The sequence below is a fragment of the Trachypithecus francoisi genome, unplaced genomic scaffold, assembly GCF_009764315.1.
Source record: "Trachypithecus francoisi isolate TF-2019V2 unplaced genomic scaffold, Tfra_2.0 Contig01585, whole genome shotgun sequence".
NCBI lineage: Eukaryota > Metazoa > Chordata > Mammalia > Primates > Cercopithecidae > Trachypithecus > Trachypithecus francoisi.
The window spans coordinates 1,468,939-1,539,246 of NW_022681444.1; the positions used below are offsets into that span (position 1 = coordinate 1,468,939).

The 70,308-nt window shown below is 51.0% G+C and overlaps 1 protein-coding gene and 1 long non-coding RNA gene across 3 annotated transcripts; one reads left to right on the plus strand and one right to left on the minus strand.

Moving 5' to 3' along the window:
- Positions 1–24,554: 24,554 nt before the first annotated feature.
- LOC117070952 lies at positions 24,555–35,963 on the minus strand. The gene is made up of 2 exons (XR_004432112.1): positions 35,931–35,963; positions 24,555–24,971 (listed from the first exon to the last, which is right to left on the minus strand). It is a non-coding gene; the product is annotated as an uncharacterized LOC117070952 (long non-coding RNA).
- Positions 28,470–50,569, plus strand: LHX2 (LIM homeobox 2). Of its 2 annotated transcripts, XM_033190715.1 has the most exons (7): positions 28,470–29,325; positions 30,823–31,025; positions 31,963–32,366; positions 37,936–38,141; positions 38,503–38,548; positions 38,648–38,696; positions 49,689–50,569. In XM_033190715.1, the coding sequence occupies exons 1-7, from the start codon at positions 29,206–29,208 to the stop codon at positions 49,855–49,857; spliced, it is 1,197 nt and encodes a 398-aa protein (XP_033046606.1). In that variant the 5' UTR covers positions 28,470–29,205; the 3' UTR covers positions 49,858–50,569. The 2 variants fall into 2 exon arrangements, with proteins under 2 accessions (XP_033046606.1, XP_033046598.1); XM_033190707.1 differs by lacking the exons at positions 38,503–38,548; positions 38,648–38,696.
- The last annotated feature ends 19,739 nt before the right edge of the window (positions 50,570–70,308 follow it).

Sequence of the window (70,308 nt, forward strand, 5' to 3'; positions counted from 1 at the left end):
AGAAGGAAAGATGGGAATTTGCCAAGTGCTGAAGAGTTTTGGTGACGTGAAACAGTGTGGAGAAGGAGTAACTGATCCTATCCGGAGTCACAGGAGGCTTCTCCGAGGTGTCATGTGAGCAGAACACAACCCACCTCCTGCTCTGGAACTCCTACTGTGCGAGGCACATAGTAGCTGCACAGTAAATATCAACAGGTGTGGTGGTATTTAATGCTATTTGCTCAACGTTTTCATCTCTCTGCTTTCCAGGCACTTGCTAGGATTGCACTTCTCTGCCACTTGTAAAGTTAGGTGTAGTCACATGACTTGCCTTGGCCAGTGACATACAAGCAAAAGTGACATGGGTCACCTCTGAACATGTTTTGAGAGCTAGTGAGTAATTTATCATGTCCCCTTTGGAGGCCAGTATAGAGAAGACGTCCCCTGCCAGTCTTTGATGGGCATAGAGTAGGAGCTATTGACATTCTGGGGTGGTTGTTACTGCAGCAGAATCTGTCCTATCCTGACTTATGGAACGAGTGAGTCAGTGGAGCCCAGGGAGGATTTTTGAGTTAAGGTAGGGGCATGAGGGCCCTTTGGAAGTCACAGGTGTGGTGAGGCTGCCACGGAATGAATCATCCTGAAGCCTATTAAAAATATTTCTTGAGAAAAGAATCTTGGGGCCCTAGTCTTTGTTCAGCCAAAGGGAGCTGGAGTGTGCCTCCGGCATGCTGACCTTTCCCACAGGCCCTCACCCTCTTCTTTTCCAGTGGCAGCATTTTGAGCCTCCTGTTATCACGTCTGTAGCTCTTGCTCATTCCACTGGGTCATTCATTCATTCCCAAACATTTCTCATAACCTGCTCTGTGCTGGACCTTGTGCTTGGGGCTGGGGAGACCAAGGTGGATGAAACTGGGTACTAGGTGTCAGGAAGCTCAGAACCTAGAGAACAACACAGACATAGAAACAAATGCACTGCAATACAAATGGGTGGGCGCATGCACACACACACACGTGCACACACACACACACACACACACACACAGAGGTGCCCCAAGTAGGAGAGATTGCGTTGGCTTGTCTGATACTTGAGCTAGCTGCTGAAGAATGGCTGGAGTTCATCAACTGGGAAAGGCAGGAAGGATGTTCCAGGCAGCTGTGTAGGGTTATGAAAGAGAAATGGGGCCGGGTGCAGTGGCTCAGGCCTGTAATCCCAGCACTTTGGGAGGCTGAGGTGGGTGGATCACTTGAGGTCACAAGTTTGAGACCAGCCTGGGCAACAAGGTGAAACCCCATCTCTACCAAAAAATACAAAAATTAGCCAGGCGTGGTGGCATGCACCTGTAATTCCAGCTACTTGGAAGGCAGAGATTTCAGTGAGCTGAGATTGTACCGCTGCACTCTAACCTGGGTGACAGAGTGAGACCTAGTCTCAAAAAAAAAGGGAGAAGTGATTCTCTCAGGTGGACTGAGTGGCAAGGGTAGAGCTAGGGGATTAGGCGTGGAGATCTCATGAAGGACCTAGGATGCCAGGCTGAGGGATCTGGACTTTGTCCTAATGTCAGCAGGGAGCCAGCAAATGTCTTTGGGTAGAGGAGGACCTGGGTGAGAGCTGAGTTTTGGCCGTGGGAAATACCAGGTCGCCAGTCTCCAGCTGGATGACTTGGCAAGTGATGTAACTTCCGTGTGCCTCAGTTTCTTCATCTGTAAAATGGGACTGACAATTGTATATATCTCACAATGTAGGAAAGGGGAATATTTCAAGGAAAGCATTTGGCAAGGTGCCTAGCACAGCGTAAGGGTCGGCAAATGGTAGCTGTGATTATTATTAGCAAAACGTAACATCATGGGGAACAAGAGTGGTGTTGAAGGGCACTGGGAAGGAGGGGATGTCACATTTATCCAGACACCTTGCAAACTCTTTGGGCCCTTCAGTTTGCATCCTATATGCCTCGCATCTTTGCAAAAGTCAGCATCTCTCTGTGTCCTGAAAGGTAGACTAGCCAGGCGGGTGGAAGGCTTGCAGCAGGCACATCTTCATGAGCACAAGGTCATGGGTCTGTGTCAGTGCGGTGATAAACCCTGGGACCAGGGATGGGCAGCTTTGATGTGCAGCTACAAAGGCCCAGCTGCCCCTGCAGAGATGCCAGGTCATCACAGGTGATGACACCCCACCCATTTTGAAGGATGTGTTTAATAAGGGCTGTTGGAGAGGCCAGGCTGTACTCTGGAAAGTCCCGAAGGCCGCTTCTGGAGTAGGTCTGGTTAATACGGGCACGGAATAGACAGAGCACTACTCACACCCAAATCCTTCAGATAATTGGGATACATTTTCCTTAGGCCCAAAGAGGAAGGATGTTAGCTTTGGTTGTGTGCCTACTATGTGCTGGGACTTGCACCTCTAGAATCTCACCAAATCCTCCCAGCACCCTTGCAGGTTGGTCTTACTGTCCCTGACCTGCAGGTGAGCACTGGAGGCTCTGAAGGGCCAGCCACTTGTCACATGGTCTAAGGAGAGGCCCCAGGTGGCAAGCAAGTTCTACCTGACCCTGAAATCCAATGACTTTTGTTTCTATGGACTTAGGGGCAAAATGTGTTGTTGTTGTTGTTGTTGTTTTTCTTTATGTTTTTATTAAGAAGCAGCATCTCACTCTGTCCTGCAGGATTCTCCCCTGTACCCAAATCTCTGCCTGGGAAATGCTTACTTTTCCTGCTTGGCAAACCTCAAGCATCACCTGTCTGAGAAGCCACCCTCAGGTCTCCCCACCTGGCCACTGTCTGCTGTGGCCCATTTGGTGCCTTTCTCTCCCATTGGACTGTAAAGTCCTTGAAGACAAAAGTGCTGCTGCGCCTCAAACTTCTACTTCAGGAGGCTCACAGATTTCCTAAGCAGATACTAATCTCTGCACATGGTATTTTCCTCAGTAGGAGGGGCTTGAGGGGTAAGGTCAGGGCACAGGCTTCCAGGCAGTAATAGGACCTGACTAAGGCCCACTAAAGCCCCCATCATGACCCAGGTGCAGTGCCAAGCACGTGACATAGACTCTCTCATGCACTCCAAACACCTTGTGAGGAAGGTTCTTTTTTGATATCCACTTTGCCCAGGAGAAATCTGAGTCCTGGGGAGCCCAAGGCCTTTCCAGCTGCTTAATGGCAAATCCCTGATTGCTAACTGAATCTGAATGTATTTTTACAGATGTATTCAATCAGTCAATATGTCCTTAGGGTCTGCCCTGTGCCAGGTTCTGTTTTAGGCACTGGAAACACAGCCATGAATAGTAGGTGAGTCCTGTGTGAGCGTGTGGGTGTGAGTTTGAGTGTGCGTGAGTGTGAGTGTGTGTGTGTGAGTGTGGTAGAGGGGGCCGGAGGTGAACAGACTGAGGATCAGGAAAGGCTTCCAGGAGAAAGTTAAGCTGAGACCCAAGAAAAGAGTGGGGGTTAGGTCAGCAAAGTTGGGCGGGGTTAGAAAGGCCAGAGGAGGGGAGCAGCAGAGACCAAGGCCTGAGTGGGAGTGAGCACAGGGGCTGGGAAGAGTTGGAGGGGATTGGGCAGAGGATGGCGAGAGACAGGGCTGGAGGCATGCTCAGATCAGATCCCAAGGCCCTTCCTGAGAAGAGTCACCTACACAGATTGTTAATGACCCAGCAATCCAGGACAGGAAAAAAAGGTTTTCTGCATATTTGATATCATGGAGATTTCCTGTGCCCACAGCCCTGCCAAGTATATCTCCACGAGAAGACAGAGCAGGGGTCCCCCAAGGCAGGGAGGGAGGCAATCTTGGCTCTCAGAGAGCTCTGCAGTGGAGTATCTGCTGGGTTCTCAGCCAGAAGTCACACACCCTGGGTTCTTTTAGACCTTGGGTGCCAACCTGCAGTGTGGGCCTGGGCAAGTTGCTTTGCCTCTCTGAGCCAAAGATTATTCTGTGTGAAATGAAGAGACAAATCCCTATGTAAGTGTCCTAGAAAAACCTGCCCCTTCATTTCCTCCTGGAAAAAGGAGCTTATTTTGCCCAAGAGGGCCAACTCAGGGTAGAATAAAACATTTATTGGATATGCTTGGATTCCTTGCAACTCCCAGCAGGCAGTTAAATGCAGGGCGGAGAAGCTGTCCCAGGAACTTTCTAAGATGAAAGGGTGTCCTCTGTAAGGACGGCTCCCCACTGGCTCTCTTTGCCAGCCTCCAGCCTGCCTATCCACTCTGCATAGAGGTCAAGCATGCCAAGGGCTTCGGTTTTTTCCCACTTCTTCACTCTGCCTCTGTGCCAAGGAGAGTCTAACAAGCCCGGTGCTGCCTGCGCATCTCTAGATGTATGTTTCTGAGCCAGTCTGACCCCTGGCTGAGCACAGCGGTTAAGGGCGTGGATTCGAGCTACTTCCTAGCTGTAAGGCTTGTGGGGAGTATCTGTGAGACTCAGTTTCCTCATCTGGAAAAGGGTGAAATAATGACCACTGTGACTGTTGCAAAAGACTAAACAGATGACAAATGGAACGTGTTCAGTAAGTTGCCTGACACATGGGGAGCACACAAATAAAGATTAAAAAATGTAGCATGGTTTTTTGTTTTTGTTTTTTTAGTCTAGGAAGAATTTTTATTAGAAGTAGGAAAAAACATCAGGTTCTTTTATTGTGGGAAAAACACACATAACATGGAACTAACCAGCTTAACCATTTTTAAACGTACATTTCAGCAACGTTAAGTACATTCACATGTGCAACCATCACCACCGTCCATCTCTAAAACTTTTTCATCTTCCCAACTGAACCTCTAAACCCAATAAACAATAACTTCTTGCCCCTCCCTTCCCTCCAGTCTATGTCAACCACCATTCTTTTTTTTTTTTTTTGAGACGGAGTCTTGCTCTGTCTCCCAGGCTGGAGTGCAGTGGCACAATCTTGGCTCACTGCAAGCTCTGCCTCCCGGGTTCACGCCATTCTCCTGCCTCAGCCTCCCCAGTAGCTGGAACTACAGGCACTCGCCACCACGCCCGGCTAATTTTTTGTATTTTTGGTAGAGACAGGGTTTCACCATGTTAGCCAGAATGGTTTCGATCTCCTGACCTCGTTATCCGCCTGCCTCGGCCTCCCAAAGTGCTGGGATTACAGGCGTGAGCCACTGCGCCTGGCCTTCAACCACCATTCTTTCTTCTGTTTCTATGAATTTGGCTATTTTAGATATCTCACATAAGTGAAATCATACAGTATTTGCCTTCTTGTGACTAGCTTATTTTACTTAGCGTGATGTCCTCAGGGTTCACCCATGATGTAGCATCTGTCAGAATTTCCTTCCTTTGTAAGGCCAAATAATATTCCCTTGTATGTACAGACCACATCATGTTTCTCCATTCATCCATCAATGGATACTTGCATTGCTTCCAGTTTTGGGCTACTGTGAATAATGCTGCTATGAACATAAGTATGCAAATATCTGTTTGAGCCTCTGCTTTCTGTCCTTTTGGATAAATGTCTAAGAGTGAAATTGCTGGTTCATATGGTGAATCTGGGTTTAATTTTTATATTACTCATATAGTAAGTTTTAAAGCCTCCATTTCTTCAGCTTAAACAGGGGCCCATGGCAAATGGGGACTTCTCCTCCATCCCTCCTCCCTTGTCCAGCACGGAGTCAATACAGGCTCTGCCCACCTCTAGACTCTGGTGCCTAACCCAAGGCTCCTCTGAGCTTTGCTGGCCTCCATGGCGGTGGGTGTAGTTGGTGTGTTCCTGGACCAGTGCAGACACACAGCATCCAGCCATCCCTAGTGGGGCAGCTCCTGCCTCTGGTTCCCCTTCGAAAAAGAATCCAGGTACCACCTCCTGTTTCATGGAGCTGTCTGGATGAAGCACCACTTCCAGGGAGCACTACTACCTTGAAGTAGCACCACATGGAATAATTACCTCTGCCTGCTGCCAGCCCGGGGACCCCAGCCCTAGGGCACCATTGTCTTCACAGCCTCACTGGTCCTTCACAGTCTGCACCCAGGCAGGTTGGTGTCCTGGTTACAACATCTTTGGGATCAGATAGATCTGGACTTGAGACCAGGCTCTGGCAGTTGCCAGCTGTGTGAGTTTGAGAAAGCCACATCTCTCCTCTATGCCTGCTTCCTAATCTACAGAAGGGGATAATAGCTGACTCTGTTAATAGGAAAATTAAGCGAATACGTGGAAATCCCTGAGCCCTCTGTCTGGCACAGAGCAGACAGTCAGTAATTAGAGTTTTCAAGACCATGTCATTACCTGGTTAGGCACAAGAGTGAAGGAGGCAGAGCTTCCAGGACTGAGGATGGAAAGGAGTTGAGATGGTGAGGTACTTCTAAGCAGGGTTTTCAGGGTCCTAGATGAGGACACTTGAGAGAGGATTCTGGGTCAGCCAAGCCAAACCCTTCCCCTCCCCATGGCTCTATCTTCATTGACATTTCCTTTCCTTACTATGAGTTGAAGGTAGGGAAGGAAGCATACATTTGTGAAATATCACTGTGTGCCTTATGGTGTCTTACGGAAAAAAATGTCAGCCATTACAGCTTAGTTAATCCTTTCATAATCGAATAGAAGAGTGTTTATGAGAAAATTGTTTTCTCATAATGTTTTTAGCCACTAAACTATTACTAAAGGGCACTTCCAGGAAGCAGTAATATGGAGCTTGCTTCTTATATCTTCCTTTAAATCCTTGTATTTGAACAGGGTTTTAATGCTCACACAATTTTTTCACATGGTGCATTGATCATCTCGACCCACTTTACAGATGGGTAAACAGAGGCTCTGAGAAGTGAGAAGGGTGCCACAGAGAACTGGAGTTGGAAATAGCTCTTTCTCTTTTAGGCAGTCCTCACTGAGCACCGGTCATGTGCCAGGCACTGAGCTAGGGACAGGGTCTGGGAGATGGTGATGATGTGGGCTCACAGTCCTCCTCCTTCTTATATGATATGGTTTGGCTGTGTGTCCCCACCCAAATCTCACCTGGAATTGTAGTAATACCCACGTGTCAAGGGCAGGACCAGGTGGAGATACGTGAATCACGGGGGCAGTTTCCCCCATGTTGTTCTCGTGATAGTGACTGAGTTCTCACGAGATCTGCTGGTTTTATAAGGGGCTTTCCCCTTTTGCTCGGCACTTCTCCTTCCTGCCACCATGTAAAGAAAGACATGTTTGCTTCCCCTTCTGCCACGATTGTAAGTTTCCTGAGGCCTCCCCAGCCATGAGGAACTGTGAGTCAATTAAAACTCTTTCCTTTATAAATTACCCAGTCTCGGGCAGTTCTTTGTAGCAGCATGAGAATTGACTAAGACACTACACTTGTAGGATTTCTTCTGTCCTTGGCCTAGGAGTAGATAAATTTCCCAGCAAGGTCAGATGCACTGCATCCCATACACTCTCTACCCCACATGCTGCTCTAGAGTGATTCCTAGGGCTCCTAAGTCACAGTCAGCTGCAGCTTGGCCTGGGGCGAGGCTGGTGGGTACTTTACTGCCTCCCTCAGAGACATCCCCACTGCAACCCTTGGCTTTCTGGTTGTCACCTTGTAAAACAAGACGATTCCAAAACTCTCTATTTCTGCCTCTAATTGTCCTTAGCATTGTCATCACCTGCTACCCTACTATCGAATCCCCCCCTTTGCTGCTCTGTATGGCTGAAAGGCTACATGTGAAATTCAAGTGTAGATCAGCCCTCCAAACTTGGCAGGGCACATGTCCCCTCACACATCGCTGCCCTCTCCACTTCATTCCAACCATTACTGACCCAGGTCTCCTTTCTCCTGAGGTGACACTGTTGGTTTTTTAGAACCAGGGAGAGGTGTTTCTATTTTTCCATGTCTCCTCTCATCTTGGAAACCCATCCTGCCACAGTCATTTGGGATACTTATTACACTAAATGTGCTTGTCTGATTCCCCTACAGAACAGTAAGTTCCATGAGAGTAGCTATACCTCTCTCCCTCTCTCTCTGTCTTATTCACCATCATTCTGCCTGAGCCAAACTCAGTGCCTGGCAAAGTAGGCGCTCAAAGAAAAAGGAGCTGTATTTGCCAACATAATGTGTGGTTCTTCCTCCCTCAAACCATCTGCCAATTGGACAGGTGGGCCTTCCACTGTTTACCATTGTCTCATGTAACTTGGATAGGCAGAACAGGACCTAACAGAGGACCTCAGGCACCACACTACAGGAGACAGAGACCTATCAGTTAATTCCCTTCCCTTATGGACCCTCAATTTCCTAATCATTTTTGAATCCATCACACATTTTCTCTGTCCTGTTTACAAGAAGACCATCACAAGCTGGCCTCATTCTGATCACTCATCATGCCATTCTTAAGTCTACCCATCCAGTGACGCTAACAAAGAAAGAAATGAGGCTAATCTGGCATGATTTGTTCTTAAGGAATCAGTGTAGGCTACCGGGAATTACTTTCCTTCCTAGGTGCTCTGCAAGCCCCGAGTTTGCTGGAACCTTGCCCGGAGTGATGTTAAGCTCACCACCCCATGTATTTGCAGAATCTCTTGGCTTCCAGATTTTGAAAATGCAAAGCACCCTTGTCCATTCCTCAAGCTCTTGGCTCTCTCTGGTTCGCCTAGATTCCCTAGGGAATCCTGTGCACGAGTTCTCTTGATGCCCTAAAATGGACTCTTCCCAGCCCAGAGGTTTCCATTTCTGTGCCTCCCAGTGCCCTCTCAGAATTGCCTCACCTTCCCTGGCTTCCTGTTCCCTTTCATAATGTTCACTCTAGTCTTGTGGTCTGGTGGTCATTTTCCTTGCTAGTTGTGGTGTGTTGAATGGTGACCCCCAAAAAGATAAGTCCGTGTCCTGGAATCTGTGAATGTAACTTCATTTAGAAAAAAAGAGTCTTTGCTGAAGCAATTAAGGATCTTGAAATGAGATCCTCCTAGATTACACAGGCAGGCCCAAAATCAAATAACAAGTGGTCTTATAAGAGACAGACAAGGAGAAAACACAGATACAGAGGAGAAGAAAGCCACATGAAGATGGAAGCAGAAATTAGAGGGCTGCAGCTACAAGTCAGTGAACACGTGGAGCCACCAGAAGCTGGAGGAGGAATTCTTTGTTGAGAATTCTCTCTTACAAGGCCAGGTGTGGTGGCTCATGCCTGTAATCCCAGCACTTTGGGAGGCCAAGGCAGGAGGATCACTTGAGCTCAGGAGTTCGAGACCAGCCTTGGCAACATGGTAAAACTCTCTCTCTACTCAAAGTACAAAAATAAAAATTAGGTAGATGTGGTGATGAGTGCCTGTAATCCCAGCTACTCAGGAGGCTGAGGCAGGAGAATCACGTGAACTGGGGAGGTGGAGGTTGCAGCGAGCTGAGATCACACCACTGCACTTCAACCCGGGCAATAAGAGTAAGGCTGTGTCTCAGAAAGAAAGAAAAAAAAAAAGAATTCTCCTTCACAGCCTTCAGAAGGAAGGCTCTACTGACACCGTGATTTTGGACTCCTGGCCTCCAGAACCATGAGAAAATAAATTTCTCTTGATTCCAACCACCCAATTTATGGCGATTTGTTATGGCATCCTATGGAAGTGAATCCAGCGGCGGAGAGGGGAGCTCCTAGCTCTACCTCCTCTTGGTCACGAGCCTTCTTTGGGATGACCATGTTGGCCTCCCCACTGGCTTGGCTGCCTCCAACCTCACTCCCTCCAGTCCCTCTGCTGCACCACGGCTGCCAGAGTGACACTGCTAAAACACATGACGGCATTGCATTCCTGTTTGAAACCTGTATCAGCTAGAATGCTTTCTGTTCCAAGTGACAGAAAACCCAACCTAAACTGGCTTAAATAAAAAGGAATTTATTGGATCATAAATCCAAAAAGGCCAGAGACTAGGGCTGGCTTCATCTCGGTTGGATTTGGGGCTCAAAAGATGTCAATGGAACTCATTTCGCTCCACCGTGCTGCCTTCTGCTGTGTTGGCTTCGGTCTCAGAAGCCCCATGGTTGTGAGATGGTGACAGCGGCCCCAGCCCCTACATCCTGTCAGATTAGAGACCAGCAGAATGGATCAAAGACCTCTCCCAGGTCCTCAAGCCAAAGCCCGGATGGGCTCCCATTGGGCCGGATTTCCAGTCCCTCAGCCAATCAGTGTGGCCACAGCAGTGGAAAGCATGGATTGGCTTAGGTTTGGGTCACATGTCACTTCTCCTGGAGTCTTAGGGGAACTGCCTCTACCAGAACCGCTGGACTGGGAGGAAAGAAGAGGAGGAAAGGAGTAGGACACAATCCCCAAAGTCCCATCCGAAATATAGTAAACGCATGCAGAGCAGCCAGGAACAAAATCCAGCATGTCCCTCAAATGCTCTTCCATTGTTCCTGCCAAGGTTCATCAAGATCTAAGTCCCTGGTCTTCAGCCTCACCTCCAACTTGCTTGACAGCCCCAGGCATATCCTGTCTTTTCCTGCCTATGTGTCTTTGCATGGTCACCTTTGCCTGGACCACTCTTTTCCCCTCCCTGATCCCTGATCTGACTAGTTTCTACTCCTCCTGCTTCATTGGACGCTTTCACTCCACTTTGGGCCCAGAGCATCCTTCACTCCTTCGGCAGAACTTGACTGCTAATGAGTCTGGCTCCTTGACTGAACTCTGCATTTCATAAGGGCAGAGACTTACTTTATTTTTATTTTTAACAAACACATAAAGCCCTTTCCAAGGGTCAACCACCATTTAAGCTCTTTACAAGCATTAACTCATCTAATCCTCATCATAAATATATGAAGTAGGTTCTATTATTAACCCTACTTGTAAAGATGGGGAAACTGAGGTACAGAAAGGTCATATCTGATTTATCTGTATATTTCTTTTTTATTTTATTTTTTGACAGAGTCTCTTGCTCTGTCACCCAGGCTCGAGTGGAGTGTAGTAGTGTGATCACAGCTCACTGTAACCTCAAACTCCTGGGCTCGAGTGATCCTCTCGCCTCAGCCTCCCCAGTAGCTGGGACTACAGGGTCATCTTTGTATTTCCCAGGCCCAGCCCAGGGCTAAGCACCTGGTAGGTACTCAAAAAATACTTATCTTTCAGATTGTCTCTCCTGGTCTCTGCCCCTAGTCCTACCAGGATGGCTGTATCTTCCAATCTCCCCATTTCCCAAAGTTGCCCAGATTCTGGATCTTCCCAGACTGGAAAGGGGGTGTTGCTAAGTCCACCTCAACCGGAGCAACTCTGGCACAGCATCTGGTGTCCAGGCCAGCAACCCAAAGGCTGGCACAGAGGCCTGTGACGTGAGGAAGGAGCCCCATCTGGACCCTTTAGGCCTATGAAAGCCCTGTTGTGGGAGGATGAGCCAAGGAGCCCTCCAGGTGGCCCTCTGCCTCAGTACTCATGATCACTCCCCCTGTGTTCCTGAGCCCAGTCCAGGGATCCCATTCCGACAGTCAATTACCTGCAGACTGCTGAGGACCGCTGTGTCCTCAGAATCCTAACCTGAAAGCTCCCAAGCTTTAACTGGTTCCAGATGCAAATGTGCATGTATAGTCCTCACAGGAGCGATGACTGAATGACGAGTACCCACAGCCTCCACTTCTGCAGATTGGCCTGACTCTCTCTTCTGCCTCCCTCTCCTCACTCAGCGGGTTTCCTGTCCCTCCTCCATCACTGTCAGAGCTGCCTCACTTTCCCCCCCTCAGCAACTCCTTTCTCTGTCTGTCCCTGTCTGACTGTCCATCTCTGGCCTTAGCCAGATTCCTCTCCCTCACTTCTCTTCTGCCTGTCTCTTTTCTCTTCTCTTCTCTTCTCTTCTCTTCTCTTCTCTTCTCTTCTCTTCTCTTCTCTTCTCTTCCCTTCCCTTCCCTTCCCTTCTCTTCTCTTCCCTTCCCTTCCCTTCTCTCTCTTTTCTTTTCTTTCTTTCTTTCTTTTTTCCTTCTTTTTCTTTCTTTCCTTTCTTCTTTCTTTCTTTCTTTCTTTCTTTCTCTCTCTCTCTTTCCTTTTCTTTCTTTCCTTTCTTCCTTTCTCTCTTTCTATTTTGAGATAGAGTCTTGTTCTGTTGCCCAGGCTGGGGTACAATGGTGCGATCTTGGCTCACTGCAACCTCTGCCTCCTGGGTTCAAGCAATTCTCCTGCCTCAGCCTCCCGAGTAGCTGAGATTATAGGCGTGCGCTATCACACCCAGCTAATTTTTGTATTTTTAGTAGACACGGGGTTTCACCATGTTGGCCAGGCTGTTCTCGAACTCCTAACCTCAAGTGTTTCACCTGCCTTGGCCTCCCAAAGTGCTAGGATTATAGGTGTGAGCCACTGCGCCCAACTGTCCTTCTCTCTCTCCTTTTTTTTTTTTTTTTTGAGATGGAGTCTCACTTTGTTGCACAGGCAGTGCAGTGGTACCAATCTTGGCTCACTGCAACCTCTGCCTCCTAGGTTCAAGCGATTCTCCTGCCTCAGCCTCTTGAGTAGCTGGTACTACAGGCATGCGCCACCATGCCCGGCTAATTCTTTTGTATTTTTAATAGAGACAGCGTTTCACCATGTTAGCCAGGCTGATCTCGAACTCCTGACCTCAGGTTATCCACCCTCCTCAGCCTCCCTAAGTGCTGGGATTACAGGCGTGAGCCACTATACCCAGCTCTCCTTGTCTCTTAATGCTTGACTCTTCTCTACTTTGCCCCCTGCAGTGCGTCTGCCTCTTTATGTTCCCTGGATATCGGGCTGTCTGTCTGTCTTCCAGCTGCCTTCACCCCATCCTTGGTTACCTGGGCTGTCCAGTAACGAGCCTGGGACCTCTTTCCCATCAGAGTGACAGGACCCCTCTGTAGCAGGGCAGCCTCAGAGACCCCCATCCATGACTCTCTTCCGTTCTCTGAGCCTCCTCCTGGATCCCTTTACTCCTTGGGGTCCCTCTACCCAGCCCAGGAGGCAAGAACCCTCAGAGCCACATGGGCAGGGTGGCTGTTTGCTGCCCCGAGGACCAGGTCTCGGCAGCCTCCCTTAATGAGCGTGCTTTTGGTGACACATTCATTATTCCTGTTCGGTCGCTTCGAGTCAAAACTGATTAGTTACACTTACCGCCGCAAAGATGTAATGATTTTATTGTTTATCTTCAATTTATTTTGATTAACATCTCCGTTCTTTTCATTGCAAGTGCAATTAGGTGCAATCTAACAGCGACTACTTTAATTTTGTTGAAATTAAGATGAATAAGTGACGGCTTATGGTGCTTTGTTTAACAAATAAATCATAGTTAAGAGGAGTGTATTAGTAATAAATGAAAAAAGACAGCTTAATTAAAATGCATGGAGCCAGCCTCTTGATGTACATCCAAAATCCAAATCTGAATTCCAAAAATCAGAGGGAGCTGAGGGTTAGGAAGACCCTTGCTGCCTCTCGAAACGGTGATCAGAGGAGACAGACAGTGTGGCTTAGTTTTGAGACTGCTGTGCAGAGAAGAGCAAGGAGTACATCATGATCCTCATGAGGTGGTCGCGTCTTATCCACAAAAGCCACCCGGAACCCAGGTAGAAGCAGACTTGGGAGGATACAGGAAGAGAGGCCTTATCCCCCCTGGGGCCGGGGGGGCGGGGGGACTGGCTGCCAAGCCCACACCCTGAATTCTTCCTGGGAACCCGTTTCGGGCAGGGGACAGCATCCCCCACCCCTACATCGGGGGATCAGCCCATTTGCCCTATTGAGGAGCTCAGTGCCAAGCCCAAAACCCTAGGGCAAGTCTCGCAGTGCGATCTCCTCCCCGCTGGGCTGAGAGGGACTTCCCCATCTCTTGATTTGGAAACAAAGTGCAAAAAGTCAGCCCTGGAAAGTTTCCCGTGTGAAGTTTAAAAGCGCCTGTGCTGAAGAGGCCGACTTTGAAGCAGCTTGCCGGGGCCCCTCGGCAGGCTCCTGCGAGTCAGAGGGCCGGCCTCGCCTCAGATCCGTTGCGCCTGCCTCTGCAGGGCTGGGAAATGGGAATTGTTTTTAAGTTGAAAAATTACTCGTGGAGCTCACTCCTTTGCCACTGCTCTTCTTTTGTTCTCAGTCATCGCCTTCCTCTGCCTTCTCCTCCTCTTTTGCTCCCTCCTTTTAGCAAAGAGGAACAGGCAGACCGGGGTTCAAATCCAAGCACAGGCTTTTACTGGCTGTGTGACCTAAAGCCAGTGACGCAACCCCTCTGGACCCTAGCGCTTTAACAGAAAAGCGGGGTCAATGGTGCCCTCGAGGCGGAGCGCTGTGGAGGCTGACCCAGGGAACTGCACAAAAGTGCCCAGCACCCGCCTGGCCCCAGGAGGAGGAGCCCCAGAAGCATCAGCTCCCTCCCACTACAGAGCCCTTTGCCTCCTCCTCACAGAGCTTCAGAGGCAGGTCTCCTCCCCCTTTCCTGTGGCTCTCTGAGCTCCTACTGAGTCTTCATCCTTCTGTGTTTAAACTCCGCTTTTCTTTTTTATCCTCCAAATACATGTTTCCGAGTGTCCACCTTGGTGCCACACACAGTGCCACACCCTAATGACGGTGCCAGGTAGGAAAACACATGACGCACCTGCCCTCAAAGAGCTTCCAGACTCATGCCTTAGGTCCCCCATGGGACTCCTTCATCATGGTCATTGCAGCCCTGTGTGCTCAAAAGTGTCTTCCCAGAAAAAGGAGTGCTTTGCGAGGACGGGGCCATGCCCAGCACAGGGCCTGGCACACAGCAGGGGCTCAGTGGCCAAGGATGATGCCTCCTGTGGGCCTGATTTAAGGACACAGAGAGAAACCAAGCCTGAGCATGTGCTGCCAGGGAGGCCACCCTCGGGTGGGGGCATGGATGCCATAGTAGACAATGACACCTTTGGGTGCACAGTGCTGGGACATAGCAGAGGAGGGAAGAAGAGATGGCAGCTCCCAGGAATAACCAAAAGCAAAGAATGAGTCTGCATGTTGGCCTGGCTTCTTCCTTCCAGCTCAGAAATCGGGACTCATGTGACTGAGGGTTCACTAGAGCAGTTTCTATGCGCTGAGGCAGGGACTTCCCAGCACAGCCTACAAGACACTGCCTGCCCACGCCTGGCCCCGCCCACCTATGCAGGCTCATCCCGCTCCCCACCCCACACCGGCCACTCAGGCTTTCCCACTGGCCTTGCTCCCTCACGCCAGGAACGCTCTCCCTCCACCAGCTCTTGTAGCATCCCCTGCCCACTTCCTACCAACCGTGATCCTGGTGCCCCAACTGACTTCAGGTCTCAGTTTCAATGTCATCACACTTTGGGAAAGGCCTTCCTGAGCCCCAGACCAGGACAGTTTCCCTGGATAACTGGTCTCATCCTACTCTCTATATTCCACGGCACTTGTATAACTGTCATGAAATTGTGTAATTGCTGTCCACAGTCTGTCTGCCACCTAGAATGCAAGTTGCATGAAGGCAGAGACCATGCCTGCCTCGTGAATTGCTGTCTCCTCAGTGCCAAGCAAAAAGCTTGAATAAAAGCTGGATAGAATAACTTACGGACTGGGCACTTTATGGATTCCACAAATGACCCCAATGGCAATCCTGAAAAGGAGGTAGTTATTGCTCCCATTTCACAGATGAAGAAGCTGAAACTTGGAGCAGTGTGACTTACCCAAGCAAGTGGTCTTGAACTCACATCTTTCTGACTCTGAAGCCACACTCGTCCAGGAAAACATCCTTGAAGCTTAAAAGTCAATCATGGTGTGATGGGGAATGGGGAGGGAAGGAGGGAGGATAGATTTTACTCCTGCCTGCGTCTAAAGACAGGGAGAGAGCATTGCCCCTCTGCTTGGTGTCAACCAGGGAGGAACCAGCAAGTGACAGGGCCTATCAGATCCAACTCAGGTTGTGCCCAGTCAAAACCTGAGGACAGGGGGAGAGGAACCACAGTCACTTTTCAGGAGGGGCTTTAGGGACACTGGAGGAAACCACCACTGACTTTTCCCGCGGAACTGGCCTCTGCTACTGGCTTCTGATACTTGTCCTCGAGGCTGAGGAGAGGTGTTTTGTGGGGCATATATGGCACCCAGCGAGCCCTGGGTGGCCGCTGCATTTGAGGAGGCGTGAACTTCATCAGGGGACCAGAGGCATGGGCCACCCCACCTGGAGCTGCTCAGCAACTCCTTTTAGAGATAGGAAACTGCAGCCCCGGCGGGGAGTGACTTGAAGCCGGGAAATGGCTTCAGTTGCATTCTGGGGGACGCTGTTCCAAGGAGAGACAGAGAAAGAGATAGCAAGTCCCCCAGAGCAAGGCGAGAAAGGGGGGAGAGTGAGGGGAGGTAGAAGGAAGCCGGAGAGGGAGGGAGGAAGTGGTGAGCAGCCGAGGAGAGAGGGGTAAGAGAAAAAGAGAGAGTCAGTGAGGAAGAGAGCCAGGGACAGCCAGAGAGGCCGGGAAAGGCGGGGAAGGAGGCAGAGAAACGCCGCGGAGACCGGGAGATGGAGAGAGACAGGGGGAGGCGGGCGGGGACGGCCGGGGGTACCGGCCGCCGGAGCTGGTGACAGCCACGGAGCAGGGGGCGGGGGACGCCGAGCGCTAGCGGGCGCGGGACGGCCGCGGGAGGGGCGGGGGGGGCCGGGGACGCGGGGGACGCCGCGCCGCCCCCTCCTGGCGCTCACCGCCTCCCCCGCCCCCGCCCCCGGCCGCACGCGCCCGCAGCCTAATGACCGCAGCCAGCCCGCGCCGCGGCCCGCGCCCACTGCAGGCGGCCGGCAGCTGGCAGCGCTGGGCAAGCGGGGAGCCGCGCGCCGCAGCCCGGGTGGCAGCTCCCGGCTCCCGGCCGGCCCTGATTGATTTGTCAGCCGAGGCGAGAAAACCGCCCCTCTGATCCGCGCGCCCGGTCCTCGGCTCCCCGGGCGCCGGGCCTCCCCCCTGCGCGCCTCGCCCGGCTCCGGGCCGGCCCCCCAGGCTGGAGCACCCCGCCGGCCCCAGGAGGGAGCCCTCCACCCCCCAGCCCGGGCCCCGGCGCCCCTCCCCGGCCCGGCCCGCCGCGCACCGCCTCAGGCTCGGCCCGGCCCGCCCGAGGGCCCTGGGGCTGCCGACGGCCCTCTCACCCCCACTGGGCACCGTGCCCGCGCCCCCAGCCCTCACCCTGCCGCTCCCCCCCAGCCCGGCACCCCCGCCCCCCGCCCCCCGGCCCTGGCCCGGGGCCGCCCGCAGAGCCGGCCACACCCGCTGCGGAGGACTCGCCAAGGTAAGTAAGGAAGCGCTTCGGCGCGCCCCGGGGGCCTGGAGGGCTGCGCGGGTTGCCGGCAGGGCCACGGCAGGCACCCGCGGACCCGGACCGGGAACCACCGCTGACACCGAGCCGGGAGCACGCGAGGGCCCCGTCGGGGCCGGGAGGGCTTTGGGCGAGTTGGGCTTGTCAAAGGGAGGACCCGGTGGGAAGTGGCTGGCAGTTGCCGCTGTGTCTGGAGCGTGGGGGAATGTCACTCTCAGGTACAGAGATCTTCTGTCCGGGTCTTTTTCTCTTTTAAGGAATTCTCTTCCTCTGTCACTATCCTCTCGGAATCCCTAACATTTTATAGACATTATTTTCCTGTGTCTCTTTTGAGGAATCACCTCTTTGCCTCCCTTCTTTTCGAGCAGGAGTCTTTTTCCCGTTCCTCTTTCCCAGTTAAGCACATCCTCTCCCTCCCCCAATTTAGAAGGATTTTCTTCCTCTTTCTCACTCCCCAGTTTCAAAGGAAATTCTCTGTTCCCACAATTTGCAAGCACCTTCTGTGGCTCACTTCCCCATTTCCAAGGCTAGACCCATTCCTGTGCTGCCCTTCACCCCCCTAATCCTGGCTGTGCAGATCAATTTGTCTTCAGCTGGAGGGATCTACCTTGTATTTTTCTAGTGTACGGGCCAGCTATGGGGACTCCTCACCCAAAGCAAGGCACCAGCAATCCCTGGCAGCCCGCAGGAAAGGGGCAGCTGCCCAGTCGAAGCCCAGGTGCATGGGGCATTTGTTTCCACGGGGCAAGGAAGGAAGACTTTACCCTGAAACAAAGAATTGAGACCAACCGAGACTGTCCCAGCCTCTTCATTGGCAGAGGAATCTCAGCTTCTGGACTGAGGGGCTACATCTATCCCCCTCCCCCACATCTTTAACTTTAAAATAGTTTAATGAACACAGAGAGAGAAATCATTTTTTTTTTCTGCGTGGTGAGCAGTCTACAAAGAGAAATGGGAAAGGAGTGAGAGAGCTTTAACTCTGATCCCCGCAATTAGTTCCCTGGGATTGTTGAGGGGGGGGCAACCCGGGAGCCTCAGTTCTTCAGATACAAAAGCATTTAGATCGCTTTAGACCGGTTAATCCTGAGTCTGGCTCGGGTCTCTTTTGTTTCCCAACTCCATTGTGGGTTTTGTGCAGTTTCTCTCTGTTCGCGTGATTGACTAGCCAATAGATGGTAATTATCCAAATGTCCCCTCTGTCCTTTGACTGACTTCTCTGTATTATGGGCAACTGTCATGCATTCTGTCATTCCATATCATATTACACATATTATCATATGAAGCCTCCCCCCACCCTTTAAAGGAGGGAGCCTCAGCCCAGATGCTGCTGCTTTTAAAAGGAAGGGCCCCGAATAATTTGTGCGGGGAACGGTCGGGAATACAGAGCAGGGGACTCCCGAGATGGGAGGTTCTGCAGGTAATTTGTTTGGTTGGGGGGTAGGGGTGGCTTCTGAGGTTGGGGTTATAAGAACTGTACTGGGGGCTTGGAGCAGGCTTATACCAGCTTGTATTCCTCTGGCCAGGATCTTGGAGTAGTTTGGATGGATCTGGGATACCTTCTGGAGAAACTTGGAATCCATTTTTTGACCCCAGAATATCAGAAAAATCTGCAGGATCGGGTCCTTTGGGAGTAATTAGTTCTTAGTGACACATGCTCAAGACAACAACCCTTGGGAATCCCAAAATATATCTCTTCTACCTGTGGCCCTTCACAGGATAAGTCCTTTGGACTCTTGCCCCGGTTTGCTGCCAAGCAGGCTGGGGATGGAGGAGCCAGCTGTGTCTGTTTCAAACCCCCACAAGCTGATGGTGAAGCTCTGAGAAGGGACAAGCTTTTCCAGTGATGCTTTTGCACATATCAACTTAGTGCCCCTTGGTGCAATTGTGCTTGCCATCACTTAAGAGGGAGGCAGGATTTATAACAAGGAGACTTTGCAGAGAGAGACTCTGGGGTCCTCTGAATCTGTGGGCAGGACTAGCCTTTCTTTTGCTAAAATGTGAAAAAAGTGTTTTATTATTGCAATGGATATGAAGTGCCGCCCAGATGTACAGCCTCACAGGCAGTTAATTACCTTGTTCTTCATCAAATATATGAGCAATAAATTCTCTAGGAAGGGAAGTGTGTGTGTGTGTGTGTGTGTGTGTAGATAAATAGGTGGATAGATAGGTAAATGCAGGAGAGAGAAAAACACACTCTTTTAAGACCACGGAAAGAGACAGACTATTTTATGGGAAGCTTGATACACTTCTGCAAGATGCTTTGAATTTTTCAATGATCAAATATACATGATCAAGCTGTGCATGTTAGGGTGCGAGGTGCACCAACGGTCAATGGCTATTGATCAGGCTGTTAAGCATTTCTGTTCAGTTTTATAAATATAGATGGATCCCAGATGATTTAAACAATTGGATAGTTAAGAAACTAGCCTTCTACATTTCTTTGGAGAAGGGGAAATGGCTGGTCAGTTACATAAACCCAAACCGTTGTTCACCCCCATACTTCCTCCCTACCCCCAAAATACCTTGGAAAGGTATTTTACAAATGTGAGACTCATTTGCAAGAGTGTTCAAAAATAGAGTAAAAATATTCCAAATGTTTTGTTTGGGGTCTGCCAATAATAGTCACCTTACCTGAGCCTAGCCTTATTTACAGGCTGGGAGTTTACTTTCTCTCTCTCTCTCTCTCTCTCTCTCTCTCACACACACACACACACACACACACACACACACACACACACAATTTTGCAACCACAATTTTGACCCAGACTGCCAGAGAGAGGGGAAGGGTGTCATTTCTAGGAGTGGGATCTAAGGTCCCTAAAACCCTTCTGGTTAGGAACATGGTAAACCAACCACATGACCCTTCCCAATGAACTAATTTCTCACCAGTCTAAAGATCTATTAAGAAAGGTGTGGAGTGGGTGAAGGATGGAGATTTAAAGGTAAACTCTAATTGGTCTGGAAAAATTCGGCTGATGACACTTTGAAAACGTCTCTGTTTCTTTTTCATTCTTTCTCTCTCCACCGCCCCCCAATCCCCTTTCTATTTTTCTCTGATATTACCTTCTAGAAATTAAAATGGACTTGAAAGAAAGGAGCAATGAAAAACAGTGAGTGGGAGGAGAGAAAGCGAACTTTTTATTTTTATTTTTTTGTGGTGCATGGCAATCTTAATTACAACCACCCAGTTAGCTATTTTGTATTTTGTAAAAGGATTCAAGAAATCAGCCTTCTCCCAGATCGGTAAAACTTAACCATACGGACAATTAATAGTTATGTTTTGTTTCCACATCTTAAAAAAACAAAGTGTAGATTTTTTATTTTTCTATCTGCAGACCAGTCTTTACCAGCTAAGTGCCCCTCACTGGAGGAGCTGAGGCATCCCTATTGATAAAACCCCGTGGAAATTGAACCAAAATTGGCATCCCTCAAAAAAGTTGATCCACCTAGAAACGGATGAATCAGTCCTGATTGGGTGGACATGCCCTTTCACCTCATTGTGTCTGACCTATCACTTAATTAATCTCTCCCAGAGCAGAGCTGTTGACAATACCAAAGATAAGCAGTATTTTGAACAAAGCAGGAAGCTTTTAAAAGAACAAGCCACAGTGAGGTTTGAGCCTCTTAAAGATGTGTAAATCATCAGCATTAGGATGTAGAGTTCCTTTAAAACGTAGCTGAAGCTCAGAGATGATCCCATCTTAGCTAGAAACTTTCTGTGCCTTTCTTTAGCCATGGATGTCTTTAGACATTGATATTCTGCCTCTCCCCTCTGCTGCTGGTTCCCTTTCTCCTGTCTCTCCCTTTCTCTGGATTCATACTCTCCATGGCTCCTTTCCTGAAAATTGTCCTCTGCTTTCCAGCCTTGCCTTTGGCTCTTCAGATCCTTTCTATAGTGTTAGGGCTATCGAGGTGGTCAGTTTCTAAGGCTTTGGGGGACAAACTATTGACTGCATCTGCTGGTACCTATGAAGGAGGACATTTGTGCTGCAGGCACCTTGGTGACACCCAGGGAATAGTTCATTAATTAAAAGACTTGCTAATTGCTGCTTGAATTACTGTACAGAAAGAATGAAATGAGTTTGTAAAAGATGACAATTTGAGGAATGCATTTTTTTTGTTTAAAATATTTTTATAAACAGGTCTTAGAAAATGTGTTGCTTTTACTGTTAACTCGATCGTCAACAATTCAACTGAGCTTCAATTAATGATAATATATGGTCTGGGATCCTTCGCTGGGCCTGATTGATGGAAGAGCTTTGTTGAATTTGGTGCAGGTGGCACTGTTTAATAAGCACAGGAAAGAGTGAATAATGTAGTGCTCACAAAGAGAAGTAAATGCAAAATAGATCGCTCTAATTATGGCAGTCCCCAGAAATGGAGACGCAAGCTGAAATGGCCAAGTAGCTGGGAAATTCCAAATAGTGTCGATTGTCCCCTGCCTTTTCACTTTCGAGGGCTGACACGGTAACTTAAAAGTAAATTTGGGTGAGCTCATCTGACTCAACACAAGCACAAATTCAAAACCTGAGTCTGATGACCTATCAATGTTTGCCTTCACTGTCTAGAATCCATTACCAGATAGTAAAATTCAGCACTGAAACAGGGCCATCTGAGCGTTTCTTCCTGCAAGAGATCGGCACAAGCTCATTACAACTAGCATTCATATTTTATTGCAAAGTGTCAGAAGATTTTGTTTTTGTTTTTGTTTTGTTTTGTTTGAATTTCTTTATGCTTGAGAAAATTAGCCTATAGGAAATCAAAGTGTGAATACTTAAGCAAACAGAATTTCTCATATACCTGCAAGGGCTTGTAATGATTTTCATTCATGCAAAGATAATCAATGGGACATTAGTTGTTTTAATTAATGGAAGAATAAAAATGTTGGGGAGGGGTGCCAAGGGACTGAGCTTCAGCTGAAGCATATGTGGGAAATGACTCATTCCTCACCTAAAGAGACAATGCCAACTTCCCAAAAGCAGTAGAGATTTGCTAATCAAACCAGTGGAAAGTTGGACTCGGGCATGGGAGGGGTCCTGTTGAAAGTGCAGGGTGGGAGATGGTGGCCACACTGGGCATTTTTCCTCCCCTGCAATCTCACTGTTCCCCTCAGAAAACTACCACGTCCTACATCATCTTCTAGGAGAGGAATTGTCTTACTTCCTAGGAAGTTACACTTTGTGCTGGGAGCCTAGTATGCTTTGTGATGATAAAATAGTGCCAGTGGCTGGGAAGCTCAAATCAACATTCTTTAGCCTGGACTAAGGAGAGGCTGGGGCTGAATGGGTGTGCTAGACATGGGGTGATCTGTAAAGCAGTGGCTCCAGCAAGTGGGTAGAGACCCTCGTCCTCTGATTGAGGACCCAAGGTGGAGCCAAGTCCAGCATCTTTAGCTAAAAACTCCTTTTTGTTATGTAGAAATGTTTACCAAACCCACCTCCTGTCTAGTCAGTGCTGGCTGGGCAATCCAGTCGATTGGTGTTAGTGTACGGGAAGCTCATAAAAGGTTTATGGGGAAACCTGTGCTTAGAAATGGAGTTTAGAAGTGTCCTGCTGTCAGAAAAGGATGGCAGAGATGCCTCTGAATGAACAAGGGCTGTGATAGGAAAAACGTTTGGTCTCAAGTGCTTGGAAATATGAGTTGTCAGCCAGTCAAGAGTTCATCTGCTTCCTCTTCTACCCCCGTCCCCACTTTTTCCATACAAAATCTTTCGGATTCTCCTTTAAGCAAAATGTGGTTTCCTATATGAGAAAATTTGTTGCGGGGTTTTTTTGTTTGTTTGTTTGTTTGTTTTTGTTTGTTTGTTTTGTTTTTTGTTCTTTTGGGTTTTTTTGTGCTTCAACCTGAAAGGCTTGCAGAGCAACCAGGTTAGCAAAATAGCCCTTCCAGGACTGGATATTACTCTGGGCTAGATTAAAAAGAAATGATTGTCAATAAATGACTGTAGTTATACCAGTTGGGGAAAAAATGGCATCTTTTGCAACATTTACTTTTTTTTTTTTTGGTTGTGCTTCCAGGGAAATTTACATCCTTGCGTGGAAATTAGCCATGAGGGGATGCAATTAGCTATAGTGTATTTTGTTACAATTGTTCTTTAAGAAAAATCTGATCTGACAGATTTATACTGTTGACAATGTGATTTAAGCAGGGCCTAGATACAAACTTTCCCCACCCTAATCAATAATGGTAAATCCTTTTGCTGAGGTGAACAATCTCTGACCTAGTATTCATATTTCTTTTACCAATTCCCTGTAATAAAATTGAACATTTTGTCACCACTTTGAGAAACACTGCCAAACACCTTAAAACACATGTCACATGCCAGCAGCCCCTCATTTCCCTCCTCCGGGAGCTTCTACATCTGGAATCATAATCACAGATAAAAACCTTGACAAAATTGCATCTGAGCACATTCCTCTCCACAGCCTTTACTTTCTCATAACATTTAATACAATATTAATACCTGCTACCGAAAAGCAGGAGGGAGGAAAAGGGCTGCCAACCTCCATGTTTCCTGATGCATCATGTTCAAACCTGAAATTCACACTTCGTGTTTCATTTTAAGTTCAGTGCATTTAACAGGGCCCTAGAGAGAGAGCCCTGGTTAGTTCCCCAACCTGCTCAGCTGATGCCCAGGGAGGCGGTTTCAGAATTGTTCAGATTGCTGCAGGGAGAAGAGGAGGAGGAATTGGGCTCCTCTCTGCCTGCAACAGGCCAAGCTACTTATCTATTCTAGTGTCACAGACACGGGGTTCCTCTTCGGAAACAACTAAGGCTCCACTAATTTTTATTGTCGATAGCGGTGATACGCAGATTTTCTGTACAGTGTGACCAAGGCAATGAGCTGATTTCATAAAGAAGGAGATAGCTATGCCTGAACTGATTTGCTGCTGACTGACAGCCTCTCACATCAATATAAAACACTCCCTGCTTTGCTGAATGAGGCCCACAAGCCTGGGAAAGGTGTGTGGGGGGGTCCTCATTGAAGATACAGGGCTTTTCTGCTCTCCCTGTGACTCAGCCTCACCCCACCCTTTCTTGGAGATAACCGTAACCCTGCATTCCTGTGCAGTGGCAAGGAATCACCCTTCCTCTGCCTTACAAACAGGAGACAGAGGTTAGAGAGAAGGGGAACGTGCAGGAAGCATACCCCACTGGGGGTTTCCTGGGGGCATGTATGATACTCTGGAGATGGATTTTTGCATGTTGGTAGCTTTGTTCAGTCCCTGCCACTCTAACCAGAATTGGGGTTGAGACAGACCAGGATTGTCCCCTCCCTTTACAAACTGTAAACCTCCAGGTTTCTGGAAGGTTTAAATCGGTAACATCTCTAACAGCAGCCTCAGTGTAGAGAGAACACACACACACACACACACACACACACACACCCCTGAGCATTTCCACTTTGGTGAGGAAGGAGTATAATTTGCTGAATGGTGCAAGCAAGCCAGGAGGACAGAAGATGCTACACTTTACTCTGGGAATAGAGGCGGGCAACTGGCCCTGTGACTGCAGCCGACAGCTTTAAGAACACAGTCCTTTCTGCTTCAAGGTTAGGGGAACATTCTTGCCTCTTTCTTCTTTGCAGTTATTATTCAAGAGGCTTCCCCCGACCCCAGTCCCTAGCACCATCCTCAGAGCTTCAGACCATACATTGGCAGTGAGCAAAGGGGGCCCCAGGCAGGCGGGTCTGGGGCCAAGGAGGGCGGCTCCCCTGCGCGGATCCTTCCCTGGTGGCTCCCAAATCCGGCGTTTTCTCTGCCGCCTTTCCCTCGGGGGAGACTCGGAAAGGCTGCAAAAATCTGGGCGCCCGCTCGCTCGCTTGTCAAGAAGCAAACTGTCTTCACATTCTCCAAGAGCAACATCCCTGCCTAGGAAGAGGAAGGAAGAGGCAAAATAAATAAAACCAGTTAATGTTGTAGTTAACTTGCAAATCAAGTAAATCTGTTGGTGCCGTATTTGAGAAATAAACCATCACAGCGTCACAGCAAACACACACTTCTGAACGTCTTCATTTTGATTTAATGGTATATCAGCGTCAACTATCGCTTCCTCTGCTGGTACACACGGCCTGATGCCGCGGGAGGAGGGTGCCCATGTTTATCACCGAGTGAGATGACTAATTACACCTTGTCAATCACCGGCTATGAAGACATAAAACCAGCGCGCACAATGAAGTAGTTGCCTGCAGCGTCAATTAGTTGGCGATTCTGAGGTTATTGCGTGGCCCTGCTTTGGCCGCCTCTAATAACGGGACAGAGCGCCGGGAACCGCGCACTGATCAATCACCCTCCTTCCGCGGCCGCCCGGCTCCCTCCCTTCTCCCCCGCCCGGTCTGGCCTCACTTTCTCCGCGCGGCTTGCGCTTCCTCCCTTCGCGGCCCCGGCTCCGTGGCGCCAGCAGCCCCGGGAACCCCGGGAAGTTTGCGCGCGGCAGCTCCGCAGCCGGCAGCCGGGAGCCCCGCAGCCTTCGGGGAGCGCCGGGGCTGGTGGCCCCTTTGTTGGAGGAGGCGTGGAGGGAGCGCTTTTGTTCTGAGTTAGTCACGGTGGCCGGCTGGAGGCTGCTACCTCATTATGCGCCGGGTCTGCTTGTCTGCGAGGAAGCAGATGGTGGGGAGGTAGGCAGCGGCGAGAGTGGCCAGACCTGAATTCCGTTCACCTGTCACCTCCCACAAAAGGCAGGTTCGGGGGACTTAGGGATTCGTTGCCACTTTCGGGGGCAGGGGGAGGTCGAGGGGCTGCCGTTTCAGGCGCCTGAGAAGGTTCCTTACCTGTCGGTGCCCGCTCCCCCCACCCCCTGCCTATCCCTTGGCTGCAGCTTCTCGCACCGCGTAAATGTCACTCACGTGTCAGGATGTGTGTTTACAGCCTGTTCCTCTCCTTGTTTAGTCTCCGCGGACAGGGCTCAGCGGTTGCGTGACGTTCCCCGCCACTGGGGGAGATTAGCAAAGTTACCGGCCTCTGGACCCCGGGGCCCAGGCGCCCAGATCCCGCCCCGCGGCAGGAGATGCGTTTGAGCCTCTTAAAGACGGAGCGCGTCCCAGCCTGATGCAGAGGGATGAATAGACGAGCTCACCGGGCGGGAATACGGACTGCCTGAGTATCTGGGGTCGGCCCAGCGTTGGACGTGGGCTGCCGGTCCGAGAGGTGGCGACGGAATCGCGTGTACGGGGGAGTGGAAAGTCGCACAGTGTGTTTCCACGTTTCTTGAGCAGCCCGCGACAAGAGTTGCTGAGTACCCCACCCCCCGCCCCCAGATCCTAAGGCAGCCCCTCGAGCTTTCAAAACGTATTGTATCCAGCCCTCCCGGGAGCGGAGTTGCACCAAGGACAAACACTCTAGCGTCGTTACAAATTTTTTCTACCCCTTGGGCGACCTCCAGATGAACCCTGGTGACTCTTAGATTGGATTTTCATTCCTTACTTTCTTTGAAAGAAAGTGCCCCAGATGCGTCAATAAAACATGCCTATGCATCCGTGTAGGCGTCCGCGTGCCTGCGCGCCGGCCATGTGCAGGCGCCGAAGCACACGTCTGTGTGAACACACGGGCACGCGCGTCTTTGGGTTTAGTGGTCCTTCCCTCGCGTTGGGGCATCTGTACACATGAAGCACATACACATATAATTGTAACTTTAACTTTTTTCAAATATGCAAAACGACCTCGTAGGAACACTTGCAGTGATTTAAGTAGAATCGCCTGAGCACGCAAGTGCAGGTATAACGTGCAATTTACCATTTTGCAGTTGCATCCTTCTTCCCAGCTCTGGACACTTACACCTGATGCGCATGTGTAAGACCTTAGCTCTATAGTGGTGCTGGCTGTGATTTTGCCAACAGAGATAAAATTCGTGCTGGCTGTGTTGTTGCCAACAGAGATGAACATGTGTATTTGCACACATGAACACAAGTTCATGTGCTTGGGCATTACACGCATACATATATTTGTGCACACATATATTTGTATGTGAACGTTACGCACGTGAAAAACATGATTTCATCCTCAACTCTGTACCCTGTGAGGTAAACCGCAGGTCCTGACTATCCCCTTACCTGTCCTGGCAACAAGTCATTTCAGACTGACACCCGCCTTGTCCCTATTAGACAGAGCCAAACCTGCCTCCGAAGCAGACCCAGATGGGACTCTGTAACTGACGTGTTTATTCAGTTTTTGTCTACAGTCATTTTATTTCCTAAATCCCTCCCCACCAGACAGCTGGGCATTTCCCTCCGGTCCCCAGGAGGCTCTAGGGTGAGCATGAAGCCTGGAGGCTGGGGGTGGCAGTTGGGATTTACCCAGCACGCTAGGTTGTTGGCCCCTGGTGAGGTGGTGCAGCCAGGCAGATAAGGAGGACTCGCGCCATCAGCGGGGTCTGAGACAAGGTGTGCCCAGTGGGCAGAGAATGGGCCTGTGGTTTTTAAGAACCTCACTGATATTGAATGTATCTTGGAGTGAGAAAGTTTTTAATGGAAAAGGAGAGGGAGTGATGAAATAATTTGCTAAGTGCCTACTATGTTCCAGGCATTTTACAACTACAGTCTCTTTCATTCAACACATCCATGCGGAGGAGAGCTTCTTGTCTCCCATTATAAAGGTCAGAAACAGGCTAAGGGAGGATAAGTCACTGTTTAAGTTTACAGTGCATGTAAATGGCAGAGCTAGGACTCGAACCCTGGCCTTTTTGAGTTCCTAAAGCCATGCTCGCCCCCACTCTTCCAGGCTGGGGAGAGAACGGGAAGAGCCGAGAAACTACACGCTGGGCTGCAGATTGGGCCCTAGCGGGCTTGGAGCGTGGATATGCTGGCTGGCCCCCCTCCCCTGGAGTCACAGCTCTCGCCGGTCTCGCCTCTCAGGCTCAGCCGGGTACCCAGGAGGCTTGCCCGGCCGCCTGCAGCCCGCTGTGCAGAGGCCGGGCCGAAGGCGGAGCTCGATGGGAAACGGCCGAAGGCTCTTGCAACTCTGCCCCAGGCCTGCCTTCCCGGGCCTCCCAGGCGGGTGCCGGAGGCCGCGGCTCCAGGCCGAGGGGAGACTGCAGTGAGACGAGCATCCCCTTGCTGCGCCTTCTTAGGATAGAGGGTTTAATTTTCCTTTTTGAAGATATCGCAGGAAGCTGTTCGTATTTTAAAAACTCCAAACCCCGCGCTCTCCCTCCTCCCTGCCTTCCCCCCACTCCGCCCTCCAGCCTCGCCCACCAGCTCCCACCATCTCGACTCTCCTCTGCTCCTCTTGCCTCTCCCCTCCCTCTGGGGTCTCCCGCCTTCCCGGAGCACGCGCTGCCAGGGCCTGGGGCGCCGAGCGGCCAATGGCACGGCGGCAGGACGTGATGTCAGGCGCGGCTGTAGAAAAGGCGCGGAGGCTTGCGCTGGCGCGGACTGCTGAGCCGGGGCTGGGCTAGGCGCGCGCTTGGAGAGCATTGCGCGCGGCTGGGCCCGCGGCCGGCGGCTCCTCCTCCCACTCTGCTCCTCCTCTTTTTTCTCCTCCTCCACCTCCTCCTCCGCCGCCTCCTCCTCCTCTTCCTCCTCCTCTTCAATTCTCCCGGTGGCTCGGCTCGGCTCGCAGGCTTCAGAGAAACCCCTATTCCAGTCGCCGACTCAGCGCCCAAGAGGGTCGCCTTCGGCTGGGGTCGCACCCCAGGGAGGGGAGGGGTCCAGGCAGCTGGGCCGCCGCGGGCACCTAGCAGCTTCTGGGTGAACCCCGACCCCAGCCGTCGCCGCCTCGGGCAGAGTTTGCGCCCCTGCTTTGCGCCCCAGGCGCCTAAGCCGGGCGGGCGATGCCCGCGGCGTGAAAGCGCCCGCGGCGGGCGCCGACCTCTGCCCTAGTCTCCTGCTCCCCCCGCCCCGCTTGCCCCGTGCCCTTGTGACCCTGGCTTTGGCGCCGTCGCCCAGGCGCCCCGCAATGTAGCTGCCCCCGCGCCTCGGCTGGAGGCGTCCTGCCCCGCGGGCGCCCGGGGCCCGGAGCCCGGCCTGGGGGCGCAGCCGAGCTCGGGCGGGGCCGGGGCCGCGGTGGCGATGCACCGGGCCCGTTAGCGCCAGGAGCGCCAGGCAGCTGAGGCGGGGGGCAAGCCCTCCCTCGGAGGAGCCGCGCCCCCGGCCCCGCCGGTCCCGCCGCGATGCTGTTCCACAGTCTGTCGGGCCCCGAGGTGCACGGGGTCATCGACGAGATGGACCGCAGGGCCAAGAACGAGGCTCCCGCCATCAGCTCCGCCATCGACCGCGGCGACACCGAGACGGTAGGCGCGCGGTTGTGGGGTCGGGGCTGAGAGCTGGGATGGGGCCAGGCCAGTCAGCCCCTCTGCTCCCCGAAGTTTGGGGAGCGTCCTTCGTGCGGCACGGGACTGGGTGCTGGGGATCCTCGGTCAGAATGCACGGCCGGTGGCTCCCGGTTCAGGGGAAACCCGGCTGCTGGGACGGAGAAGGGAAACGAGATTGAAACCGAAATCTCCGCCCTGGCGGGTAGAGGAGAGCGTTTCTTCGGAAGTGGAAGCGAAGTCCCATCCGCGGCCCGGGGCAGCTTCCTTCTCACCTTGCCGGGCGCCGGGGTCGACAGCCCCGCGCTCTCCTCCACCTCTCGGCTCTGGTTGCTGACGGCGCCGCGGGCGGCGCCAGGGAAAGGCGAACCAGCCGGGAGCGTTGGGGCTCCAGCCGGCTTGGGCCGCTCTCAGCTTTCCGGCAATCGGGGATCTCCCTCAACCCCCTGCGCGGTTTCGGAGGCCGAAGGCTTCGGGGCCAACATTTGTCGTTGTTCACGTCCCCAGACCTTTGACTGGTCAGACTTAGCCAGGTCAGGGCTGGGAGTTCAGGCTCTGGCCTGGCCCTCGCCGAAGGAGACTCCATTCGGATCTCTACACCTGGCTCCGCGGGCCCAGCCCCAAATAGCCAGTTCCTCGCCTCAGACCTCCCTGGGGGCCAGAGGAGCAGACACTGCCCAAGTAGCGGGCCCAGAAGTGACCTTTAGGAGGCCGCAGAGGTGGGGAGCACCAGAGAAGCTTCTCTGATCCGGGAGCAGGACCAGCGGCCCCAGTGGCCTCCCAGCCTCCGAGCCCTTCTTCTGTTAGACCTTCTCTGCTGGTCAGTTTGGATAGGGGAGGATTTGGGTTGAACCTGTCCTTCACCCAGGGACTTTGAGGGTGTCCCTGCACTCCACTCACCTCATCCCTGGACCCAAGAGGGCCCCAGCCCGTGTGGCAGAGGAGCCAGAAGTTGGCTGACTTGTCCTGGCCTTAACCTCTGGCCTAAGGATCCAGGGATCACTGGAGCTGGGGCCCAGGAACTCTGCTGTCTCTCCAAAGAGGAGTCTGTGTGGAGGGTAACTTAATGGTCACCTTACCCCCTGCCCCCCCCCCCCGGCTCATTTAAGAAGCAGTTTAGGGAAAGCTCTTGGAGGGCTTGACTGGAGTAGCTGTCCTGGTCCCTAAACACAGCCAGAGCATTTTGGGGGAAAGGACAGGGAGGACTGGAAGGGAGAGAGGTAAGCAGGAGAGCCATTTAGGCCAGGATCCCGGCCTGGGCCGGTGGCAGGCTGGGGCTGCGCTGGCGGGCCTGGGTTCTGAACTGCCCAGAAATGAAAATGGGCCTTTTGGGGTGGGGGGAAGTACGCCGCATGCCCTGGCAGCCCCCTCCGCGTTCAGGGCTAGCCGAGGCCACAGAGGGAGCTGTGGGTGCCAGTTTCGCTGAGGGGCCGCTGGCTGACGCAGGCGCTGCCGTCTTCCGCCTCCCTCCCTTCGCAGACCATGCCGTCCATCAGCAGTGACCGCGCAGCGCTGTGCGCTGGCTGCGGGGGCAAGATCTCGGACCGCTACTACCTGCTGGCGGTGGACAAGCAGTGGCACATGCGCTGCCTCAAGTGCTGCGAGTGCAAGCTCAACCTGGAGTCGGAGCTCACCTGTTTCAGCAAAGACGGTAGCATCTACTGCAAGGAAGACTACTACAGGTAGCCCCCCACCCAACTGCCCCTCAGGACCCCTCCCCCCAGTCTCAGGCACAATCTTACAGTTTGGCCCTCTCCTTTCCCTTTAGTCCCAGGAGAGGGTTCACTACTCAGGACTCCCCCCTGCCCCGCCCCAACTTCTCCAAGCCAGCACAAATTGGGTGATAACCTTTTAAAGCAGCAATTTGGGGAGCTCTTGGAAAGGTCTACAAAGTAAGAGAACCTGAAAAAAAAGCAGAAGCTGCCCGCCGGCTCGGAGCTTAGACCACAAAAAAGCTTGAGTTGGGATCCTTGCTCCCCTCTCTCTTTGAAGTTTCTTGAGTTAATCTGAGGTTATAGAAACAGGCACCCCTAAACCTAGGCAGCCCAAGCTGGACAGAAACACAGTTGGAAGGAGAGCTGTGGGAGTGGGTGCATTTCCAGGCCTTTTGAGAAAATGGGAGTGAAAGCTGGCCAAGATCAAAGAACCAGAATCACTAGCAGACTCCAGCTTCCCTGTTTCTCCTTCTCCCGGGTTTTAGGGTTAGGGTCTGTGTAAATTCTCTCGGTTGTCTCTCCCTGCCTCTGAGTTTCTTCCAAATTACAAGAGTCAGTAGGATTCCCAGGCGCTGCTTTGGAGGGAGGAGTAAAGGTTGAGAAAGGGGTAAGTGGTAAGTGTCTCCCTCCACTCCCAGGTAAAAGCTTTCCTAGGGCTTGCGGAAACTCTGGGTGAAGTAGAAGTCTTTGTAGGCATGAGTGTGTCAAGGGAAACTATTTTAGGACAGGACCAGGCCTGGGTCAAAATCTAGTACTCTCTCCCCCGCCCCATCCTCCAAATAAAGGCCGGGTTGTCCATCTTGAGGAGGGGATTGCCCCCCGCAGTAGCAGCGGCACCTGGAGGAGGAAAAGGGGGGTACCCAACCGTGTGTTCCCACAGCCCCTCCCTCCATGGTCCCTACAGGCGGTTCTCCGTGCAGCGCTGCGCCCGCTGCCACCTGGGCATCTCGGCCTCGGAGATGGTGATGCGCGCTCGGGACTTGGTTTATCACCTCAACTGCTTCACGTGCACCACGTGTAACAAGATGCTGACCACGGGCGATCACTTCGGCATGAAGGACAGCCTGGTCTACTGCCGCTTGCACTTCGAGGCGCTGCTGCAGGGCGAGTACCCCGCACACTTCAACCACGCTGACGTGGCAGCGGCGGCCGCTGCAGCCGCGGCAGCCAAGAGCGCGGGGCTAGGCGCAGCAGGGGCCAACCCTCTGGGTCTTCCCTACTACAATGGTGTGGGCACTGTGCAGAAGGGGCGGCCGAGGAAGCGCAAGAGCCCGGGCCCTGGTGCGGATCTGGCGGCCTACAACGCTGGTGAGTGCGTGGCGCGCGGAGCGCCCCCGTAGGGTTGGGGGAAAGTGCGCGTCCTCGACAGCCGGGAGCTGGAGTGAATCTCTGTATGCTGGACAAATAGCGAGCCTTAAGCACCGGAAGGCCTTGCAGAAGGGACGTTAGCCCCCTGGGCTTCCAGTCTGTGCGTCCTCCGCTGGAGCGGGAGGAGAGGGTGCAGTGGTCCCTTGCTGCCCCGGGTGCAGGGCCTTGTCTCTGATACACTGTTTTTTTGGAGATGGCTTTTTGGTTTGGGCCTTTGCCCCACTTTGCTGGGCAGAAAGTGTAGGGATGGAGAAAGCAAGGCGGCGCTGACACCAAACAGGCTTTGGGTTGGCGCGGCTGAGGGCGGGGAGCTGCGGCGGCGGAGGAACAAGGCAGGGCGGCGAGGGTCCCAAGAGAGAGGGCTGGCTGTGGCCAGGGGCGCCGAGCTCGTCCTGGTGTGCCGCCTGACGGCGTGAAATGTCCAATGGGCGGCAGGCTTGGGGATCTTGGGCTTGGGGAATTCAGGAAAGCAAAGGCTGCGGGTCCTTTTGCTCGGCCCAATCCTCCTTTAAAGCCAGGTCTCAGTTTTCCCGGGCTCCTTCCTCCGAGTTTCCTGGCGCCTGCTGGGGTGAGGGCCGCGACCCTCGGAAGCGGGCACCCGGGCGGGACGAGACCCGAGCAGGCCTGGCCTCGCGCCGGGGTGGAGTGGGGTGGGGTGAGGTGGGGGGCTCGGTTCGGATTTCCGGCATCTTTGAACCTCAGGCCATTCCCGGAGAAGCTCTGCCCCCTCCCGCGGCCCTCCCTGCTCAGGACAGCTGCAGAGGTTCTGAGTCCCGGCAAATGAGCCGTCAACATCTGCCCGAAGTCTGCAAGGCCCGGAAAGGTTTATGACTCTCCGGGCTTCCGAACTAGAGTTTATTTGCACTTATTTTCTTTCTTTCGTTTGCAACAGAATTAGATTTGGAGATTTTGTGTCCTTCTTCCTTTTCCCTTTAGTTAATGCACAAGTGGAAAAAACCAAAACAAAAACAAACCCAAGACTGTCCAGAGGGGGCTACGGCAGGAAGAAGTCAGTTATTTTCATCTTAAAGAATCTGAGTTGAATATGGAGGGAAATGAGGGGCGGGTGGGGGTGTCCCTGTTCGCTCCAACGAAATCGCTTGTTGGAGGATCATGGGGCGTGTGTCTGCGTGCGGAACTGGGAGGAAAACGCAGCCCCCAGTTTAGTAAATGGTGAAGCAGCAGTAGGCCGGTCAGTGGCGCGGATCTAAGATTTGCTGACGGCACTACCACAGATGTGGTTCTCTGGAACTTCCATCCCTAATCTCCTACCACCCCGAAAAAAAAGACAAAACCGAGTTCAGACCGGCTCCCCCCAAACCAAGCCGCTTCTATTTATCAAGTGGGGTCAACTTCCACTCGGAAGCACCTCGCGGGGCTCGGCTCCAGGGCACCTGGTGGCTGGGGAGCTATATTGTTTTCCTGGGCACGCAGGTTCGGCGCCAGGTTTAGGATTGTGCAAAAAGAGAGTAGAAGGTACAGAGAGTTATTTCTGCTTTTTGCTGTTCAGCCGCCGTTTCCCCCAGCGAGATGGGCTGGAGGCTGAATTTCAAGCCTTGTTTAACCTCTAGAAGAGACCCTCCATTCAGCCCATCTCACTTTCTCTCTGGCCTCCCTCTCTCTTTTTTTCCTTTTCGCTCCCTCCGTCCTTTCTCTCTATCTCTGTCTCTGTGTGTGTCCCTGTTTATTTCCGTGCCCTCCTCTCCGACCTTGGCCAGGGCTCCTAGCCCTGGGAGAAACGGCGTTCGGTGCGCCAGCGGTGGCTATGCGGCTTACCCTTTCCGGGCTCCCGGGACTAGGTTGGGGAAAGAGGGGATCTCCCCGGCCTCTCGGGGCCCAGCCCACCCTCCCTAGGTTTGGCGTCCGCCCTTCTCTCCCCTATCGCACTGGCAGGAGAGAAATAGCCGCAGTGTGGGCCGCGGGGCAGTTAGGACTGGAAAGCGGGGACCCTGGAGGGTGCGATCGTGGACAGGGTGTGCGGGCATGGGTCGTGTGCGTGTGCGTGCAGGGTTCCGACCGCGGGGACACGAGCTTGTTTGTGGCAGTGTCCCACATCCAGTGGCCCAGTCACGCGGACCCCTTGCAAAGCCTCTTGCTCTGGGAACAGTCCCTCTGAGGCGCGGCGTCACCTTACTGAAGGGCGGCAAGCTGGGGGCCTAGTGGGGAGGGGGCGCCGTCGGGGCGGCCGGCGCTGGGCTTACAGCGGAGCCGCGGGCAGCGGGGTCGGAAAGTCCTTCCGGGGCGGGGCCGCGGCGGCCTCTTCCCGCAGCCCCTCGGGCCCGGCCCGGGTGGAACGGAAACCTCCCCCCACCCCGGGCGGCGCTGCCAGCGGGCTGGGGGCGCGGGAACGGCGGCAGGAGCGGACGAGGGGCCTGGGCCGCGCACTTTGCGCCTGGGTTTGCGCGCCGCGGCCGCAGGAGTCCCGCGCGGACCGGCCGGACGCCCGGCCTCCCCCAGCCCCAGCTTTTTGTGTGTGTGTGCCTGGCGGCGTAATTACTGATTTGATTCCAATCCATTATTTAGACAATTGAACCTACAATCTCGTCTTTAGTAAAATGAGGCGAAGTCAGATTTGATTACAGGTTCAGTCCCAGCGACAAGAGCTCGAAACCCGATGGGTTAATAACAGATCACGAGTAAATTATTCATGATTTTACGAGCTCTTTAGCTCCATTGAATCGGCCTAATTGAGAGGAAAAAAAAAAAAAGGAGAGAGAAAGCCCGGGTCCTCCCCCTCCCCTCGGCCCCTCGCTCCTCCCCGGATCCGATCCTGGGGAATCTCGACCCGCCCCCGGGCACTGGAGGCGGGAGTGAGGGGGTTCGGGGCGCCGGCCAAACCTGGGCCCCACGGCTGCCTCCCCCGCCGCCGCCCCCTGCCCTCGCCTCTGGCCGGCCTCGGCCTCGCTACTTAGGACCGGCTCCTTTCCTTTTTTCTCCAGTCCCCTTCTTTCCCCTTTTCACCACTCCCCCGCCAGTAACGGCGGCTTCGGAAAAGGCCTCCCCCGCAGGGACCAGGTCTCCTGGAGCCTCGGGATTCAGCTCTGCCACCGGACCCTCGCCACAAGCTGCGCCTGTTTCCGGGACTCGCTTTCCCCTCCGCTCTCACTGTCTATTTCTTGCTGTCTTTGTAGCTGTCGCTCTCCGGTTCTCCCGGCTCCTTCGCTTTCTTTTCCTCTGTCTCTCCTCTCTTTTTCCTGGCTCTGTCCATCTACCGTCCCTACCCCCTCTCTCTTTCTCTTCCTCCATTCTCCCTTTCTGTGTTTGTCTTTTCTCTCCTTTCTCTGCCCTTTCTGTCCCCCTCCCCCACACCACTACCCCACCTAGGCGGCACTCAGGGCAGGTCCCTTGGGCCCATGGGGGCGCCGGGGTCCCCACGGAGCTCATTAACAGCAGCCAGGCCCAGGCGGGGGCTCGGTGGAGGGATGGGCCCAAAGATACCCCGTAGGGAGGCCTGCCCCACCCCCAGTGGAGCTGGGGACTGGGGGAAAGAAAAGGGTTGCTCACCTCAGCGGGTTCCAAGCAGTTCTGGTGGATCAGGTTCAGAGGCATCCTCTGATCCCCTTTAAATTGCCGGACCCCCCGCTCTTCACTCTGGGCGTGCTCTCTGTGGGAATGCAGCTCCGGGGGTGAGGGTTCCTGAGTGCGAGTGGAAAGAGGCCCCTAGGAGGTGTAGCCCCTAGCTAAGCTCCAAAGGCAGGGGCAAGACCTGTATCTTACAAATTCTCTCTGCAAGGGACTATTCCCTACCTGGGCAGGGGAAGGGGGAGGTCACCCGCAGAGTAAAAGTTCTTTGGAGGTAGTGTGGCCAGACAAAATGCAGGATCCCCAGTTAAATTTGAATTTTGGGTAAATAACAAATACATTTTTAGTGTAAGTGTTCCTGGCAATATTTGCATTTTGGAAAAGTAACGAATAAATTTGAAATGTGTAGTATAAGTGTCCCGTGTAATATTTGAATTTTAGATAAATGACCATTTTTTAGCATAGCTGTGTCACCTGTAGTATTTGAATGTTAGGTAAACAACAAATACATTTTTAGTATAGGTATGTCCCTTGCAATATTTAGGACATGCTTACACTAAAACATTATTTATTATTTTTCTGAAATTTATATTTAACTGGGCAATCTGTATTTTCATTTACTAAATCTAGAGCTCTGTTATGGGTATGTAATAAGGACACAAGATACCTTCTCAGTTCCTCACTTTAGGCGGACTGAATGTACACCCCTTTTGAGGCTTACCCCAAGGCAAGACCTTAACTGTGGCATGGCTCCGGAGGTGAGGAGGGGACCTTGGGAGGGGTCCTGCAGGTCTCCATCAGCTGCCAAGTGGCTGAGCAATTTTCTGAGACCCAGGGTTTTACCCATATTCCCCACCCCCAATGCCAGCCAGGCATTGGCAGCCTGGCCCCCATGAGGCCCCTTGTGGATAGGGACAGGCTCCCTCCTCCCTTCGTGGTGTAGAGGAAGAAAACAAGCAGGACTCCAGTGCTCAATCTAGGCTCAACACATCAAGGTCAATCTAGCCTGTTACCGGTGGTGTGGTTGTGTGCAAGTTGCTTCATTTCCCTTAGCTTTAGTGTCCACATCTCTAAAATGGGAATAGCCACCTCTCTGAGCGGTAATGATGTACAGTGACATTTGTAAAGCCAAACACACACCACAGGTGTCTACTACATGTTTATTTCTGCCTCGGACTTCCTTCGCCTTCCACTCTGGCACTCTCTCTGGACTGCGCAGATCTCTGAACTTCCCCCAGCCTAACTTGATCCATTTGTTCAACGGGGAAACAACCATCTTACAGGGTAGTGATGAGGATTAAACTGCAAAATGCAGTTTCCAACCCTTGGCCCAGTGCCCGAGGCCCGGGGTCTTTCAGTACTTTTGGATGTGGCAAAATGAGCGTGAGTCTCTGTCTCAGCAATTTCTAGGTGCCAGTCCCAGGCACGGTAGGGGGAGATGGCGGAAAGCACTCATCCTTAGAGTGCCTTGGGAAACAGGAGGAGTGCAGGCCCAGTGACGTTGTCCTCCTGTGTCCGAAGTCAAGTGACTTCCCTTGCTGAGCCTCAGTTTCAACATCTGTAAAAACGGGAAAAATACTACCTGGTGCTCCTAGGATTGTTTTAAGTACCTAAAGAAAATGTGCCTGGAAAGCCCTTTAACACATCACCTGGAGTTCATTCAGCCATCAACAAGTCATAGCAGTTGTTGCTGCTGCTGCTACTTTTGTTTTCATTGTCATAACATAATGGCTCAGAATGATTTTTGGATTCTCCCAGAGCCGGGATTCAGTGCTGCAGTTCCTAGCAGAGTGATCCTGGGTGGATCACTCTCTCTGAGCCTCAGTGTCTCCATCTATAAAATGGGGGTAATGTCCCCAGTTCACTGTGCCGCAGACATGCAGCAGGGTTAAGGATAGAAATGTTTGGCAGCGGGTGGGACGAGGGTGGATTTGGCATGGGGGGTGGGTCAGGAAGTTCACCCACCAGCTCTGTGTCTGCTCGCTAGCGCTAAGCTGCAACGAAAACGACGCAGAGCACCTGGACCGTGACCAGCCATACCCGAGCAGCCAGAAGACCAAGCGCATGCGCACGTCCTTCAAACACCACCAGCTTCGGACCATGAAGTCTTACTTTGCCATTAACCACAACCCCGACGCCAAGGACTTGAAGCAGCTCGCGCAAAAGACGGGCCTCACCAAGCGGGTCCTCCAGGTCAGCCAGGGCCAGGGGTGGGGGCATCTGTGACCACCGGGGATCTGGGTGGAACCCTGCACCCCTCGCCGTGGGCCTTGGAAGGACCTTCCACCATGTGTCTGCTTCTCTGTGTGTTTATCTTTCTCATTCTCTTTCTTCACCTCTCCAGCCTCTTTCTGTCTGAATTTCAGTCTTTCTTCCTTACTTTGTCTTTTTTCAGTTTTTGCCTCTCTGTTTTTCTGTTTGTGTATCGCTCCATCCTCTTTGTCTCCATACTCGGTCTCTTTTCTTTCTTGTAGACAATTCTTAGTTTCTGTTTGTTATTCAAGTGACACTCATTTTACACATGTTCATGTCATAAAAGATTCAAACATTTCAGATAAATCTAGAGGCCGCCCCACCCCATCCCAGGACGTCCACCCAAGGTGACTATCGTTAGCTCCTGCTTCTTGCTTCTCACCCACTCGAGTTTCTCTTCTCTTGCTGTCTGCCTCTGTCTCACTCCCCCCTCTCTCTTCCTTCAGGCATCTCTCTAGATATATCTTCTGCCTCCCAGACTCTCCTGGAAGCAAGGTTTGGTGGTGGGGATGTGTGTGGGCAGATTTCGCGGGTGGGCAGTTGGGGGTGGGGCTGCCCAGAGGACATGGTGGGGTGGGGAGTGGCTGGGTGCCTGTGAAACTGAGCAGAACTGCACTTACATGTGTGAGTAACTTCTTAATAGAGAAGATCCAGAACTTTCACCAGATTTCCACACCCTCAGAGATGTTAAGAACCCTAGTCTGGAGGCACAGGAGGAGGTCTCAGGCTTCTGCATGACCCAAAGTTGTGGCAGAGTCGTGGGCCACACCTCAAACCGTCAGCTCCTCCTTTTACTCATTTTAGGGTCTTAGGCAAGTCACTTGACTTTTTGTAGCCTGTTTCCTCATACATGAAATGGATACAAAAAATTATGCGGTGGAGTTGTCCAAGGAGCCACTGAAATGACGTGCCTGTGGTGCGACCTGACGCTTGCTCAGTGGATGGTAGCCAATAATAGTATTAACTAGATTCATTAGCTGGCATGAATTCACTAGTATGGGCAATTATTCTGGTAGCTGGACCTCAGTTTCCCCATTCGTACAAAGAGAAGGCAAGACAATGCCTCCTCCCTTTATAGCAAGTTTAACCAATTGATTCTTCAGAACGTGTGGTTATAGTGCCAGCGACACCCATTTTGAGGGTAGAAAACCGAGGGGGGAAGTAATCGGACAGTCTCACAACAGGAGGGAAGGTGGTGGGATTCGAGTCCAGGCCAGTCTGACCCACCCTCCAGCCCCAGGTCTCCGGGATTGAGGGCTGGGAGGTGACAGAGGGGGGATGACGGAGACGGAGGGCTGCGCAGCCTTCCTAAGAAAGTTCTTGTGAGTTTGTCAGAAACTTTAAAAAATTAAAAAAAAAAAAAAAAAAAAGGCCTTTTATGGGGCGGGTTGAGGCTGTGACGCGGCGCAACCGCAGCTGCAGCTCCGGGGCGAGCCAGGAGTTGGGACCCCTAGGCTGCCGAGGCGCCCCCTTGCGCAGCGCTGCCCATGGGGAGCGGGCGATGGGCTTCCGGCGAGGGAGGATTGGGTGACGTAGCAGAGGGAGGGAGCGCCGGCCAATGGGACGCCGATGCGCCTCTCTGGGCCCGCCCCTCCCTCAGAGTCCGTTTTGCTTTCGAGTCCCACTGGCCTGGGCTCCTGGTGGAATGGAGGACGTGGTTACACTCGCTGGGATAGCAGGTCTGTCTCGTCTGTTTCCTTCGTTCTTTGCCTTCTTGGGGTTAGGGTCAAGGACCCTCTTTGGCGCCCCCTCCTTTCAGCCGTGGGTGAGTTCGGACTGAGGACTTGGGGTTGCGCTGCCTTTTCTCTGGTTAGTAGGACCCTGCGTCCTTCCCCAATCCAGTTGCTCTGTGGCAGGGGTGTCCAATCTTTTGGCTTCCCTGGGCCACATTGGAAGAAAAAGAATTGTTCAGGGCCACACATAAAATACACTAACATGAACGATAGTTGTTGAGCTAAAATAGTAATAATAATAATATTTTAAGAAAGTTTACGAATTTGTGTTGGGCCACATTCAAAGCCCTCCTGGGCATAGACAAGCTTGCTCTATGGAGTGGGGCCAGGGGAGGGAGGGCAGTTACGAATTAATGCTTGAGCTGGGGATGGAACCGGGTTCAGGAAGACCTGGGCTGGGTTCTCTGGCTGTGTGTCTTAGACAAATTAGTTACCCTCTCTGAGCCATAGATTTCTTATCTGTAGAAAGGGCACCATTAGGGCACACACCTCTCTCGGTTACTCAGATTAAATGAAATGAAGAGTAAGTACCCATAGTTGAATCAGAATCTCCAGTGATAGCCAGTCTTTGTTGGCCTTGGGGAGGCAGGAGGCTTGGTCACCTGACTTAGGAACAAATCAGATTTCCAGGAGAGGTACCTCTTATTCTTTCATCTGATGAAATATGTATTGGCACCAGGCCCTGGAAACACAGAGATGAATAAACCATGGTCCTGGCCCTGAGGAAATTCACCTGTTAGGTATAGAGACAGACCCATGTACAGTTTCCTCATGGTGTGATCCGTTGGGGCACCTACTGAGGGAGCCCAGAGGAAGGACCAACTATGCTATGTGCCAGGCATCATGATCCCTCTTCCCCCACCATCCAGATGAGAAGGTGGAGGTCCAAATGATCTCCACTTGCCCCAAATCACACTTTGCTAGTTACCTGCAGATCTGGATCAAAATCCAGGCCTGCCTGATCAATGGACATAGTTCTTTCTTCTTTGAGCCAATCTGGCAATGACTGTCTGAGTGTGAGTTTCATTTAGGGTCTGTATATTGGGGGTGGGGCATGCATGTAGCACTGTTCTCCCTTTTTCCCAGACCACATTTGCACAAATCCCGAATATTCCTTATTGCACATGGTGATGCAACAGTTTACAAAGCATTATCTTTCCAGTCACGTGTCTACCTTACCTTAAGATTTTTCTGCCCATTTTACAGATGAGAAGCTTAAGACCTAGTAAGATGAGGTGATTTGCTGCTGATTACAGGAGCCAGGCATTGGCAGGGTAGGGCTTGCCCCCAGGTGCCCTGACTGCTGATGGGGAATCTGGGGGACATGGGATGGGAGCAGTTTTAGGTGAGGCAGTTGGTAGTATGGCTTTGAAAGGTAACAGACTGGTTTTAATCCTCTCTGACTTACCAGCAGTGAGATTTGGATGCTTTAATTTCTCCTCTCTGAACCTGATTCCTTATCTGTGAAATGGGAATGAGAAGGATACCTTACTGGTGGTTGAACAGAGTAAATAAGATGATATACTGTGTAATTTACAGAGTATAGAGTCAGGACCCAGGCATGCTGATCTCATTCACTCATTACACAGTACAGTTCAGTCTCATGTGCCCATTTACATGGTACAGTTCAGTCTGCAACCCTCTTTGCACACATTTTTAAAATGTGATTATCTTCATTTTGGAGATGATGAAACTGAGGTTCTGAGAGTCTAGAACCCTGGCCCTGAGTCTCACAGCTAGTAAATCATGAAGCCAGGGGTCAAGTTCAGATTGGTCTGTTTCCTAAGCTCTTTCCAATATTGCACATGGAGGGATTGTGACTTTTCTCCTATTGGATCTGGCTGCAGAGTGCAGCAGTACAGTGGGAGAGGAGGGAAGGCGTAGGTCACAGATGCCATGTCTTGGTAGGGAAGCAGAAACCTCTAGTAAAGTGCTCATCACATAAAAGGTGCTCACATTTGCCATCAGCAGCAGCATGGCAGCCACAATACTCACTATCAGTGGGCGAGGTGACTAGGAGACAGAATGTTCACTTAGACGGAGGTCCTATAAGACTTTAAGCCTAACAAATGCATGGAGATCATTTCTCACCACATAGAAGTCGCTCTGAGTTGCTTTTCTTCCTTCCTGTGGAAGGGCCAGGGAGGCAGAATATTAAGATGCCCTAAGCTTGGGGAAGCGAGTGATGAGCTGATTGATTTGGGTGGGTGGAGGTCTCCCTAGGGGTTCCCTGGTGTGCCTTTGGAAGAAAATACATTTTAACCACCAACAGTTTAAAAACCATCTTTCATGCTGGGTGTGGTGGCTCACGCCTGTAATCCCAGTACTTTGGGAGGCTGAAGTTGGCGTATCACTTGAGGTCAGGCGTTCGAGACCAGCCTGGCCAACATGGTGAAACCCCGTTCCCTACTAAAAACACAAAAATTGGCCAGGCGTGGTGGCACACACCTGTAGTCCTAGCTACTCAGGAGGCTGAGGCAGGAGAATCACTTGAACAACTCGGGAGGTGGAGGTTGCAGTAAGCTGAGATTGTGCCACTGCACTCCAGCCTGAGCAACAGAGCAAGACTCTGTCTCTAAGATAAATAAGTAAATAGCATTTTTCAGGTAACTAGTTAGTTATAATTAACCTGTGTGAGAATTTAAAAGTTGAGAACTCTAGCTTTCCTCTGGCCACTCACCTGTTTGACAGATATATTGACTGCCATGTGCCAGGCGGGCTGGAGGCACTGAGGATTCAGCGGGGAACAAGACAATGAACAAGATTGGCCGGGCATGGTGGCTCACGCCTGTCATCCCATCACTTTGGGAGGCCGAGGCGAGTGGATCACCTGAGGTCGGGAGTTCAAGACCAGCCTGGCCAACATGGTGAAACCCGTCTCTACTAAAAATACAAGAATTATCTGGGCACGGTGGCACATGCCTGTAATCCCAGCTACTTGGGAGGCTGAGGCAGCAGGATCGCTTGAGCCCAGGAGGTGGAGGTTGCAGTGAGCCGAGATTGCACCATTGCACTCCAACCGAGGTGACAGAGCAAGACTCTGTCAAAAAAAAAAACAAGACGGTGAACAAGACCCCATTGGAACATCCACCCGGAGGGCATTGTGGAGCAAGGTGTGGGATAAACAATTGACAAGGTACTAAGATTAATTTCTGTGTTTTTCTTTTAGATGATTCTAAGATCATATAGGTTTGGGAAAGGCTCAAGGTTGACTATGTCTTTCTCTTGGAGATCAGAGCATGTTAGCATTAATACAGGCATTGAGAAATCTGGAACAGACTCAACTTTGTCTAATCTAACATTTCCCAAATTTTATTTGGCCATAGAATTCTTATTTAACTCTTGAAAAGAAATAAAATGGTGGACGTGCTAGGTAGGAAAAATGCAAGGGTACAACGAGAGTGTATAACACAGAGACCTGACCTGCTGAAGGAGGTAGTCAGGGAAAGCTTCCCTGAGGAGGAGGTGTGGTTTATATCAGGGCAAGTCACTTCATTACTTTGAACCTCCGTTTCCCCACCTGTAAAGTGGTCTTTTTCTTGCCTGTCCGTCACCCAGGTCAGTGATGAGTGTCCAATCTAGTCCTGGATGGCCTAAGCTGTATGGAGTTTCACAGACGATTTGGCCTGAACCTCTCATTTCAAAGGAGAGGAAATCAAGAATCAGAAAGGTGGAGTGACTCTCCCAAGAACCACAGCAAAGTGGTTATAGGCCTGGGACTGGAACCAAGTGTTTCTGATTTCCAGTTCAGTGGCTATTACTTTTGGTTCTTTAAAGAAAACTTTAAAAGTTTACAAAATGCTAGAACTGCCATACCAACAGTTTAGAAAACTAGGAAAAACAGAAAAAAAAAAAAAAAAAGAAAGCCTTACCCTTCTAAGAGCACGGGAATCCAATAATTAAAGTGTGTAATTTAGAGGTTAAGTAGTGGCTAAGGGCATAGAACCAGTCTGTTGGAATTCACATCTCGATTCTGGCTATGCAGTAAGAGGCACACAGTCTCTACTCCTACAAATTGGCAATAATATTCACATCTACCTCATAGGGTCATTATAAGGACCAAATGAGTTAATGTGTAAAATGCTTAGGACTTTGCTTATAAAATGCCTGGTGCTGGCTGGGTGTGGTGTCTCCTGCCTGTAATCCCAGCACTTTGGGAGACAGAGGTGGGCAGATTGCTTGAGCCCAGGAGTTTGAGACCAGCATGGGCAACATAGTGATATTCCATCTCTACCAAAAAATATAAGAATTAGCCAGGAGTGATAGCATGTTCCCATAGTCCCAGCTACTCAGGAGGCTGAGGCAGGAGGTGGAGACTGCAGTGAGCCTTAATCACACCACACTGTACTCCAGCCTGGGCAACAGACTGAGACCCTGTGTCAAAAAAAGAAAAGAAAAGAGGCCAGGCGCGGTGGCTCACGCCTGTAATCCCAGCACTTTGGGAGGCTAAGGCAGGTGGATCACTTGAGGTCAGGAGTTCGAGACCAGCCTGGCCAACATGGAGAAACCCCATCTCTGCTAAAAATACAAAAATTATCCGAGTGTGGTGGCACATGCCTGTAATCCCAGCTACTCAGGAGGCTGAGGCAGGAGAATCACTTGAGCTCGGGAGGCAGAGGTTGCAGTGAGGCAGATCGTGCCATCGAACTCTGGCCTGGGCAACAGAGCTAGACTATGTCTGGGGAAAAAAAAGAAAAAAGGCCGGGTGCGATGGCTCATACCTGTAATCCCAGCACTTTGGGAGGCCAAGGTGGGCGGATCACAAGGTCAGGAGATGGAGACCATCCTGGCTAATACGGTGAAACCTGTCTCTGCTAAAAAATGTAAAAAATTAGCCGAGCATGGTGGCTCATGCCTGTATTCCCACCTACTTGGGAGGCTGAGGCAGGAGAATAGCTTGAACCTGGGAGGCAAAGGTTGCAGTGAGCTGAGATCGTACCACTGTACTCCAGCCTGGGTGACAGAGCGAGACTTCATCTCAAAAAAAAAAAAAAAAAAAAAAAAAAAAGGATGTCTGGTACTTCATGGAGAATAGTATTCATCATTATTATTTTCTTTATGAAGGGACAATACCAGAGGACATAATTTTTTTATCCTTTTTTTTCACCTAACAGCCATCACAAGACATTTCCCCTGTGGCATCGTGGAGTGGCTGTGTCATGACTCCCACTTGCCGCATCTGAGTGGACACTTTGGATGCAGCCATTAGTTTGATGTTATTAAAAATGCCATGATGGGCATGAAGCTTTCATCTTTTGGCTGATTTCCTTAGCATCCCAGGTGGGGATTTGCTGGGGGCAAAATGGGTTTCCCACTGGCCCTCCTGGCTTTCTTGATGAAAGAGTTCTGGGGAAGGAGGTTTGTGAGGCAAAACACAGCTTGCATGGCCAGGTAGTGCCTGGGAAGGGGGCAAGAAGCAACATGTGCTTCTTCATCTACCCAGGACTTATTGGAGGTCTACTGTGCACCAGGCTGGGGCACCCCGGCCTTGTTAGTTGTGTCCTGATGATTCTCTGTGTGAACTTGGCCTTGTTGTCCCAGACACACAGTCCAGAGAACTTGAGGCATGTGAAAAGAGAGGCCTGTCAGTTTCAGAAGATGGGTGGGTGGGGCAGATCGCACCTTGTTGCTTGTGGCTGCCTAAGAATCCCAGCTGGTCAGAACCCTGAGAGCCATATGATATGGTCTAACCCTCTTGTTGTACAAGTGAGGAAACTGAGGCAGGTCCAGAGGTGAGGGACAAACCCAAGGTCACGTGGCAGTCCCAGGACTGGAAGCTGCTCTTTCCACTGCACCATAGTTGCTTCTCTGTTTATTCATTCATTTATTCACTCATTCACGGGCTTGCTACCTCCGTCAGGACCATGTGGCAGGGAGAGCATGGACTCTTTTAGGGCAAATGGTCCTAAGTCTCAGGTTGCCCTTTGTGTGACCTTTGGCAAGTGACTTCACCACTCTGACCCTCTCGGGTTTTTAAATCTATACAGTGAGGGCAGGCGCAGTGGCTCACGCCTATAATCCCAGAACTTTGGGAGGCCGAGGTGGGCAGATCACCTGAGGTCAGGAGTTTCAGACCAGCCTGGCTAACATGGTGAAACTCCGTCTCTACTTAAAATACAAAAAGTTAGCCAGGCATGGTGGCAGGTGCCTGTAATCCCAGCTACTTGGGAGGCTGAGGCAGGAGAATCGCTTGAACTCAGGAAGTGGAGATTGCAGTGAGCTGAGATCACACCACTGCACTCCAGCTTGGGGGCGACAGAGCAAGACTCCATCTCAAAAAAAAAAAAAAAAAAAAAGAAAAAACAAAATTAGTCAGGTGTGGTGGTGTGCACCTGTAATCCCAGCCACTCGGGAGACTGAGGCGGGAAAGAATCACTTGAACCTGGGAGGCAGAGGTTGAAATGAGCCGAGATGGCGCCACTGCACTCCAGCCTGGGTGACAGAGCAAGACTCTGTCTCAAACAATAATAATAATAATAATCATAGTAAATAAATAAATCTATAAAATGGGAATAATAATAATCGAACCCACCTACTTAGCTTTTCATGAGAATAACCTGTGATAGTGCATGCTGGAGGGTGGCATGGGGCCTGGCACATAGTAAAAGGTATATACATGTCAGCCATTCCTATGACTACATATTACTGATTCTTAATCTCTGCCAGTGTCTGCCATGTGCTGGGGGATATGAAGATAGCATAGACAGGGTCCCTGCCCCCATCAACCTCTCAGGAGTGGGCTTTTTGAAATACCTGGGAGAGAATTCTAGTGAAGCCCTGCCTTAACACAAAGAACAAACCCCACACAACCCCAGAGCAGACTGGCTTTTAATCAAGTTGTTGAATTTTCATCCACCAGATTCCCAGCGCCTCAGCTCTGAAAGCAGAGAAGGCAGTTGTGGACGATGGTGTCATTGTTTACAAGCCCACTGTTAGGGGCAACAGCCTGAGATATAGCAAACAGCGAGCAACTAACAGGGTCCAGCCCTGCCTGAGGTCTTGCAGCCCCGGATGGATGAGCAAATGAGCATTCAGCAAAGCACCCTCCACCCTCGACCCAGGCTCCCCGCTGCAGCTACTGCTCAGAGAGTCAGACACACAGAGCACAGGCTGCTCACGGGTCACACGCACACAGGCCAGGACAGAGGCAAAGCGGCGGCACAAAGGCTCCGGCCTTCTCCACCCCAATCTGCATGACTCTGAGGAAGTCACTTCCTCCCTCTGAGAGCCTCTGGGAGCTTTCCCCATCCATTTTCTTCATCAGCTATTCCTTAGGCCACCAGGACACAGTCTCTCCCCTACACATTTCTGCTGGCCGGGAAAGGGAAGGATCCCCCGACCCCAGGGAGAGCATGTTGAAGGTGGTCTGAGAAGCACTGTACTTATTTGCCAGCCCCCAGAAGGGGTGATGGGCTTTCTTTGGGCAGAGAGCATGGGAAAATGTGCCTTCTTCCTGGGAAGATCCAGCGCTGAGGAGGGAGCTTGGTTTCTCCACTTCACAGGGTCTGGATCTCCCACTTTACTCCAAGATTCTCGTGGATGTGCTTTTAATTGAGCCCAAATTGTGTTAGGCCACCAGAAACGGGGATTTGAGGCCACAGGCCCCTGCAGCCGGGGTGGTCTCAAGGGGTTGGTGGGGCCAGGAGTCAGCCCTCCCTCTCCTGCCAGAGACACTGGGAAGACAGGCAGATGCAGGACATCTGGAAATGCGCAACTGGACACCCCAGAATCTGCAGAGTGCCCTGAGGCCCTTTGTTTTATGGGGAGGCTTCTGGCGGGTGTTTTCCTCACGCAAAGGGAAGTGAAGGGGCCCTGCCTTTTGGGCCTTTTTCCTTGGAAGGTTCAACACCCCCCCCACAGTGGCCTGGATTTCCTAAGCCCCTCCCAAAGTACTGCGTGGACCTCTGGGTACAGCGGGTCTCTGTGTTTATGCTGTTAGATGGGTGGTTGTACTTGGGTACTGGCTGTGTAGATGAATTTCTTTTTTCTTTTTTTTTTTTTTTGAGATGGAGTCTTGCTCTGTGGCCCAGGCTGGAGTGCAGTGGCATAATCTTGGCTCACTGCATCCTCTGCTTCCCGGGTTCAAGCAGTTCTTCTGTCTCAGCCTCCCAAGTAGCTGAGATTACAGGAGCGCACCATCACGCCCAGCTAATTTTTTATATTTTTAGTAGAGATAGGCTTTCACCATGTTGGCCAGGCTGGTCTCGAACTCCTGATCTCAAGTGATCCACCTGCCTCGGTCTCCCAAAGTGCTGGGATTACAGGCTTGAGCCACCATGCCGGGCCTTAGATGAATTTCAGTGTGTCTTCCTGAAGGCATATAGGCGTGTGTGCAAAGATATGGGAGTAGACGCATATATGTCTGTGCCCAAGGAAAAATGAAAGTAATCCCATGTTCTTTCACTGACATTCTTTTCACACCGAGCTCAGCCCCAGCTCCGAGCCCTGCCACACATCCCTCATGAGCCGATACGGGATGCAGCAGGTCAGGAGAGAGACTCTGCGGGTTTCAACTTCCCTGGCCTCGCTTTAATTTGGCTGCTGTTCCCACGCTGCCTACCTCCACCCTGAGACCTGGGACCCAGTGGCCCAGGGTACCTGGTGGCTTCTCCAGCCGATGATGGGGAATAGGTTCTGTGTCTTTCACTTCCTCTTAGTAACTCATTATTATTGCCTGATTCTCATGTGTTCTTTATCCCATTCCCAGACTTACTGACCACGAAACATTTAAAACATTTTACCAACAAGAACTTGTGGGGTTTATTGTCTGCTGAAAGGCAACTGCCAAAAAAGGAAAAAGAAAAAAAAAAAAAGGAATGTCTCAAACAACCATTAGGAAAAGGATCAAGATTTGTCTGGTCTGTGTGTTTGGTGTGTCTGATAGAAATGCAACTTGAGGCACACATTTAATTTTAAGTTTTAAATGTTCTAGTAGCCTCCTTGAAGAAATGAAGAGAGACAAGTAAAATTAATTTTAATAATGTATTTTGTTTAACTCAGTATAGCCAAACTATTATCATTTCGACATGTAATGAATATAAAAATTATTGAGATATTCTACCTGCTTTTTTTTTCATATTGGGCTCCAGATAAGTTGTGTGTTTTCACCTGCAGACTGGTTGAATTTGGTCTAATGCCATTTTAAGTGCTCAGCCACCATACGTGACTCGTGGCTGTGACATTCAGGAGTAAAGCTCAGCTCTGGAACCTCCTATCAGAAAGAGAAGCCCAGCCATAGCCCATTAGATAAAGTGAAGTTTTTGTTTTGTTTTATTAAGAGCAAAATATTGGTCGGGTGCAGTGGCTCACACTTGTAATCCCAACCCTTTAGGAGGCTGAGGCAGGAGGATCGCTTGAAACCTGGAGTTTGAGACCAGCCTGGGCAACGTTGCAAGACCCTGTCTCTACAAAAAAATAAATTAAAAAGTTAGCGGAGCCGGTGATGCTCACCTATATAGCCCCAGCTACCCAGGAGGCTGAGGCGGGAGGATCGTTTGAGCCCGGGAGTTTGAAGCTGCAGTGAGCTGAGACTGTGCCACTGCACTTCAATATGGGGGACAGAGCCAGACCCTGTCTCCAAACAGAAACAAAAACAAAAAACCCAACAAGCAAAATATCACCAACCTGACTTTTTGGATCCTCTTCGCAAAACACAGATTAGTGTCCCCAGAGGCAGCAGAGCTCTGAGTGAAGCAGTCGGGGGTATGCTCTGCCTGCCTTCTGCTCAATAGTCCTTCCCTGTCGTCCCCTGCAGGTCTGGTTCCAGAACGCCCGAGCCAAGTTCAGGCGCAACCTCTTACGGCAGGAAAACACGGGCGTGGACAAGTCGACAGACACGGCGCTGCAGACAGGGACGCCATCAGGCCCGGCCTCGGAGCTCTCCAACGCCTCCCTCAGCCCCTCCAGCACGCCCACCACCCTGACAGACTTGACTAGCCCCACCCTGCCAACTGTGACGTCCGTCTTAACTTCTGTGCCTGGCAACCTGGAGGGCCATGAGCCTCACAGCCCCTCACAAACGACTCTTACCAACCTTTTCTAATGACTCGCACCCTCCCACCCCACAATTTCTTTAAAAAAGAAATTATCTTTAGTTGAATTCCAAGTGTATTTTAAAATAGAGGCTTTGAGCAACTAACTAACCACATTTTAGGATCTCGCCTGGAAACAGAGGAAAAAAAAACAAGTGTGCACCCGGCTAATGCAGCGGTGTGGACAGAGGAACAACTTGGAAGATCTACCTGCAACACAACATTTGTGTCACTGTACAGTTTTGTGGACTGAGCGAGGAAAAACAACAAATAATTTAAGTTGGCTAGAGCTTCTGTATTTTCAAAGACTGCCACGTGCCTTAGGAATACTGTTTTATCTCCATACTTTGGATGACTTGTTCATTTTTCTCTCCCTCTTTTTCTCTGTATATTTATGACCAGAGCAAAAATGTAAAAAACAAAAAACAACAAAAAAAAGTTTGTTACTTTGAATAGTCCTAAAAAGAAAAAAAGAAAAAAAAAAAAGGAAAAATCAAACCCCCTCCAACGGTCGCTTTGTTGTTTTAGAATTTTAAGGTGGAAGTCTGTTCGAATATCAGAATTTGTAAAATCTAACCAGTAATAAAACCACTTATTGAAACTACTTGGTCCTGCTGCCATTTGGTTGGATGTGAAATTCACAGGACCTAAGAGTGTTACTGAAGCCCAGAGAGAAATTCTAGGTCTTCACGTATTCATCAGATATTCCTGGGGCTCCTGTCTTATGCCAGGCTTTGGACAGATTACGGAGATGCAGAGACAAAGATCCAGTTCCTGCTCTCAAGGAATCAGTGGTGACACAGGACAGACAAAAGAGATCTTAACAGGGTGTGATATGTCCTCAAGTGGAGGATATGCAAAGTCTCATTCATTAATTAATTCATTCATTCTTTCAAATATTTAATGAGCACACCCTGCCAGATGCTCGTGATGCAGAGGTCAGAGGCTCTTTTCTGCTCCTGGCTGGGCTGGAAGGCATGTCAGGCCATGAGGCAGGCCTCCTGAAAAACCTGCAGCTTTTCCCTATGAGTAGTGAACGCAGTTACCAAAGGGCAGCTTAAGCTCCAGTTTTCCTAATGACACAAAACTTGAAAATCGCCAGTGAGGGCAAAAGCAAATGAATTCTGTTCCTTTCCTAAAGTTTCAGGGAACCTCAGAAACCCAGAGAAAAGACACACCCAGAGAGGAGGGAGGGTTGGAGCCAGGCAGAATGAGGTTGGAATTCCTACTATTGAGCCGGGTGAGCTGGAGGAAGTCATTGCATTTCTTTGGGCGTCAGTTTCCTCAGCTATGAGATGAAGGAATGACCCTTGCACGGCAGTTGTAGTGGGGGCAAAGGTAAGATGTGTTGAAGGGCCCAGCAGAAGGCCTGACATAGAGTAGGGCTCGATGCATTGTAGTAAATGACAGATAGGTGATGTGAGGACTCCACAGGTGGAGAGCAGGAATGTGTGTATCCAGGCATCCTCTGGCATTGCTGAATGCACCAAGCAGGTGTGGTGTCTGTCCCCCAGACATCTGACACCCCTCATTTCTCACTGTGAGCCCTGCTTCGGAGTACTCTGCTACCAGCTTCATTGGATGTCAGCAGTTATCCACCCAAATGTCCCTGCAATGACTCCACCAACTTGATCATCCAGATGGAAAATCATGGCCACTGTCAGGAGGAAACAGCCAGGCAAGAGTGGCAGAGGCACCTTCCAGTCCAGGACTGGAGTCTCTCTCTCCTCCTCCCTCTGCCATCATTGTTGGGACAGGGTGGAGGGAGGGAGTGGGGCAGGAATGGGCTGAGTGTGCTTCAAGCCCAGACTGACTCACTTTCTGAAATGTTTTTTAAAAACCCTAAGCGCATTGCGTGTGCACACACACACACACACACACACAAACAAAAAAACACTATAGTTGTTGTTATAATGTCTGGCAAACAGTAGGAGCCCAATAAAATTTTTGTAAACTTTTATATTGCATATAGTGTACACACATTTGTAATGAACAGCCTGATTAATGTCTTTCAAATGAACACACCCATTTAACTACCACCCAAATCAAGGTGTAGTACACTTTCAGCACCCAGAAGTCTCCCTTAGGGCCCCTTCCTTCAATCTCTCCCAAGATAGTTCCTATTTTAAAAAATCTGTTTTTGATCAATACATTTTTCGCTGAATGAATTCAGGAGACTTAGCAAGATTAGCCAACTTACAGCTAGTGGTGGAAGAGCCAAGATTTGAGCCAGATCTGTGCCCTCAGATCAAAGGCTCTTACCCTCAAGCAGACACATGTTCATAGTCACTCATCCAAGCAAGGGGGTTAAAAACCTCAACTTTTCTACCTGCCAAATGGGGTCATGGAATCTGTCTCCCACTGATGACTCTGCGAGGGAATGCAAGCAGAGGGCCTGGACTGCAGACAGACAGACACCATGACGCCAGTTACCCCCAGCAACTCATACGGGTGCCCACAGACACACACGCATGCATGCACATTCTTGAGGCATTCATGGATGGATAGACCTACAGGCTAAGGTCCTCACACAAAGCCACACACACACAGATGCTTGCAGACAGACATAAACAGGCCCAGACGCTCACCAATCTACCTAGACAGACACCCAGACCACCCCACACAGGGAGCCCCGCTCATAAACCTGGGTGTACACACATGCAGATACTCACAGGCACCCAGACGCCCCCGCATAGCCTGCTGTGCCCCTTGCTCAGGCCCCAACAAAGCTGAGTTTGATTCCTATCTTGTCAGTCAGCACTGGCACCCAGTTGGAGAGGGCCCTGGAATGATGCCCGGGGGTCTCCCACCCCTGCATAAGAGCACGTTGAGAAGCCAGGGCTGCTGTTGGGCCAGGGGTGGGGATGCCTTGGAGAGGGCATTGCTCTCCCCAGGCTCAGAGACTAAGACACACACAGATTTGGGAAGATAGGAACAGAGACAGGGACAGAGACTGGGAGGCAGAGACAGAAAGGGACAGTGACAGAGATACAAAGGCAGAGAGAGAGAGACATAGGCAGAGAGAGAGACAGAAAGGCAATAGAGAGGGAGAGAGAGGAAGGGAATAAAACAGCAACACAGACAGTGATGAGGCAGAGACCCACAGGGATGGAGACAGAGAAGAAGAGAGTGTCAGAGACACTGGAGAGATGGTGAGACACAGAGAGAAAGATTGAGATTGAGAAGGAAGACTTGGTAAAGGGAGACACCGGGACAGACTCAGAGGCTGAGAGAAACCAAGACTGAGAGACAGCAGGAGAAACAGAGATGGCTCCTGTGAGACTGGGAAGGAGAGACGCTGAGGGAGAGGGAGAGGTGAGCTCAAAAGCCAGACAGAGGCGGAGTGCAGTGGCTCACACCTGTAATGCCAGTGCTTTGGGAGGCCTAGGTAGGCGGATCATGAGGTCAAGAGATAGAGACCATCCTGGCCAACATGGTGAAATCCCATCTCTACTAAAAGAACAAAAATTAGCTAGGCATGGTGACAAGTGCCTGTAGTCTCAGCTACTTGGGAGGCTGAGGCAGGAGAATCACTTGAATCTGGGAGGCAGAGGTTGCAGTGAGCCAAGATCATGCCACTGCACTCCAGCCTGGTGACAGAGCGAGACTAGGTCTCAAAAAAAAAAAAAAAAAAAAAAAGGCCAGACAGATAAATCAGCGGCGACTCAGACTGAGTGACAGCAGGTAAGGGGAGGCAGGTGCTGAGGCTGGTAGGCCAGCTGTGTCCACCATAATGGGAGGGAGGGAGACAGTACCGTCACCACAGCCACCTGCAGCTCTGGGGACCTATCCAAACCTTCCCATATACTGACTGCAGTGCGGATTGGGGGCCACCCAACCCTCTATAAATATGGAGAAACACCTTGTTCTTGAGACCCACACCAGGCCTGGCATTAGGCAGTCTTCAGGGGCTGGGGTCTCCACCCTAGCCCTACTCCACCCTGACAAGTCTGCCTTCCTCCAGGGTGGGCAGGTCTGGAGCAGAGGGAAGAGAGCTTCGAACTCTTCTCTGCTCTGAAAGAGTTTTGGCAAGGTACTCAGCCACTCTGAATGTCAGTCTCGTCATCTGTAAAATGGGACCAATGGTGTTCACTTGCAGGGTGCTGTGGGGACTCAGTGAAAGCCTGTGTACCTGCTTTATTCATGCCGTGACTAACTCCCAGGGGGGCCACAGTGATGGTGTGAGGAATGGTCTCAAAGTTGAAAGAGACTCAAAGGAGGAGATGGGTTGGGTTGGGCTCTTGAATGAACAGAAGGTGATCAGATGGAGAAGTGAGCAAGGGAGGATTCCTGGCTGAGGAGCAGGCCAGATCACAGGCAAGAGGATGTGCCGCAGGCTCAGGAGTGGAGGGCAGCTTCCCAGCTGGGGGTGCCCTGGAGAGGCTGGTGAAGCTCAGCTCAAGGGGGACCTTATCTAAGGCTGGGGGACGTGATGAGGCCAGGGGCCTGGAGGTCCAGCAGGACTCCCCTGCTCTTTCTTGGGTGACAGAACCCCTCTCCTCCCCGTACTTATGCTGGAGTCCCACGTGGCAGCACTGGCTTCCTGGAGAGCAGTGTTTGCTGCTATGGACTGCATGACCTGCTGGCAAGGATGGACAACTCCAGGCTACACCTGCCAGCCGCTGCCCCAGGGAGGGCCACTGTGGACTCTTTGGCTCCTGGAGACTCTGTGTGGTGTGACCTCGGCTCACTGCAACCTCTACCTCCCGGGTTCAAGCAATTGTCCTGTTTCAGCCTCCCCAGTAGCTGGGATTACAGGCATGCACCACCATACCTGGCTGATTTCTGTGTTTTTAGTAGAGATGGAGTTTCACCATTTTGACTGGGCTGGTCTCGAACTCCTGACCTCAAGTGATCTGCCTGCCTCGGCCTCCAAAAATGTTGGGATCACAGGCGTGAGCTACTGTGCCCGGCCTGCCCACAGGCCCTTTATACCTTCCTTTTTACCCTTTGTCCCTCCCTCTCTCCTCAACCCAGTGCCGGGCACCCGAGACTGGTGATGTGGAGATGATTTGGCCAACAGCCCTTCCCTCTGGCTCCCAGGCTGTCTGGGAGACAGGTACAATAGCCAGCTACGGTACAGCACGAAGGAAGCCTGGGAGTTATGGGAGCCCAAGGTTGGAGAGTCTCATTCTGCAAATGGTGGAAGTCCTATCTAACACTCTGCAACTGGCGATGATTTCTTACAGTCATTATCTCATTGAATCCTTGCCTCTGGGAGGCAGGGATGAGCACTTTGTTTCACACAGAAGGAAGCCAAGGAGAAGCCACTTGCCCAGGATGACACAGTTCAGGGGCCACAGAGACATTTCCATGACAATTTAATTGAATTCAGCCAGCATGAGTCAATTTGTCCCTGGTGCCACGCATGGTGGCTAGGGGTACCTAGGCAATTGCAATCCTTGCTAGGGGCTGGCAGATGCAGACTAGGGGCGAGGACAGCTGGGACTGGGCGTTCAAGAAGTCAAGAAGCCCAGAAGAGGCTGCCAACACAGACTGGGGTTTAGGGGGACTTTTTGAGTTGGAAGAGCAAGCAATTGACCTAGAAGTGTTTGAGTCGGGAGGAGGGACGGGGGGAGAGGGGAGAAGGCAGAAGCACATGCTCAGGGTGTGGTATTTTTCCATTAGTGAACAGCACCCTTGTGGACAGGAGAAAGAGAATCACTGCCAATTCTTTGGAGCTGGAAGCAGCCTAGAAGAGCCTCTGGCTGGCGCTGCTCAGCAGAACCACTCCGGCTGCGTTTCCACATTCCCCTGCTGGCTCACCACCACTTCCTGGGGAGGAGCACAGGCTAGTGTGTCTTATAAAAAACTTGTTATTGTGGAAAATTTCAAACATATACAAAGTAAACAGAAGGGTACAATGAACCTTCATGTACTCCCTGCTCAGCTTCCAGTTATCAACATTCACTCAGTCTTTTTTTTTTTTTTTTTTTTTTTGAAACTGAGTCTTGCTCTGTCACCCTGGCTGGAGTGCAGTGGCATGATCTTGGCTCACTGCAACCTCTGCCTCCCAGGTTCAAGTGATTCTCCTGCCTCAGCCTCCCGAGTAGCTGGGATTACAGGTGTCTGCCACCATGCACGGCTATTTTTTGTATTTTTAGTAGAGACGGGTTTTCACTGTGTTGGCCAGGCTGGTCTCGAACTCCTGACCTTGTGATCTGCCCGCCTCGGCTTCCCAAAGTGCTGGGACTACCGGCGTGAGCCACCGTTCCTGGCCAACATCCACTCACTCTGGTAACCTCTATACTCCACCCACTCCCTGCTTCCAACTTGATGATGATGATTGATGGCGATGACCTGTGCATTTTTTAAAAGTCCCTCAAGGATTCTGACAGGCACATCCTTCATCTTAGGGATGATCAGGGTAAGCTCAAAGAGGAGAAGGGGCTTACCTATGGGCACCTAGCTGGGATGCAGCAGAGAGGGGGTTGTCTGGCTGAAGGATACTTAGTGAGTGCCAGGCCCTCTGCTGGGCAGTGGGGTCATGAGTGAATATGATGGTCCCTGCCTTCACGGAGCTCAGAGTCTACCAAGGGAGACAAATGCCAAACAACCTCAAAAGTGCTTACTGATGTCTGTGATGAGGCCTATGTGAGACCATGAGAGTGTAGACATGGGCAAGAAAAAGGAGAGTTTCTTGGAGAAAATTATCAATAACCAGCTAAGTGTATGGAAATTAACTCAGAAGTGGGAGGAGGGGAGAAAGGAGTAATAGCATGTGCAAAGGTCCTGAGGCCCAGAGGTCCACAGCTCTAAAAGGTGGCCAGTGTGGCGGGAGCTGTCAGAGCAAGGGCCAAGGTAGTGGGAGGTGGGGCTGAGGACACAGCCAGGGGCTTTCCAGGCAGTATGTCTGGGTCTCAATTCCAAGAGCACCAGGAAGATAGAAATGAAGGCAGGGGAGGAGGGGGCAGGGGGTGAATGTGAGGGGCCTCTTAAAGCTGCCAAGTAATGGGACATCTGGCTAGGTGGAGGCAGAGGGAATGGACCGGCTATTGGGGGAGGGAAAGCCAGGAGGGATCAGGATCATAACCAGGTGGATGCTGTGGCCCTTCACTGCAATGAGGAAAGTCATCAGCAAGGGGAAGGGGGAAGATGATTGGGGATTTGTGGTTTAGATTTGCTGAGTTTTTGATGGCTTTGAGACATCCAAATGCTGGCCTGGTCTTTCCCCTCAAGGGGCTCCCAGTCAGATGGAGGAGGCATGAAAGGGACCTGGGACACTTATCCAGTGCTTCTCTTCTTTGAATTTCCCAGCTGTCCTGAGCAAGCGTGTCCTCAAACTGGCATTTGAGGCTTGGTCACAAGTTAGTCCCTGCCCACGTCTCTAGTGCAGGACTTGGGACCTACCTACCCATCTTTGGGCTTAAAGCCAGCCAGGTGCACCAAACTCACCAATACTTTGCGTGCTGAGTGGGCTCTCCACCTGGGGTCTTCCCAAAAACTTCTGCTCAAGTATCCCCTCCTCTCTGGAACCTTCTCTGCTGTCACCTCCTCCCTTGTCACCACGCAGGGCTGAAGGGGGCAGGGGTGGATGTGAGGGGGTTCCTAAAGCCACCAGGTAATGGGACATCTGGCGAGGTAGAGGCAGAGGGAATAACCCCAGCGGTACCTGTCTATTCTCCCCGCATCCCTACCCCAACACCAACATGGCCACATGGGGCTGGCCTGTGACTGCCCAGCTCAGTATGAATCTGTGGGTGCATATGTTTTGAAAGTATTTTATCCCTTCTCTTTCCTGCTACTGTAAGCTCCATGACTCAGCCTCTCCATCTTCATGTTACTCCTGGCCCGGATGAATCCCTCCTAAATAGTTCCTAAGTCCTGGAGAGGGTAAATGTTAGCTTGAGCGTTCACTATGGTTGAGTCTAGTCCTTAGGGGTTGGGTGCTGGATTCTGTCCTGCCACTTACTGCTGTGGGAGTCTGGGCAAAGTACTGAGCTTCCAGGATTTGTCGTCTGTAAAACGGGGGTAGTGATGCCACCTACTTCTTAGGGTTTTGTGAACGTTGAATGGTGTAACTCACGCAGCCATAGCGTTTAGCAGAGTGCCTGGCTCATCATAGTCCTCGGTTCCTGGGAGCTGTTGCTATTTATTCAGCTCCGTCTTTCCATTCAGGCACCATTTCAAGGCACCCTTGAAAAGAGGCGAGGGAGGGCTCAGAGCTTGGGGTGGGGGTGGGCTTGGGGTGGTTCCGGGCAGGGGGGTGGCCGCGGGCCTGGAGCTGTCAGAGGAGGCCCCTGGGGACTGGGGAGCAGGGGCGGAAGCCAGAGCCGAGGTCGGATCCGGCGAGGTGGGCAGAGCAGACATCCTGCGGGGGCGCCCCCCGCCTGGACCAAGGCACGGTCCCGGGGGAGCCGGCCCGGGCACCGCGGCCATCGGAGCTGGGACGCCGGGTCTGGGGCGACAGAGCCGCCGCAGGGGCCGGATGAGGGCGCCCCCTGGCGGGGCACCGCGGCATCGCCCCGGGTCTCTCCCTCTCGTCCTCTCCAGGCTGGGTGGGGTCTTCGCGGAGGAAATTCCCCTCAGGGAGGGGTGTCGGGGACTCCGGAGAGCTGTTTCGGGCTCCGGACGCTTTCCTGGGCTCCAAAACTGGGAGTGACGCTTTTGAGCCCTCACGTGTGCCGCGTACTGCGTTAAGCAGGTGGCAGCCCACGGCACGGGCATTGGCGCAGTGGGTCCCCCAGGGTCCTCCTCTCCCTTAGCCTCATTCCTTGGGTTTCTGGGCAGGGGTGTTGGGCTCAAGCCTGAGAGGATCCTCCAGTATGGAAGGGGTGAGGGTTGTGCTGTTCCACACCCCCATCCTGGGTGCCCCCAGGGCTCACTCTGCCTGCGGGGCCCTCGGAGGACTGGACCCTGTGTATGGCCTGTGATGAGTGGGGGTGGGGCTGCTGTGGGGCTGGGTGGAGGTCTGTGGTGTGTGCTGCTGTCAGCGAATCTGAGTGTGGCTGTGCTGCGGTGTTAGTGTGGGAGCGTCTGTATGCGTTGAGACGTGTGTTTTTGTGTAGGTTTTTAGGGGGATGTGTACAAGTATGTCTGCGAGTGTGTCTGTGATCAGCGGTATGTGTGTGTGTAATCAGATGTGTGTGTACGCAGATGTGTGTGTCTGTGTTCAGAGTTTTGTGTGAGTCCGTGTGATGATTGTTCAGATGTACACAGCTGGTCACGGTGGCTTTGGCTCGTGTGATGCAGGTTGGAGTGTGTGTTGGGGCTGAGGGGTGAGCTGGGCCTGTCTGAGGAGGGAGTGAAAGCCCTAATCAGTTTCCACCCAACAGAAGGGTGGTGGACCCCCTGTCCTGTCCACTTCCCTCAGCCCTATCAGGCCCAATATTTTCCTTTCCTGCCTCCCCTGACCCCCACCTGCACCAAAGGCCAGCTCTTTATGCCTCATTTTAGAGACAAGAAAGCCAGGCCGAAGTGCAGGGGCACTGGCCCAGGAACACTTGGCCAGAAAGCAGTGGAGCCAGGGTCTTGGCTGGACTCCCGACTCCAGCCTGAATTCTTTCCTCTCCCAGGAGGGCCCTGTGCACCCTTCGCCCAGCCTGAGGCTGGGGTGAGGACAGCATTCTGGGCTGGGCTGCGTGGGGAGCAGGACACAAAAGGCCCAGTGTCTGCCCCTGCCTCCAGCTCCTGGCCCTGCCCTGCTCCAGGAGCCGGGTGGGTGTCCAACGCCAGACTGGGCAAAGAGGGGCACGTGATACTCATGCTCACGCGGGCACCCAGCCCCAGGACTGGACCCACCTGAGCCCTGCACGGTCCCATGGGCTGACTCTGGTTGGGTGTGACGGGGAAACAAAGCTCTGGCCACATTTTAGGATCCTGGCGCCAGCTCTGAAAGCGCTCCAGCTTGTCCTGCTCTGGGAAGGGATTGATGAGTAATTAAGATCATGATGATATCAACACAACATATTAAAAGAAACAGAATGATTGCTACTGTTTGCTGAGGCCTGACTATGTGCTGTTGCTAAGTTCTGGGAGGCAGTGATGCACGCTGGTTAGGACCTTGGACCACAGTGTCAGCCAGAGCCAGGATTATTTCCCAGCAATGTTGTCCAGCTGTGTTGCCTCAGTCAAGTATATACTTTAAAGTATATACTTAAAAACCCTTCCTGCCATTGAATAAGTATAGCAAGTATTTGCTCTTATTTTTGCGATTTTCTTGGCTCCCTCCCTGTGGTGACCTGGAGGTGTTATCCCCACTCTACAGACGAGAAAACTGAGGCTGAGCCATTTGCTATAGGTCACAAAACAAGGGGTGTCCAGGCTGGATTCTGATGCCAGGTCCTGTATCCCAGGCTGTATTCTCTCGCTGATGTTGATAGATTAGGTCATTGATGATAGTATTAACCCTCTAATAGTCCAGAAAGTACTTCCATGTGCATTGACTTTGACTCTCATCAGAATCTTTTTTTTTTTTTTTTTTGAGCTTCTCTCTTGTTACTCAGGCTGGAGTGCAGTGGCGCAATCTTGGCTCGCCGAAACCTCTGCCTCCCGGGGTTCAAGCGATTCTCCTGCCTCAGCCTCCTGAGTAGCTGGGATTACAGGCATGTGCCACCACACCCAGATAATTTTTGTATTTTTAGCAGAGATGGGGTTTCTCCATGTTGGTCAGGCTGGTCTTGAGCTCCTGACCTCAGGTGATCCGCCCACCTCAGCCTTCCAAAGTGCTGGGATTACAGGCGTGAGACACTGCACCAGGCAACTCTCATTAGAGTCTTAAGATGAGTATTTAATGTTAGCATCTCCCTTGGATAAATGGGAGAAATTGAGGCCTAGAAAGAGACAGTGCCTTCTCCAAGGTAACACAGCAAGTAAATGGCAGAGTCAGCATTCTAGGTCTTTCCATTAATAAACAGCATGATTTTAGGGAATTATGGTTTGGGGGTATGCCTACTGTGCTACTGTGTGTCGGGCTGCTTGCTAACACTGTGCCCACATGATCCTTTGTGATTCTTATAACATCCTCTAGTCATTCCAAATTCTACTGGGTTTCTTCACTGGTCCTGGCTCTGTGTATACATGTATCTCCACCCCTCTCAACCTGGACCTCCAGAGGACCAGACCAAAATGTGATTTACCATGGAGTGCCCAGGGCCAGCACTGGGCCTGGCACAAAGTAGGTGCCCAGGCTGGCAGGGAACACATGGTTCCACAGGCAAGAGAGGTTATCAAAAGAAGTGGGTTGATGGGAGGCTGGGTGTGGTGGCTCACACCTGTAATCCCAGAGTTTTAGGAGGCCAAGGCAGGAGGATCACTTGTAGAACTTTGAGGCTGCAGGGAGCTGTGATTACACCACGGTGCTCTAGCCTGGTGGCAGACTGAGGCCCTGTCTCTAAAAAGGAAAAAGAAGAAAAGAGGGGGTTGATGGGAACTGGCAAGGGAATATAACTGGATCACTGGACCAGTGGACTCAGGGTGGGAGGTCACGAGGCCACCCTGAAAGGCACATGTCTGTGCTGAGACGGAAAGGCAGGTGGCCATGACATATTGACATTCCATGGAGACTCAGTCCTGTGGGATATTTTGTGCCAGACATTAGTTATGATTTAAGGGTGTAGTATTTATCTCTTTTAATCCTCGAAATGTCTCACTTAATTCTCAAAACTTGAGATTGGTACAAGTTTTAGTCTCCTTTTACAGATAAAGAGATTTAGGTATAAAGTGTGAGATTATGCAGCTGGCAGAGTTGGGATTTGAACCCTGGCCATCCGCCTCCCTCCAGGCAAAGGTGGGTGTGGGGTGGGGGTAAGATGCACCCTCACTTGTCCCCTTTCATTCGTCCCGCAATTCTGTGAAGGTCTGCCTTAGCTCTCCTTTTATTTTTTATTTTTTTCTTTTTTTGAAACAGAGCCTCACTTTGTGGCCCAGGCTGGAGGGCAGTGGCTCGATCTCGGCTCACTGCAGCCTATGTCTCCTGGATTCAAGCGATCCTTCACCTCAGCCTCCTGAGTAGCTACCTCTCCTTAATTTTAAATGAGGAAAGCAGGCTCCGTGTAAAGAGGAGTTCTCCCCTAATTTTCTCTCAGCACAGGCCCAGTCCGCGGTTCCTTCCTGGTTCCCATCCCTCCCTCACCGCCGCCCCTGAGCAGGGCCGGGCATGCAGCAGGCGTTCATGGCGTGCTGCTGATGGATGCCTGGACCGGGTCCCCTGGGCTCTGAGCCCGGGGCGGGGGTGGGGCCATAGCTGGGCCCCGGGGGGTTGGGAGGGCGCGGAGGGGAGGGGCGCAGGGGGTGCAGGTTGGGGGTGCGCAGGCGGTGCGGCTGGGGCTGGCAGGAGAAGGGTTAAGAACAAGCACTCATTAACTGCCTCCTGCTTGCTGAGCGCACGTGCAGGGTGGTCTGGGCTTAGGGTTCGGGGAGCCTTTGGGTGGCCCCCTGAGAGGTGGTCTTCCAACACATGGGACCCTCGGAGTTCAGCCCGAGCCCCCGGGGAGCTGTCAGGACGGGTCCTGTCTGGGGTGAGCCAGCGTCTGGGGCCCGCGGCTCCCAACTAGCAGGCCGGGAAACGCCTGTTGCCGCTTTTGTTTTTCCATCAACAACCGGGCTTACGTCAACTCCTCGCCGGCTCGGGGCTGCCAGCGCGGGGGAGGCGGTCTTATCTGATAGGGGCTGTGCCAGGGCCGGGGTTCCCTGCGTGTCCCAGCACAGGCCCCGCGGATAGAGCCCCAGCGGTGGGCTGGGGGCGGGGATTGGCACCCCCGGGGGTCCGTCCTCCCAGTCCCAGAGGGGACAGCTGGGTCCTCTCCCTGCAAGACATAACCAGGGGCAGTGGTCCTCAACCTCCCATCTGCAGGTGTCCAGCAGGAAAAGGACCCTCTTCACCTCTGCCCACAGAGAGGAGTAAGGAGCCTGCAGGGACGCTGGGGTGGCTTCGTCACCAGGGTCCCCTGGCTTCCAACTCCAGCTTTGTGCTAGGCTAGTGGTGCTCAGAGTACAATGTGCTTGGAAAAAAGGGTCCAGGAATCAGCGCGGTGGGGGTGGGGGAGGGGCGGCGGCAGAAACTTTTTGTTTTGAATTTTTTTCAAAATTCCAGAAGTGAGCGATAGTACAATGAACTTGCTAGATTCACCAAGTGTCAACCTTCTGACACTTTTGCACGCTTGCTGTCTCTCCCCATCCCCTCCCCACGTATATCCTTGAGGTGGACAATATTTTTGTCCCCATTTTACAGGTGGGGAAACTAAGGTTTAGATAGCGAATATAACTTGTCCAAGAAAGTTTCGAAGCTGACATTTAATCTCAGATCTCAGATGAAAACTTTTACTCTTTTGCTTTCTTGGTGATTTTTCTGAGTTATATACATTTCTCTCTCTTTTTCTGAGTGGTTACCACATACACATAGTATGTGTAAAATATGCAGTTTCCCTAGCCGGACATCCTAGTTCCTTACTTAAAAGCAGGCTCTGTTACCTGTTTCTTGCCCATCTTTCCAGAGACATTCTATGCCTGTGAAGACATGTCCATAAAGTATTTTTCACAAAATGATATATGTGTGTGTTTGTTGTTGTTGTTGTTTTGAGAGAGGGTTTCTCACTGTACTCCCAGGCTGGAGTACAGTGACACCATCATGGATCCCTGCAGCCTCCACCTCCCAGGCTCCAGGCGATCCTCCCACCTCAGCCTCCCTGGTAGCTGGGACCAGAGAGTGCACCGCCATGCCCCGCTAACTTTTCTATTTTGTGTAGAAATGGGGTTTAGCCATACGTGTCAGGTTGGTCTTGAACTCCTCGGCTCAAGCAATCCTCCTGCCTCAGCCTCCCAAAGTGCTGGGATTACAGATGTGAGCCACTGTAGCCAGCCTTACAAAATGGTATTGAATTGGACAGATTTTTCTGTACTTTGCTTCCCCGCTGCCTGCCTCTTAACTACGGTATCACAGAGACTTCTCCATACTGGAAACATAAAATGCTCCTTTCTTTTAAACCAGTGCATAGTGTTCCACTGAACAGATGTTCCATAATTGATTTCACTGTGCCCTATGGACAGGAAATTGGGCTGTTTCCAATCTATTGTTATTATAAGCAAAACTGCAACACATATCCACATTCCTACATCAATTTGCACGTGTGCAAGTGTATTTGTATGGTAAATTCCTAGAAATGGAAATGCTGGGTTAAAGGGTATGCGGATTTCGAATTTACGTAGATATTGCCAAATCGCTCTTCAGGGAGGTTGCACCAATTTGCCCTCCCACTTGCAGTGAATGAGAATGTCTGTTTCCCACACTCTTGCCAACACAGTGTGTTATCGAACCTTTTTATCTTTGTCAATCTGTTAGATATAAAAGAATATCTCGTAGCTGTAATCTCATTTCTCCTACTACAAGAGAGGTTGACCATGTTTTCATATGACTGAGAATCCTTTACATTTTCCTTTCCTGGGAACTGTTTGTTTCTATCCTTTGCCTATCTTTTAATTAGGTGGTTTTTTTTTTTTTCTTCCTGATATGCAGGAGCTCTTCATATCAGCCCTTTGTTGATAACATATGATATGTCTATACTATATGTGTCTTTTGACTTTATTTATATTATTTGTATGCAGAATTAAAAATAATTTTATGTGGCTAAATGTATCAATCTTTTTATTGCTGGATTCAGTTTTTTAAAATCCATACTTTAAAAGGCCTTCTTTACTATACGAATGTAAAGTACCCCATTATATCCTTCTTCATTCTAGAATTTGTTTTTGTGGAAGATGTGAGGTAGGGATGCTTCTCTTTCTCTCTGGGTGACTCTGGTTGTCCCAACACTATTGATTAAATAATCTATCTTTTTGTCATTGATTAGCAATGCCACTTTTATCATATACTAAATTCTTGTGACGTATGCAGCATTTGAGTGCTTTAGCAGTTTCCCCGGGCTATCCTAACGCATTCCCACAAACTGTGTAGTTGAAAACATCAGAAATTCATTCTCATTCATTCATTCAGGAGCCTGTAAATCTAAATTAAGGTGTCTGTAGGGCCACGTTTCTTCTGGTGATGCTGGTGAACAGACCATGCCATGCTTGTCTCCTAGCAGCCGGGGGTTGTCGGCATTCCTGAGGCTGTGGCAGCTTCACTCTCATCTCTGCCTCTGTCTTCACATGGCCTCCTCTCTGTGTTTATGTCTGTGTCCAAATTTCACTCATTTTGTGAGGACACCAACCATTGGATTAAGGTCTAATCCAATAGGACCTTCATCCAGTATGGCCTCATCGTGCTTTAACTACATCTACAATGATATTTCTAGTTAAGGGCATGTTTGCGGTACCAGGGATTAGGACTTAAGTGTATCTTTTATTGGAGGGGCACAATTCTACCTATTACAACTATGCATTCTTTTTTTTTTTTTTTTTTATTCTTTTGAGATGGAGTCTCGCTCTGTCACCCAGGCTGGAGTGCAGTGTCTCCGCTCACTGCAACCTCCACCTCCCGGGTTCAAGCAATTCTCCTGCCTCAGCCTCCTGAGTAGCTGGGATTACAGGCATGCTCTACCACGCCTGGCTAATTTTTGTATTTTTAGCAGGCATGGGGTTTCGCTGTCAGTTTGGTCTCCAGCTTCCAGCCTCAGGTGATCTGCCTGTCTCAGCCTCCCAAAGTGCTGGGATTACAGATGTAAGCCACTGCACCTGGCCACTTTCAATTTTTCTATTCTGTTCCATGGATTCATCTGCCTAAAATGCACCAATACCAGTATTTAAAATATCATAGATTGATCTTATGTCCTAATATGTGTTAGACTAGTACCCACTCATTACTCTTTTCTTTCAAAATTTTATTGTTTATATTTTCCTTGTTTATATCATATTCCTTGTTTATATGGAGTTTAGAATCAACTTATCGGCTTGCTTATTTTTAAAAATCCTATTGGCATTTTTATCAGAACACACACAACCATTTTATATGCTCAAGTTTTCATTTGTGCCCCTCAGCAATTTATTAGTGTTTACTTCCAATAAATCTCATACATTTTATTTTTGTTGCATTGATTTCTAAATATTTTGTCTTTTTGGCTGCTATCATAAACAGGAACTTCTCTTTCACTATCTCTTCTAACTGGTTCTTTACTTTGATGAGGACTATTAATTACAATATACTAATTTTGCAATCAACCACCATACTGAGTTCTTGTATTATTATTATGTATTTTTTGAGACAGGGTCTCACTCTGTTGCCCAGGCTGCAGTGCAATGGCATGGTCATACTCCCCACAGCCATGAACTCATGGACTCAATCCTCCTGCCTCAGCCTCCTGAGTAGCTGGGACTACAGGCGTGCACCACCATGCCTCGCTAATTTTTTAATTGTTTGTGGAGATAGGGTCTTGCTATGTTGCCCAGGCTGGTCTTGAAATCCAGGCCTCAAGCAATCCTTCCATCTTGGCCTCCCAAAGTGCTAGGATTACAGGCATGAGCTACCATACAAGGCCTCTTATATTATGTATAATGGCTTTTCAGTGGATTCTGTAAATAATAACCCATTTTTCTCCTCCTTTCTAATTCTTCTTATTTCTTTTCCTTGTCTAATTGTGTAGGCTGGTACTTTGTCAGAACAATGTTAAGTAATAGTGTTAAAAACAGATGGCCAGGCACGGTGGCTCATGCCTGTAATCCCAGCACTTTAGGAGGCTGAGGCAGGTGGATCACCTGATGTCAGGAGTTCAAGGCCAACCTGGCCAACATGGTGAAACTCTGTCTCTACTAAAAAATACAAAAATTAGCCAGTCATGATGCGGGTGCCTGCAATGCCAGCTACTCGGGAAGCTGAGGCAGGAGAATTGCTGGAACCCGGGAGGCAGAGGTTGCAGTGAGACGAGATCACGCCATTGTACTCCAGCCCAGGCCGAAGACAGCGAGACTCCATCTCAAACAAACAAATAAACCACAAAACAAAACAAAAAAATACAGACACATTTTCTTACTCTTGATCATAATGGGAATGCTTTCAGTGTTTCCTCTTTAAGCATCATGCTGGCTTTTAGGTTGTAATTAATATTTTATCATGTTTAAACATTTTCCTATTTTATTAAGAAAGAAAAGCTCTTTCTAAGCTTTCTAGGCTGTCTCCTTCTCTGGCCTCCTCCACGTGCAACCCAGACCCTTCAGTACTGAGTTAGTCACTCACCTCCTCAGTGCGCCGTGTTGTATAAGGCATTTTAGCCATTACCCCTTGCTAGTCCCTCTTCATGGAATACCCTTCTCCCAAGCTTCTCTCAGGCAAGGTGCAGATAAATATCATCTCCTCTGGGAAGCTTCCCAGGCAGTTCTTCCCTCGGCCTTGTCTCCTCCGAGCCCTTCTCATGATGACCTCTATATAATTGCCTGCGTTCACCTCCGCTCTTCACAGCAGCCTGTGAGCATCCTGGTGTGTGTGTGTGTGGGGATGGGGGTGACATGTCTGGGTTATTCCTGTGTGCTTGGATTAGGGCCCCGATAGAGCAAATACGTCATCACTGTGGTTTTGGATGAATGGATACTAAATAAAAGCTAACATTTACCAAGTACTCAGTAAGTGCCAGGCTCCAGGGTAAGCACTTCCCACTCACTGTCTCATTTAATACAGCACCCTGTGAGGTAGAGATGTATTGTCTCCACCTTGAGATGAGCAAATTAAATCTCAGAGAGGTTAAGGAACCTATGCAAGGTCACACAGCCAGGAAGTGAATCCAGGTTGGTCTGACTCCAGGGCTGAGGCTTTAAGTCTCTAGGCCATTCTGAATGGCTACAACTGTTAGCTTTTATAGCCACTAATATGGTAAATGTATGAATGAACAAATGGTACACAGTGAGGCCTGGGGGAGTGAAGTGGTGCTGGGCTTGGACATGGCACCTGTCCAAGTGCCATGGAGAGGAGCCCTGAGATGGTGATTCTTTTTTTGTTGTTGTTGTTAAATACAAACCCTCGTGTCGAGGGCTGACTTTCAATAGATTGCAGTGAGGGAGCTGCTCTGCTACGTATGAAACCCCGATGAGATGATGAATTTTTTTCTTTTTAGATGGAGTCTTGCTTTGTTGCCAGGCTGGAGTGTGGTGGCACGATCTCAGCTCACTGCAGCCTCCACCTCCCTGGTTCAAGCGATTCTCCTGCCTTAGCCTCCCGAGTAGTTAGGACTACAGGCATGCCCCACTCTGCCCGGGGAATTTTTGTATTTTAGTAGAGACGGGGGGGTTTCACCATGTTTGCCAGGCTGGTCTCGAACTTCTGACCTCAGGTGATCCACCCGCCTTGGTGTCCCAAAGCGCTAGGATTACAGGGGTGAGCCAGCGTTCCCAGCTGAGATGATGTTTCTTAAGTGACCCAGAGGGTGGGGCAAGAAGTCGGGGCAGGGGTGGGATAATGGGACTATCTGATCTGGTTTGCTTAGGACTGAGGTTTTTCCTGGAATACTGGACTTTCTAGTGCTAAAGTTAGAAAAGCCCTGGACAAACCTGGCGTGATAAGGTGGTCACGCAAGAGGTGCAGCCATCAGCCCCGGATTTCCTGTTTGTGTGAGCAAAGGCTTCTCACGGTCAGGACTAAGTAGGGAGTGGGGAGGCAGCCCTAGCAGAGAATGAGCTCCCTGTCATGCAAGGTATACAAACAGGACAGGGGAACACTTTCACTTTCATATTTCCCCCTCATCTCTTTGGAATTCCTGGGTGATCTTAACTTGGGGTGTGGGCTCCCAGAATGGTTCTGCTTTGTTCCAAGCTGGAGGGCTCCTGGAAATGACTGAGACAGGCTGAAGGCCCAGTTGCTCACCATTTGGTGGCTGAATGCTCCTCTGGATGGCCTAGGAGGTGTATAAGTGGGAAGAGTTGACAACATGTGTCATGTGAACCTCCTGCCAAGCCCAGGAGCTCCTCCTCCTAATAGCCCTCCTGAGGAAAGGATCCAGGAAAGGGGAACAGAAAACTGGGACTCAGAGGGGTGAATGAGGAGATGGGGTGGGCTGGGGAGCAGAAGCTTGAGTCGCCCACCTCCATCAATTGAGTGGTGGATACCTGGGGACAGGAGCCACTCCGAGGCAGGAAAACCCACCTGGTCCATCTCCCAGTACCCGGAGTGGACTTTAAGCTCAGCAGAGTCCCCGGCACAGGCCCTGGAACTCTCCTGGCGGGGATCGCAGCAGCAGGATAGGCAAGTCTCGCAGGGGAGGGCTGGTCGGGGGGGCAGGTCCCCAGCAGGGTGTCTCATCAGGGCCTGAAGTTTCTCCAGGTTGCAGCTGGGGATAGACACATAGGAATAAGAGAGAGAAATGGCTGGAGTTAGGGGTGGGGAGAGCTGGAATTTATTTAAAGGCCTCTGTACGTGTTGACTAACAGCGAGCTTGTATTTTGTTTTGTTTTGGCTGATATATACTTTACAGGATTATTTTTGAAAGTAGCATATAACATTTGACGATTTTTTACGTATATATATATACACCCATGTAACCATACCCACATCAAGGCATAGACATTTCCAGCACTCCAGGAAGTTCCTTTTTACCTTTTCCTGGTCTATATCTGCCCTCAGAGATAACTATGGTCCTGTCTTTTATCATCTTAAATAGTTTTGCCTGTTCTTGAACTTCGTGGACATGGAATAACACAGCAAATGCTCTTTTGTGCCTGGCGTCTTTGACTCCGTGTTATTGATAGTGACAGGAGGCAGTCAAATGTCTAGGCAGATAGGGGTGGATCTCCAGTGACATCTGACCTTCAAGCCAGAGACAGTCCTGGGTAAATCCTCAGACCGGATTGAAAACCCACCTTACCATTTGGCGTGCTTTCCTCTGATTGATCCCAGTCCTTCACTTATTTTACCTACCCTTTCCTAATTGGTTTTCTACACTGTCATGCCCACCTTTGAGTGGTGTCTTTGCTTTAACCTTTTTTTGCATACTCAAAAACCAGTTATCATGCATTCCCTGTTATGATCCCATAAAAAGCTCTGGGCTCAGCCATATTGGGGACTTCCCCGCCTTTGGGCAGGAGAACCATCCCTCCTGACACCTCTTTTTGCTGAGAGCTTTCCCTTCACTTAATAAATTCTACTCCACTCACTCTCTGGTGTCTGCATGCCTAATTCCTCCTGGTCGTGAGACAAGACCCTGGACCTAGCTGAGCTAAGGAGCAGAAAGACAGCGTCATTATAATGGTGTGATTCACCCATGATGTTGCATGTATCAGTGGTTTGTTCCTTTTTTACTGCTGTGTAGTTCTCCATTGTAGAAATGTGTTACGAATCATTCATCCGGTCTCCTGTTAATGGGCATTTGGGTTGTTTCCAGTTTGCCAGTTTGGGGCTGTTATGAACAAGGCTGCTATGAACATGTGTGTCAGGCCTTTTGGTGGCACTCACATCTTGGGTGTATACCCAGGAGTGGAATTGCTAGGTCA

Coding starts and splice junctions, on each gene's coding strand:
- LHX2 (XM_033190707.1), top strand. CDS start 29,206: ATGCTGTTCCACAGTCTGTCGGGCCCCGAGGTGCACGGGGTCATCGAC. Junction 29,326..30,822: donor ACCGCGGCGACACCGAGACG/GTAGGCGCGCGG, acceptor CTCCCTTCGCAG/ACCATGCCGTCCATCAGCAG. Junction 31,026..31,962: donor TGCAAGGAAGACTACTACAG/GTAGCCCCCCAC, acceptor TGGTCCCTACAG/GCGGTTCTCCGTGCAGCGCT.